The sequence below is a fragment of the Zalophus californianus genome, chromosome 8 (genome assembly GCF_009762305.2).
Source record: "Zalophus californianus isolate mZalCal1 chromosome 8, mZalCal1.pri.v2, whole genome shotgun sequence".
Classification (NCBI taxonomy): Eukaryota; Metazoa; Chordata; class Mammalia; order Carnivora; family Otariidae; genus Zalophus; species Zalophus californianus.
In genome coordinates this window covers 134,091,860-134,163,746 of record NC_045602.1, presented here as the reverse complement: position 1 = coordinate 134,163,746, position 71,887 = coordinate 134,091,860, and the positions used below count along the sequence as shown (strand labels likewise).

General features: G+C 44.7%; 1 protein-coding gene across 1 annotated transcript; it reads right to left on the bottom strand.

The window, feature by feature from the left end:
• Positions 1–50,992: 50,992 nt before the first annotated feature.
• On the bottom strand, positions 50,993–52,616 carry MC3R (melanocortin 3 receptor). Its single transcript, XM_027620570.1, has one exon. The coding sequence runs from the start codon at positions 52,219–52,221 to the stop codon at positions 51,253–51,255; it is 969 nt and encodes a 322-aa protein (XP_027476371.1). The 5' UTR covers positions 52,222–52,616; the 3' UTR covers positions 50,993–51,252.
• Positions 52,617–71,887: the final 19,271 nt, after the last annotated feature.

Here is a 71,887-nt window from a genome sequence, read left to right as displayed (position 1 = left end):
AAGTGGCAGAGAGGTGCCTGGGTGGCTCTGTCGGTTAAGCATCTGACTCTTGGTTTCAGTTCAGGTCATGATCTCAGGGTTGTGAGATCGAGCCCTGCGTCGGGCTCTGCCCTCCGCACAGGGTCAGTTTGAGATTCTCCCTCTCCCCCTGCCCCTCCCTCACTTAGCACTCTTTCCCTCTCTCTCAAACAAACAAAATCTTAAAAAAAAAAGTGGCAGACCTACAATTGGAAGTAGGCACTCTGGCTACTGATCCAGATGGGGGTGCAGAGAATGGAGGTGGCTCGCCCAAGGGCAAGTAGAGAGGTAGTTACAAATAAAGGTGTACACCTCAGGCTTTATGGCTGTGAAGTTGCTCATGCTCTATAACTAGGGTTGCCATAGCCTTACACAAATCCCTGGGTGTACCTGGTACAAAATTACTGATCACAAGAAATGAAAACCTTCCAATATTAATTATATTGATAGCAATCTTATATTTTGCATTTTAGCGTTGAGCTTTTGGTTGGTATTTTGGTTTTCAAAAGCTCGTCTTTTGCTTTTAGGGGGAGGGGATCTAGAGAAACTGCCTACAGGAATCCTTTGTACTGGAACAGTTCTCATCATTGTCTTCCTCAGGCCACATGGTTAAGCCTGAAACCTCTCTTCTCACCAGATTTTAAACAGGCATCGGGACAAATATCGAACCAAATATTAAATCAGTTTTAACAAATTTGGAGCAGCAGGTTCTTTGAAGAAAAATCATGTCCATTTTGTAAGAGTTTTTTTTGTTTTTTTTTTTTCCCCCCTGCAAGGCAGTGAATTATATCAAGGCACAGACCTCCTCATAAAAAAAGGAAGATTTTCTTTTTGAGTGTGTGTGGTGAAAACATTCAGCTTTGAAAGGACTTCTTTGGCAAGTTCCTCGCTACAAATACATAAATAAATCAATAGAGGTATAAACGAATACAAGTCCCTTAGGCCATGGTAAGATGGGTTTTCGGAAAAAATTCACTTCTGTAGTTTTTTTTGAAAATATCAGTGTGCCTATTCAGTGCTTCAGAGGTAAATTGATTATATGGACTAATTAATAATCCTGCAATAAGTTAGTATTTGTTGGGCATATACAAATATGTTGAGCCAGAGACTCTTCTTTATATATTTTTTCAGGTGATAGTCAGAATAGCTTTATGACCCAGGTACTGTTATTATCCTAATTTTACTGTTGGGGCGTGCTGATTTTCTGTGTGTGCCCCTTACGACACTGCCTTGGGAGGGTGATCTGTAGGGCTGCTTCTGTTTTCCTCCTTTGTCCCCTGGTTTCCAGTTAGGTTTGTCCAATGGGAGCCATCAGGAGATGGAAAGTCAAGCCATACTATTATAGGAAGGAACGGGCTGAGCTTCCTGCCTGAAGCCTCAGCTCCTGGCAAGTGGCCCTGTCCTCCAGCTTTGGGTCTCACCAGATTCTGGCCCTACTACTTTCCTTCACCCTTTATGGTCCAGGTTGATGATGGCTTTCTGCTGTTGCCAGCTCTGGGGTATTTCCCCAACCCTTGTTGATTTCTCTTAGTTATGCTCATTAAATTCTCTTTAATGGTCTTTTTTGAGTGTGTCCTTTATTTCATATCTAGACCTTGAGTGCTACCCAGGAAGGGAGTGTTAACACAGAAGGATTAGGAGAACTGGTCAAGGTTACCCAGCCTAGTAGGAGGCCAAGTGGGGATAAGAACACAAGCAGTTTGATTTAAGAGTTAAATAGAGGTGTCACTAAAACCTGAAACTAAAGCCGATGCAGAAAATGGAATTATTTTCCTCAAAGAATTTTGAAACAGACTTAAGAAAATATCCTTGATTTAAGAGACCAGTGTTTAAAAATAAAATGGTCACATATTCATATTCCTTACCGTTTTTTTTAAAAGATTTTATTTATTTATTTGACAGAGAGACACAGCGAGAGAGGGAGTACAAGCAGGGGGAGTGGGAGAGGGAGAAGCAGACTCCCCGCCGAGCAGGGAGCCCGATGCGGGGCTCGATCCCAGGACCCTGGGACCATGACCTGAGCCGAAGGCAGACGCTTAATGACTGAGCCACCCAGGCGCCCCTCATGTTCCTTATCTTAAAATAGCTTTGCAAACCATGAGAAAGAAGAAAAAAGTGGGAAAACAGGAAGAGTAGCTAATGTCACAAACCACACTCTACTCCTGTAAAAGAAAAACATAAAAGCGTAATGTCTTCTCATTTCTTTCTGAGACAGAAAGCTCAAGTTATCAGATTGCTGTGTTTAAAACATGAGTGGTGTCAGCCTTCCTCAGAGGTGACAGGTTTGTGGTTATCTCTGGGGGGGGTGGGGGGCAGGGTGGGACTGGAATGGGGCATTATCTATAGCTGTATTGTTTTACTAATGAAAAGAATTGAAGCTAATGTGGCAAAATGTTAAATTTTGTCAAATTTGTAGGGTCGGTACACTATCTGTTGTGTGATTTTTTTTTTTTTTGCACATAGAACAGATTTCATAATTACAAAATGTTCAAGAAAGAAGCCTTTCCTAAAATGCAAGACTTTTGGCAGAATAATTTACAGCACACTAGTGGTTCTCAACTTCCTCTCTGTCTTATAGTGTGTCAGTGATGGTAGCCACGTGCACGAGCCTCTCCCAGGGCTACCACTGGATCGTGGCATGCTCTGGTCAGGACCGGCAAAGCTATGCTGAGGTAACAAGAAACTACAAACTTTCAGTGGCTTAACACCATAAAAGTTGATATCTGTCTAGCTGCACATGTCCAACACGAGTGGGTGGTGGCTGCGTATAGTTTTTTTTTTTTTTTTTTTTTTTAAAGATTTTATTTATTTATTCATGAGAGACAGAGAGAGAGAGAGAGAGAGAGAAGCAGAGGGAGAAGCAGGCTCCCAAGGAGCAGGGAGCCCGATGCGGGACTCGATCCCAGGACCCTGGGATCATGACCTGAGCCAAAGGCAGACGCTTAACCATCTGAGCCACTCAGGCGCCCGGTGGCTGCGTATAGTTGCTAATGACTCAGGCTGGGAGTCTTCAGTGTGTTAGAGCTCCGTCATCTGGAGCTCTTACATGCTTTGGCTTCAAAGTGACACATGGTACTTCTGCTCATTGTTCATTGGGCAGAACTAGTCACATTGCTCCAACCTACTGCAGGGGGCTAGGGAATGTGAAAAAACATGTGGATATTTGGTAGGGAATGAAGGTCTCTGCTCCATCACAGAAACAAGGGAGCCTGGATTTGTGCTTTATTTTAGGGGCTCTTGCTGTAACATCATTCTTCCTTTCCCCTTTTGTGGTAGCATTTTTGAATATAAGTGAGGAGAGGACATGTTCTAATAAGGAAAATCTTGCATCTGATATAACTTGGGAAAACTTGGAAATCCATCACAAACTTTGGAGCTATTACTTATGATCCACCTCACAATTGATCAAGACACATTCGTACACTCTGCCTTAAGCATTAAGAACTGTTGAACTGTTGTATTATGCTGTGTGCATGAACCATTTAAAGGGTAAAACCTACAAACATTGATTTTGAGAAGTGTTCATCTTTTGTCCATCCATCCATCCATCCATCCATCCATCCATCCATCCATCCATCCATCCACGTATCCAGCCAGCCAGCCAGCCAGCCAGCCAGCCAGCCAGCCAGCCAAGAAATAGCCACTGAATGTCTATTATGTGCCAAGCATTGTGTTAGGTAAAGGAGATGTGAAAATTAAAAAGACAGACATTGCTCCTGTCTCATGGAACTTATAGTCTATTGAGGCAAAGGAAGATAACACTAAAAATATCACAAGTAGTTATGTGATAACAATTGTGGCAGTTAGGGCGCCTGGGTGGCTCAGATGGTTAAGCGTCTGCCTTCGGCTCAGGTCATGATCCCAGGGTCCTGGGATCGAGTCCCGCATCGGGCTCCCTGCTCCTTGGGAGCCTGCTTCTCCCTCTGCTTCTCTCTCTCTCTCTCCTCCTCTGTCTCTCATGAATAAATAAATAAAATAATCTTTAAAAAAAAACAATTGTGGCAGTTATTAAGGAAAACTGTAGGGCATGAGGAAAAGAGACAGCAGTGGACTTTTTCCTTGATAACTGCCTCTCCCAAGTGCATATCTATATTTTGATATTAAATTTAATGATTTGATATTAATTGTGATCAGAATTCCTAGAAGTGGAAGCTACCTTAATAATGAAGATGATTCTCTTGGAGACCGTGAAAATTAGTGGTGTTTGAAAATTAGTGGTGTTTAATATTTGTATCTTATTTTTTAAATTGAACTATCGAGTCTATGATAAATCTTTATTTTCAGATTGTGCCTCAAATATTAATATTAGGTAAACAGGAAAGTAAAGATTAAGTAAACAAAAATTTCTTTGCAAATGCCAGACAACACAAGGATTTTTGTTGTGTGTGTTGCTAGTTCCTCTGCAGTTTTCTCCTGGAACATCTGCAGTTCATTCTCCCCCGCCACCAACTTCCAGACTTGAGAATAATTGGGAGCCCATTCATTAAGTAGAACACAGAAATTAAACCTGAGCCAGACACTGGTTTAAGCACTTTGAAAACCTTAGCTCATCAGTTCCTCATGAAGTGGGCACTATTATTATCCCTGTTTTACAGGAGATGAAACAGAAACAGAGAGGCTAAGCAACTTTCCCAGGGTCGCAGAGCCAGACTACCTGCTTCCACTGAAATCTCTTTAGTTTGTTTCATGGTATTCTTGTTTGGGCTTCTGTACCGAGGCATGAATAGGAGCCTACTTAGTGCCAAGCACTGTGCCTTGGAGACTGAGCCCTTTGAAGGCAGGTAGGTGTCAGGTCTTGCTCATCCTTATTTCTGCTGTAGCACTCAGCACATCATAGGTCCAAAGAAGTGTTTGTCAGACTCACAGGTGGTGACTCCTTACTATTGACCTTGGAGGAATTCTCACTGGTTAGATTGCCTGGCTCCTCTACTTATATATGATGTTTGAAGTAAAACCTTTCTAGAAACGGGTCTGCCACCAAAAGCCCCTGGCATCCGCGTCCCCTCCTCAAGCGCGTTTCCCATGATTCTGGTGAGTCTAACCAGGAAGCTCTTTTATTTTCTTTTTTCTTTTTCTGGAACACATGGAGCTCTTGTGATTAGGAGACACAATTGGAACTCTGCAGAGAGGGACATTGTGAAGCTGCATCCCAAGGGAGTAATCCAGCATGAGTAAGACAAAGTCTCCAAAGGGCTGAGCAGGTACAAATGCCCAAACAACATGTCCTCTGACCCATGGAATGTCCAGGGCTCAAAAAACAAGTCACTGTCCTTTCAAAAGCTTAAATGCTCAATCCACTCTACACAATGCAGTGATATTACCTCAAGCTTATAGATTGTTGAAATTAGCTGATTAAAGTAATCCACATAACAATTTATGAACCACATTGTCATTGAGGAAATAAAAGGAACATTGGCTACATAATTTAATAAAACCTGCCCTCTGTTCAGCCGTAGAAACAGCTGTGTTACCCAGCAGTGCTTGGTTTCACTTGTGCATTTTGCTTAATGACTGTTGAACAAATTCATTCTGGTGCTGACCTCTGAATTATGACCAAGTCATAGAAATTGAGGGGGGCAGGTGGGGAGTAGAACGAGCTGTGGATGTTACAGGGGTAAGCTAGGGAAGAATTATTAAAAAAGATATCAACCAAAAAAAAAAAGAATTATTAAAAAAGATATCAACCAAAGAAGCATTTACAGGCTGGAATTTACAAAGAAATTATTTTGTTTGTTTAATCAAGTGTTTGTTAATTTAAAAAAGCAGAGGAGAAGAGAAGGAAATTATTATTCACCATCTGCCAGAATGAGGGCTAGGCATTTGGGACACAAATGAGATTTTATCTAGTTGGGTGAAAAGGGGAGATTTCTTGAATGGGGAAGGATCAGAGATGGGTTTTGTGAGGCGGGGCTTATAGTTTGGGGTTCAGTGCTAGGAGAGAGGGTCCATTGTGCTGGTAGTGGCTTTCACATGGGGAAAGAGAAAGCGCAGGGAGACAGCTGACCGAAGCCTGGAGACAAATGTCTCTTGCTCCTTCCCTGGCTGCTGTGTCATGGGTGATGGAGTAATGCCCAGAGCAATGGTGGGGAAAGGGGAGACCACTGTGCTTGTATTTTCACATCATGCCATTAGGAGCTGACATTATCCAAGTGACTTGGTTAGAATAGACACATCGGAAAATTCAGGGGCCAACATGAATCATCAGCACCCCCGCTCCACCTCCAAACACACCTTGGCTGGGTTTTTTTTTTTTTTTAATTTTTTTATTGTTATGTTAATCACTATATTACATCATTAGTTTTTGGTGCAGTGTTCCATGATTCATTGTTTGTTCATAACACCCAGTGCTCCATGCAGAACGTGCCCTCCTCAATACCCATCACCAGGCTAACCCATCCCCCTACCCCACTCCCCTCTAGAACCCTCAGTTTGTTTTTCAGAGTCCATCATCTCTCATGGTTCGTCTCCCCCTCTGACATACTCCCCTTTTCTTCCTCTCCTGTTATCTTCTTTTTCTTTTTTCTTAAAATATGTTGCATTATTTGTTTCAGAAGTACAGATCTGTGATTCAACAGTCTTGCACAATTCACAGCACTCACCATAGCACATACCCTCCCCAATGTCTATCACCCAGCCACCCCATCCCTCCCACCCCCAACCACTCCAGCAACACTCAGTTTCTTTCCTGAGATTAAGAATTCCTCATATCAGTGAGGTCATGTGATACATGTCTTTCTCTGATTGACTTATTTCACTCAGCATAACACCCTCCAGTTCCATCCACGTCGTTGCAAATGGCAAGATCTCATTCCTTTTGATGGCTGCATAATACTCCATTGTGTATATATACCACATCTTCTTTATCCATTCATCTGTCGATGGGCATCTTGGCTCTTTCCACAGTTTGGCTATGGTGGACATTGCTGCTATAAACATTGGGGTACACGTACCCCTTCGGGTCCCTACATTTGTATCTTTGTGGTAAATACCCAGTAGTGCAATTGCTGGATCGTATGGTAGCTCTATTTTCAACTGAGGAACCTCCATACTGTTTTCCAGAGTGGCTGCACCAGCTTGCATTCCCACCAACAGTGTAGGAGGGTTCCCCTTTCTCCGCATCCCTGCCAACATCTGTCATTTCCTGACTTGTTAATTTTAGCCATTCTGACTGGTGTGAGGTGGTATCTCCTTGAGGTTTTGATTTGGATTTCCCTGATGCCAAGCGATGTTGAGCACTTTTTCATGTGCCTGTTGGCCATTTGGATGTCTTCTTTGGAGAAATGTCTGTTCATGTCTTCTGCCCATTTCTTGATTGGATTATTTGTTCTTTGGGTGTTGAGTTTGATAAGTTCTTTATAGATTTTGGATACTAGCCCTTTATCTGATATGTCATTTGCAAATATTTTCTCCCATTCTGTCGGTTGTCTTTTGGTTTTGTGGACTGTTTCTTTTGCTGTGCAGAAGCTTTTTATCTTGATGAAATCCCAATAGTTCATTTTTGCCCTGGCTTCCCGTGCCTTTGGCGATGTTTCTAGGAAGAAGTTGCTGCGGCTAAGGTCGAAAAGGTTGCTACCTGTGTTCTCCTTTAGGATTTGGATGGACTCCTGTCTCACGTTTAGGTCTTTCAACCATTTGGAGTCTATTTTTGTGTGTGGTGTAAGGAAATGGTCCAGTTTCATTCTTCTGCATGTGGCTGTCCAATTTTCCCAACACCATTTGTTGAAGAGACTGTCTTTTTGCCATTGGACATTCTTTCCTGCTTTGTCAAAAATAAGTTGACCATAGAGTTGAGGGTCCATTTCTGGGCTCTCAATTCTGTTCCATTGATCTATGTGTCTGTTTTTGTGCCAGTACCATACTGTCTTGATGATGACCGCTTTGTAATAGAGCTGGAAGTCCGGAATTGTGATGCCGCCAGCTTTTCTTTTCTTTTTCAGTATTCCTCTGGCTATTCTGGGTCTCTTCTGGTTCCATACAAATTTTAGGATTATTTGTTCCATTTCTTTGAAAAAAGTGGATGGTATTTTGATGGGGATTGCATTGAATGTGTAGATTGCTCTAGGTAGCATTGACATCTTCACAATGTTGATTCTCCCAATCCATGAGCATGGAACGTTTTTCCATTTCTTTGTGTCTTCTTCAATTTCTTTCCTGAGTATTTTATAGTTTTCTGAGTACAGATCCTTTGCCTCTTTGGTTAGATTTATTCCTAGGTATCTAATGGTTTTGGGTGCAATTGTAAATGGGATAGACTCCTTGATTTGTCTCTCTTCTGTCTTGTTGTTGGTGTATAGGAATGCCACTGATTTCTGTGCATTGATTTTATATCCTGCTACTTTACTGAATTCCTGTATGAGTTCTAGCAGTTTTGGGGTGGAGTCTTTTGGGTTTTCCACATACAGTATCATATCATCTGCAAAGAGTGAGAGTTTGACTTCCTCTTTGCCGATTTGGATGCCTTTGATTTCTTTTTGTTGTCTGATTGCTGTGGCTAGGACTTCTAATACTATGTTGAATAGCAGTGGTGAGAGTGGACATCCCTGCCGCGTTCCTGACCTTAGGGGAAAAGCTCTCCACTTTTCCCCATTGAGAATGATATTCGCTGTAGGTTTTTCATAGATGGCTTTTATGATATTGAGGTATGTACCCTCTATCCCTATACTCTGAAGAGTTTTGATCAAGAAAGGATGTTGTACTTTGTCAAATGCTTTTTCTGCATCTATTGAGAGGATCATATGATTCTTGTTCTTTCTTTTGTTAATGTATTGTATCACGTTGATTGATTTGCGGATGTTGAACCAGCCTTGCAGCCCAGGAATAAATCCCACTTGGTCGTGGTGAATAATCCTTTTAATGTACTGTTGGATCCTATTGGCTAGTATTTTGGTGAGAATTTTTGCATCCATGTTCATCAAGGATATTGGTCTGTAATTCTCTTTTTTGATGGGGTCTTTGTCTGGTTTTGGGATCAAGGTAATGCTGGCCTCATAAAATGAGTTTGGAAGTTTCCCTTCCATTTCTATTTTTTGGAACAGTTTCAGGAGAATAGGTATTAATTCTTCTTGAAATGTCTGATAGAATTCCCCTGGGAAGCCATCTGGCCCTGGGCTTTTGTTTCTTGGGAGATTTTTGATGACTGTTTCAATTTCCTTAGTGGTTATAGGTCTGTTCAGGTTTTCTATTTCTTCCTGGTTCAATTTTGGTAGTTGATACATCTCTAGGAATGCACCCATTTCTTCCAGGTTATCTAATTTGCTGGCATAGAGTTGCTCATAATATGTTCTTATAATTGTTTGTATTTCTTTGGTGTTGCTTGTGATCTCTCCTCTTTCATTCATGATTTTGTTGATTTGGGTCATTTCTCTTTTCTTTTTGATCAGTCTGGCCAGGGGTTTATCAATCTTGTTAATTCTTTCAAAGAACCAGCTCCTAGTTTCGTTGATCTGTTCTACTGTTCTTTTGGTTTCTAGTTCATCGATTTCTGCTCTGATCTTTATGATTTCTCTTCTCCTGCTGGGTTTAGGCTTTCTTTGCTGTTCTTTCTCCAGCTCCTTTAGGTGTAGGGTTAGGTTGTGTATTTGAGACCTTTCTTGTTTCTTGAGAAAGGCTTGTATTGCTATATACTTTCCTCTCAGGACTGCCTTTGCTGTATCCCAAAGATTTTGAACAGTTGTGTTTTCATTTTCATTGGTTTCCATGAATTTTTTTAATTCTTCTTTAATTTCTTGGTTGACCCATTCATTCTTTAGTAGGATGCTCTTTAGCCTCCATGTATTTGAGTTCTTTCCGACTTTCCTCTTGTGGTTGAGTTCTAGTTTCAAAGCATTGTGGTCTGAAAATATGCAGGGAATGATCCCAATCTTTTGGTACCGATTGAGACCTGATTTGTGACCTAGGATGTGATCAATTCTGGAGAATGTTCCATGGGCACTAGAGAAGAATGTGTATTCCGTTGCTTTGGGATGGAATGTTCTGAATATGTCTGTGAAGTCCATTTGGTCCAGTGTGTCATTTAAAGTCTTTATTTCCTTGTTGATCTTTTGCTTAGATGATCTGTCCATTTCAGTCAGGGGGGTGTTAAAGTCCCCCACTATTATTGTATTGTTGTCAATGTGTTTCTTTGCTTTTGTTATTAATTGCCTTATATAATTGGCTGCTCCCATGTTCGGGGCATAGATATTTACAACTGTTAGATCTTCTTGTTGGATAGACCCTTTAAGTAGGATATAGTGTCCTTCCTCATCTCTTATTACAGTCTTTGTTTTAAAATCTAGTTTGTCTGATATAAGGATTGCCACCCCAGCTTTCTTTTGGTGTCCATTAGCATGGTAAATGGTTTTCCACCCCCTCACTTTCAATCTGGGGGTGTCTTTGGGTGTAAAATGAGTCTCTTGCAGACAGCATATTGATGGGTCTTGTTTTTTAATCCAATCTGATAGCCTGTGTCTTTTGATTGGGGCATTTAGCCCATTTACATTCAGGGTAACTATTGAAAGGTATGAATTTAGTGCCATTGTATTACCTGTAAGGTGACTGTTAACTGTCTGTTGTCTGTGTTCGTTTCTGCTCTTTGCTGCTTTTAGGTTCTCTCTTTGCTTAGAGGACCCCTCTCAATATTTCTTGGAGGGCTGGTTTTGTGTTTGCAAATTCCTTTAGTTTTTGTTTGTTCTGGAAGCTTTTTATCTCTCCTTCTATTTTCAATGACAGCCTAGCTGGATATAGTATTCTTGGCTGCATATTTTTCTCGTTTAGTGCTCTGAAGATATCTTGCCAGTCCTTTCTGGCCTGCCAGGTCTCTGTGGATAGGTCTGTTGCCAATCTAATATTTCTACCATTGTAGGTTACATATCTCTTCTCCCGAGCTGCTTTCAGGATTTTCTCTTTGTCTCTGAGACTCGTAAGTTTTACTATTAGATGTCGGGGTGTTGACCTATTTTTATTGATTTTGAGAGGGGTTCTCTGTGCCTCCTGGATTTTAATGCCTGTTTCCTTCCTCACATTAGGTAAGTTCTGTGCTATAATTTGCTCCAATATACCTTCTGCCCCTCTCTCTCTCTCTTCTTCTTCTGGGATCCCAATTATTCTAATGTTGTTTCGTCTTATCGTATCACTTATCTCTCGAATTCTGCCCTCGTGATCCTGTAGTTGTTTCTCTCTCTTTTTCTCAGCCTCTTTATTTTCCATCATTTGGTCTTCTATATCGCTGATTCTCTCTTCTGCCTCATTTATCCTAGCATTTAGTGCCCCTGTTTTTGATTGCACCTCATCAATAGCCTTTTTGATTTCGATTTGGTTAGATTTTAGTTCTTTTATTTCTCCAGAAAGGGTTTCTCTAATAACTTCCACGCTTTTTTCAAGCCCAGCTAGTATCTTTAAAGTCATGATTCTGAACTCTAGGTCCGACATCGTACTAATGTCCGTATTGAGTAGGTCCCTGGCTGACGGTACTACCTCTTGTTCTTTTTGCTGAGGTGATTTCTTTCGTCTTGTCATTTTGTCCAGAGGAGAATAGATGAATGAGAGAACAAAAGGCTAAGAGGTTTACAACGTCCCCAGCAAATATACTGTATACAAATCAGAAAAGACCTGAAACCAGGGGAAAAGAAAGGGAAAGAAAGAAAAAAGAAAGAGAAAAAGAAAAAAAAAAGAAAAAAAGATAAAAACAAAACAATTCAAAAAAGGCAGAATATGATCAAATATGATCAGGCTAGTGCATAGATCAGTGCCACACACTAGATTTTGGGCGTATTTTGGTCTGTTAGAAAAAAGTGCCTCCTAAAATTTTAAAGGAAGAAAGACATATATGTACAAAATAAGGGTTGATACAATGAAGGGATGGAAGATGACTGTAAAGATGAAAATTATAAAAGATTTTATAAAATGACTTGGTAAGATAAGTTGTTTGAAAAAAGAAAGAAGATTTAAGGAAAAAAAAAAGGAAAAAGGGAGAGAATGTGATCAGGCAGGAGACTAGAACCAAGCCATACACTAGTGGTTTAGGGTATATTTTGATCTGTTAGAAGAAACTGTACCTCAAAATTTTAAAGAGAGAACAACTTATATATATATGCCAAAAACAAGGATAACTACTATGAAGGGATAAAATATGACTCTAAAAATGAAAAAAAAATAAAAAATGTTTTTTTTTAAAAAAAGGGATTTATAAGATGTTGGTTGAAAAAGGGAAAAAGAAAAATAAAAAAAAGTCAACAAAAATTAACTTTGATGAAATAATGAATCATGGTTAAAAAAAAAAAAAAAAAAAAGCCATGAATCTATGTGCAGTATTCCCCTAGCGCTGGAGTTCTCCTATTCTCCTTGATCGATCAACTTGGTCTTGGCTTGCTGGCTGTTTGTGTTGATCTTCTGGGGGAGGGGCCTGTGGCTGTGGTTTCCAAATGTCTTTGCCGGAGGCGGAATTGCCCCGCCCTTGTCGGTCCGGGCTAAGGAAGCTGCTCCAGTTTGCTCTCAGGAGCTTTTGTTCCCTGCAAGCTCTCGGTACAGCTTTGGAGGACCAGGGCGAAAATGGCGGCCTCCCAGTCTCCGCCCGGAGTAGCCGAGAACTCGGGGCCCCGCTCCTCAGTGCGCCCCCAGAGAAAAGCAGTCACTCCCGTGTCCCCGGTCTCCGGCCGCTCTCCGTGCTCACCCGGCCTGTGACCGAGCGTTGCTATCTCTGGCACCCGACCCCGCTCGGAGTCTCCAAACCCAGCAGATCCCTGCAGTGCGTTCCCGCACCGCTCCTCCGCGGGAAGGAAGGGGAGTCTCCCCGGATCTGCTGCTTGTTGGGTCCCTGCTGGAGGAGCAGTGCCCCGACTGGGCCGCAGATCACAGTCTACGGCAACCCCGAGCTGAGAGCCCGCGCCTCGGCTCCGTCTCTGCAGCCGGCTTCCCCGCTCCGATCCCTGGGAGCTCTGCCGCACTCAGGCACCCCCGGTCTCTCTGTGACCCCAAGGGTCCTGAGACCACACTGTCCCGGGAGGATTCCACCCCCCGCTTAGCCACTGCAGCGATGTCCCTCCCCCGAGCCAACTTTTAAAAGGTCCGATTTTGTGCTCGGCGGCTCTAGCACTTGCCAGAAGCGGCCGACGGAGGCCCCCTCCCCCGCTGTCTATCCTCCCGAATATCGCCTCGGATTCACTTCTCCGCACGTCCTACCTTCCAGTAAGTGGTCGCTTCTCTGTTCAGAGAGTTTTTGCTACTCTCCTGTTCGATCTCCTGTTGAGTTCGTAGGTGTTCAGAATGGTTTGATCCCTATTCAGCTGAATTCCTGAGACCAGACAAAATCTAGGTCTCCTACTCCTCCGCCATCTTGCTCCGCCCCCACCTTGGCTGGTTTTTTCCACCAGTATTTTTTTGTTGTTCTCTTGGAAGTACTAGATGCTCTTAAAAGACATTTCAGAAATAAAGTAAAGCAGAAAAAATACCCAAGTTTTACCACTGAAACACAAACATGCTAACATTTTGGTATATTTTCTTCTAAACATAGATTGCTTAATTTTACACAGGCAGAACCATAATATATATGGCCTATTTGGTGTCCTCATTTTTCACTTACATTAGGTCCTAAACATTTTCAACCTATCATACTTTAGAACCACTATTTTTAGAGGTTGATAATAGTCACCCAGTATATGTATGAGAATTGACCTTATTATTCCTTTCCCTACTCTGGGTAGGTCAGTTGTCCCCTATTTTTCCCCTCAAATATAACAACTCTTGCCAATATAATCTTTGTGCATTTTCTCTTAAACTCTTGGGATTTTGATTACACTCATCAAGTGGCAGAGTCAACAGCCAGAGAAAATGAGCAAATAGGAAGTCAGTTAAATAGAAAGATGAGCTAACTGGGATTGAGATGGGCAGGCACTGAAGAACATCCAATATATATGTTCAGTATATTTTATTTGCCCTTCCGGATCCGTTTTCCATCCGGATCCACCTTGCTTTCTCTCATCAGTGGGCTCCCTTCCCTCTGGTTTCAGGTTGTCTGTGACCAATAAAAATCCACAGCAGAGAACTGGAGGGAGGGCTGAGAGTGAGGAATGAGGTCAGTGTCTGTTCCCCTGGCTCCTTCCCTGCAGGTTTGACTTGGGATGGCTGCATTCCTTGGCTAAAGAATATGGCTCCAGGTAGGCATTTGGCAGCCCTCTCCACATGGAGTTCTGCTTCCAAGTTGTGATAACTGTTCTTTCCTCCTGTTCCTTGAGGATTCAAGGTGTATCTGTGCATTCCCTTTAGAGCTGGGGCATTTCCTAACCCTTGTGATTTCCCTAACCTTTGCACATGGGTCTTTTATTAAATCTTCTTGAAATCACCCAACTCGAGTATGCCTGGATCCTGATGGGTATGATACCCTTATCTTTAGTTTTGATGAAATTCTCCCCCCAAAGCCTTGTCACTTTATAAATGGGATGACTTTCCTTTGTGACATTTCAGGGTTTTAATTTTTTTTTCTGTGCAGCTACACTCATTGAAAGCTAGTGCTGGCTGAGCAAAAGCAGTAGGTTTCAGAGGAAGCATCTCTCTTGCAGTCACTTAATTAGAAAAGAACCTCATTTTTTTTTTTTTTCATAGTGAGCCAGCTCCAGTGGAAATACTTTTTCCTGTCTTTGTGTTTGTATGAAAGAATTTAGCAGAACTCCTTGGGGAAGAGAATGTTGCCTTTTTCCATGGCTGGGGGAGGTTGTACTTGGCTGGGACTTGGGAGTCGCGTCCATCCAATTAAAGCAGTTGTCTTTTGTTGATGTCCTGGTTGCCAGATACTGTGCTAAGCCAGTAATAAACATTTATCTCAGTTGATCTACACAATGAGTTTGTGAAGTCAGTGACATTATTATCCCCATTTTACAGCTGTTTAGTGTTATTAGTAATAATCTACGTGATCTTCTTTATGAGCTTCCCTATCAAAGAGGATGCCTTCTATGCCAACAAGGCAGAAAGATCCGGAGCCTGAATTTGTCTTCTGGTCATAGTGATAGTGCCATGTGTCTCTTCACTGTAGGAAGTTGTTTAGACTGTCTCCTTTGGAGAAAGTGTTCAGTTTTCTCTTGTCTATTTTGATTTTCTTTCGCTATTCTTGGTCCTAAATAGAGAAGCTGGGTTTTGCCTTCTTTTTCTTACTGCCACCTTTGCCCTTGGAGACACAGATAGGCACTATGGTGGCTGTGAAGACTAACAAGGTGGTACTTGCCCTCATATCTTAAATATGTATTTGTTGACTCAGAGGATAAGATTGTGGCCTCCTTTAACCACACGGTCCCCCCGTCAACCTATTCCTTTGTCTCCTTGCACCCAAGGTAACCATCTCTGAATCTTGTGCTACTTGTGATTACTTCCTTTCTCTCTTTTTGTGCAGTTTTGTTGTATTTATATATACTCTTGAGTATATTTTAAATTTCATACAAAGGGTATCATGCCTTATGCAATTTTTTTGGATGTTTTTCATTTACTTATGCCATGCTTTGTGCATATTACTTCCTGTTGCTGCAGTGGATAGATTTTTACTTTAATCTACTATCTCATTGTGCAAATACGCCATGGTTTACTCATCCGCTGTCTAGTTGGTGGCCAATCATTTGGGTTGCTTCCAGGTTTTTGCTTTTGAGAACAGAGCTGGCTTTTGTATATTAATCTTTTTTTCAATCACCTTGTTAATCACTCATATCATATTTCAAAATCTCTGAAAACATGAGTCTTGCAGTCTTGAACTGGTGTTTTAAGATTGCTTCCAACCGGATGACCGGTGTGACGTGGTTGTCATTGTCAAGAGTGTGTGTGAATTTGGTCTTAACTGCTAATATAGTTGTCAGTTGAGTGATGAGCATTGTTGTTACCATAGGTCTAGTTGCCATTTAAAAATGTCTTCAAAACAGCATCATAATTTGGCATCAAAGTGAAAAGTTACTAGACCCACAGAAAGGCTTGGACCTTGAGCAGCTGGGGTACATTTCTTTTTTTTAAAAATTTTTTATTGTTATGTTAATCACCATATATTACATAATTTGTTTTGGTGTAGGGTTCCATGATTCATTGTTTGTTCATAACACCCAGTGCTCCATGCAGAATGTGCCCTCTTTAATACGCATCACCAGGCTAACCCATCCCCCCACCCTCCTCCCCTCTAGAACCCTCAGTTTGTTTTTCAGAGTCCATCATCTCTCATGGTTCCTCTCCCCCTCTGACTTACTCCCCTTCATTCTTCCTCTCCTGCTATCTTCTTCTTTTTCTTTTCTTTTTTTTCTCAAAATATGTTGCGTTGTTTCAGAAGTACAGATCCGTGATTCAACAGTCTTGCACAATTCACAGCGCTCACCGTAGCACATATCTTCCCCAATGTCTATCACCCAGCCACCCCATCCCTCCCACCCCCGACCACTCCAGCAACCCTCAGTTTGTTCCTGAGATTAAGAATTCCTCATATCAGTGAGGTCATGTGATACATGTCTTTCTCTGATTGACTTATTTCACTCAGCATAACACCCTCCAGTTCCATCCACGTCGTTGCAAATGGCAAGATCTCATTTCTTTTGATGGCTGCATAATATTCCATTGTGTATATATACCACATCTTCTTTATCCATTCATCTGTCGATGGACATCTTGGCTCTTTCCACAGTTTGGCTATTGTGGACATTGCTGCTATAAACATTGGGGTGCATGTACCCCTTCGGGTCCCTACATTTGTATCTTTGGGGTAAATACCCAGTAGTGCAATTGCTGGATCGAATGGTAGCTCTAATTTCAACTGTTTGAGGAACCTCCATACTGTTTTCCAGAGGGGTTGCACCAGCTTGCATTCCCACCAACAGTGTAGGAGGGTTCCTGGGGTACATTTCTTAGTAGTGGAGCAAACATCTGCCATTGGAGTGAGGATACCTTATCTTCTTGCAAAACAACAAATAAGCATACTATAGGACTTGAGAAAGGAAGATGGACTCACTTGATGATGCTGTGTTAAGTTTTGTGACCAGGAGATTCATGAAAGGTTTTAATTTGGGGCCTTCACACTTGCTGTTCTTCCTGTCCAGACTGCTCTCTTCCTAGGTCGCTGCATAACTCCTTTCCTCATTCCCTTCAAGTCTGAACTCATAGGTCACCCTCTCAGTGAGGTGACCTCACCTTACTATCTCAGACTGCGGTGTACATGCTCCCTATTCAGACCCTTCTCTTCTTGTCTCTTTTTACTATTGGATATAGAATATGTTTTATTTTATTTTTTTGTTTATTATTTGTCCCCCACTAGGGTTTTTGTCTGTGGCTCACTGCTTTGTCTTGGGTACTGAGATTAGTATCTGTTATGGAGGAGCCAATTCCCTCCAACGTAGGAACCCTTGAGTTTCTTCCCTGCCTTCCGAGGAAGTGGCCTTGGGAGGCTCATGGTCTGAGTATCAGAGACAACTTGCTGCAGTGTAACCGACAATGTTGCTTCTAACAATGACTGGTAGCTTCCCAGGTGATCCTGGAGGGCTCTTTACTGCTCTCCATCCTGTGGCTGCTGCTTTTTTTTTTTTTTAACATTTATTTAAAAAAAATACTTATTTGTCAGAGAGACAGAGAGTGCACAAGCAGGGGGAGCGGCAGGCAGAGGGAGAAGCAGGCTCCCCACTGAGCAGGGAGCCCGATGCGGGGCCCGATCCCAGGACCCTGAGATCATGACCTGAGCTGAAGGCAGACGCTTAACCGACTGAGCCACCCAGGCATCTCCATCCTGTGGCATCTATATTGATTAGAACTAAGACACCAAGCCCAGTAGATCCCAGTGTGTAAGTCCATCTGGACTCTGTATGCATGGGCACGTTTGCAGATAGTGAGGCCATGTGGGAAGGGATGGTACAGCCTTGTTCTTCACCATCAGGACAGAGAAATGGAGTTATATTGAGGTGTGGCAGATTTGGTTTTCAAGCCCAAGACTGTATTGACTTTTACCTGTGCATGGCGGCTGTGGGCTTGAGGATGAGTCCCAGAACTGTAGTGGCTTTACCTTCCTGGGACTCAGGTTGGTGTGTCTTCATTCTCTGGGTGACTGAGAGCAATTGCCAAGACTCTTTCCCTGGCTTATTGATTGAGTCACTCTGCTTCTCTTGTCTGCCTTCCCAGGGCTTCCCAGCTTGAGACAGTCTTTTTGTTAATAAAATAAGCCTCTTGCACACAGAGGCCACAGGCAGAGTAGTGGATTCTCTCCTACTTAAATTCTTTTTTTTTTTTTAAAGATTTTATTTGTTTATTTGACAGAGAGAGAGAGACACAGCGAGAGCAGGAACACAAGCAGGGGGAGTGGGAGAGGGAGAAGCAGACTTCCTGTTGAGCAGGGAGCCCGATGCAGGGCTCGATCTCAGGACCCGGGGATCATGACCTGAGCTGAAGGCAGACGCTTAATGACTGAGCCACCCAGGCGCCCCTCTCCTACTTAAATTCTTGAAGCAAACCCTGTTCTGAGACATTACTGGCAGGCTCTGCAGGGGATGTCGCAAATGGAACAGAGACACTGCAGAGTCTGCAACCAGGTGGATACATTTTCTGGCTTCTCTTTTGGAGAGGGGAGGGTGGGGCATAGACCTGTAGTTCTCCTCCCAGCCCACATGCCTTCCTAACTCTCCAGACAAATGCTGCAGTTAAGTGTGAGTCTCTACAACAGAGGGCTCTGCTATGGGACCTCTGAGCTCCTGGGAGGGAGGTGCCATCAAAAGCTCAGTAATACATACACCCAACATGCAATAATCAATAAACACATCAGAGGGAAAGTGGCCTTGAAGATCAGTTGGTGGTGACTTAGAGAGCTGTGGGTTTTGTGAAGGAATTTTAGGCCATATTTGGCTCATTGGACAAGAAAGATGGAAGAGGCTCACTTGTTTGGGGGTGGTGGTGGTGAGGGACATGGATTTTGTCTTGTGGGGAGCATTTTTATTCTTTTTTTGGGGGGTGTTTGTGAGCTCAGAGCAAGCAAACAGGTTGCAAGGCAATACTTGAAAAATTGGAGTTAAAACTAGGAGGAAAGATTATTCTATTTGAGCCTCATAAAAATCCTGTAACATAGATACAGTAGGTGTATGGCCTTGACCCTGTTTTACAGGTGAGAAAATGGAGCCATTCAGGTTTTCATTCTTGAGTTAAAGGGGGTAGATGGAGAGCCTTTTGAGTCTGGGCTCAGCTTCATTCTGTGCTGGGGATGAAGACACAGAAAAGTGTGTGGCTCTTTGCTTTAAGTCGAGTTGGGGAGACAAGGCTGCCATGAGGAAATTCAAACAAGACAGCAGTGGAATAGCGCTGAAACCAAGTGTCACGGTGGTGGGGATTGGCGAATGACACCGGCTAACGGCTTGAATAGTTTTTTTGCGTGCATACCCCCCTAAAAGTATTTTGAAACACTCTAAATTCCCTTTATACATTTTGAGGTTGACATTCAAATTTTTCTTTGTAAGTTTAAGTAGTTGCAAAGAATATTGCCTTTGGCATATTATGAATATTGATGTTTTACAATAAGAGAAAGTTTACATATTTAAAAAAATTATATCCAGTAGAATCTAAACACCATAGCAAGTTGATACCCACCGTTATTCATTTAAGAATGGATGATTTCGGGGGAAATCGGAAGGGGAGACAAACCATGAGAGATGATAGACTCTGAAAAACAAACTGAGGGTTCTAGAGGGGAGGGGGGTGGGGGGATGGGTTAGCCTGGTGATGGGTATTAAAGAGGGCACATTCTGCGTGGAGCACTGGGTGTTATGCACAATGAATCATGGAACGCTACATCAAAAACTAATGATGTCATGTATGGTGATTAACATAACAATAAAAATTTTTGAAAAGAAAAAAAGAATGGATGAAAAAAAATTCTTCCGTAAGTTTTACATTGTCCCCCTTTTCTCTCCAAGTTTATAATTTCTTTTTTTATTTCCACAGAGAATTTTATTCTAATGACATATTTTTGGGCTTTAAAAACTTTTATTGACCATTTTATCATGATTCTCTGTAAATAAATATAGATACATTGAAGCCAAAACATGGCTTCCTGGAACCCTAAGGCTTTTAGGGCTTAAAAAAATTCTTCTGGATTGAATTTATAATTTAGTTATTATTAATATAATTGGTCCACATAACAGTAATTCTCATAAAATGTGAGAAGTAATTATTTTGCATAAAAAGTAACATTTTATTGGACTGCATCTCTTAATATGATGAATAGGGCTTTTTAAAAAGGCCATTCAAAAGGAGGAAGTCACTTATTACCATAATGATGCAGAGTTCAACATTCATTCTGTTCTTATTTTTCATTTTTTATAGATATAAGTTTGGAGAAACCTTGTTCACACATGAATAAATTGATAGAAATAAAAAGAGTTTTGGTACAGCAGTGTCACTCAGTTATTTAAACTCTTGAGTTATGTGCCAGAAATCACGTGGTGATTTGTCAGAAAATTTATTTCTAATCTGTGAGCTGACAACTCAGTTGTTCCTGCTGTAATATTTTTGCAAGCAAAGACTCAGAAGCCGCTGGACTCTTTGGAGGGCTCTGTTCCCGAAGTTAGGATCCTTTGTTTTCTGAACACTTCCATTTCTGATGGTCCTTTGTGTGGTGCCCCAGGAATGTTTGGGCTTGGGGACAGTGTGCTGTGGTGAGATTCGGGGTGAGGAGAGGTGGGCTTCTGTAGAGTGGGAGAGGGTGATTATGCAATTGGGGAGAGGAGAGTGAGCAGGGAGCTTGGAGCACCTCTGGGCACCAGGAATGTGCTCATTATCAGATTTAGAAAGAGCATAGATGAACTTTGAGAATCTGGAAGTTGATTTCTTTGATTTCCTTACCATCCATGAGGCTGATCCCAGAGTTCCTGAGGCGCTCACACTCTGGTGTGGTTGTCAGAGACAACATTGGGTTCAGGGCTGGGTAGAGAGATCAGTCAGTGGGGGTTTGGGGCAGGTTGGCCGAGGTAGTCTGGCTTTGCAGAGACCCCATAAAAGGGGTGTAATTTAGGCAGCGGAAGGGGAGAAGATGTAATGAATCAGTTAAAAACATGGGTTTTGGAGTTAGTGCTCATTTCAAATCCTGGCCCTGCACCATGGGTGCAGAATCTTGGGAGTTCCTCACCTTTATCAAGCCTCTGTTTCTCATGTGCAAAGTGGGGATAGTAACCTTACTTAAAGCCTTTGGTTCCAGGCAAGTTCTCTCTGAAAAGAGGAAGTGTCTATGGATCCCGAGGGTGATTAGCTGAGGAAGCCAGGAGGCCACCCAGTGAGGCAGGTGGAAGTTCTCTGCAATCCGCCCGCCTATCCCCACTCCTGCTCCAGAGCACATTGCGGTCTTTGGCTGAAAATGAAACTTACTTCAAATTTGTTCTGTCTGCAATTGTGTGGAGAAACTGTTGCTTTACAGATGTTTTGTTTTCTTTCCATTTTGTTGTTGGGTGGTTGTATTTGTCAAGCTAGAAGGATAGAACATATTTAACGACTTGTTACTTTATTATTCATTTATTTATTTTTGGAGTTTACAAATATGTATTTGAATTCTGGTTCTGAAGTTTAATTACTAGGTGATCTCTTTTTCTTTCTTTTAAAATTTAAATTCAATTAATTAACATATAGTGTATTATTAGTTTCAGAGGTAGAGTTCAATGATGCATCAGTCTTATACCCAGTGCTCATTACATCATATACCTTTTTTAATGCCCATCCCCCAGTTACCGCATTCCCCTACCCCCCACCCCTTCAGCAACCCTCAGTTTGTTTCCTATGATTAAGAGTCTCTTATGGTTTGTCTCCCTCTCTGATTTTGTCTTATTTTTCCCTCCCTTCCCCTATGATCCTCTGTTTTGTTTCTTAAATTCCACATATGAGTGAGATCATATGATAATTGTCTTTCTCTGACTGACTTATTTCACTTAGCATAGTACCCTCTGGTTCCGCCCACGTGATTGCAAATGGCAAGATTCCATTTTTCTGATGGCTGAGTAGTATTCCATTGTATATATATATCACTTCTTTATCCATTCATCTGTTGATAGAGAGAGCCCACTCTTTCCAAAGTTTGGCTATTGTGGATATTGCTGCTATGAACATTGGGGTGCAGATGCCCCTTTAGATCACCACATTTGTACCTTTGAGGTAGATACCTAGTAGTGCAATTGCTGGGTCCTAGGGTAGCTCTATTTTCAACTGTTTGAGGAACCTCCATACTGTTTTCCAGAGTGGCTGCACCAGCTTGCATTCCCACCAACAGCGGAGGATGGGTCCCCTTCCTCTGCATGCTCGCCAACATCTGTCGTTTGTTGGCGTGTTCATTTTAGCCATTCTGACTGGTGTGAGGTGGTATCTCATTGTGGTTTTGATTTGGATTTCCCTGATGCTGAGTGATGTTGAGCATTTTTTCATGTGTCTGTTGGCTATTTGTATGTCGTCTTTGGAGAAATGTCTGTTCAGTCTTCTGCCCATTTTTTGAGTGGATTATTTGTTCTTTGGGTGTTGAGTTTGGTGAGTTCTTTATAGATTTTGGATACTAGCCCTTTATCTGATATGTCATTTGCAAATATCTTCTCCCATTCTGTCGGTTGTCTTTTTTGGTTTTGTTGACTGTTTCTTTTGTTCTGCAAAAGCTTTTTATCTTGATGAAGTCCCAATAGTTCATTTTTGCCCTTGCTTCCCTTGCCTTTGGCGATGTTTCTAGGAAGAAGTTGCTGTGGCTGAGGTCGAAGAGGTTGCTGCCTGTGTTCTCTAGGATTTTGATGGATTCCTGTCTCACATTTAGGTCTTTCATCCATTTTGAGTCTATTTTTTGTGTGTGGTGTAAGGGAATGGTCCAGTTTCATTCTTCTGCATGTGGCTGTCCAATTTTCCCAACACCATTTGTTCTGTCTTTTTTCCATTGGACATTCTTTCCTGCTTTGTCGAAGATAAGTTGACCATAGAGTTGAGGGTCCATTTCTGGGCTCTCTATTCTGTTCCATTGATCTATGTGTCTGTTTTTGTGCCAGTACCATACTGTCTTCATGATGACAGCTTTGTAATAAAGCCTGAAGTCCGGGATTGTGATGCCACCAGCTTCGCTTTTCTTTTTCAACATTCCTCTGGGTATTCTGGGTCTTTTGTGGTTCCATACAAATTTTAGGATTATTTGTTCCATTTCTTTGAAAAAAGTGGATGGTATTTTGATAGGGATTGCATTAAATGTGTAGCTTGCTCTAGGTAGCATTGACGTCTTCACAATATTTGTTCTTCCAATCCATGAGCATGGAATGCTTTTCCATTTCTTCGTGTCTTCCTCAATTTCTTTCATGAGTGTTCTATAGTTTTCTGAGTATAGATCCTTTGCCTCTTTGGTTAGATTTATTCCTAGGTATCTTACAGTTTTGGGTGCAATTGTAAATGGGATCGACTCCTTAATTTCTCTTTCTTCTTTCTCATTGTTAGTGTATAGAAATACAACTGATTTCTGTGTGTTGATTTTATATCCTGCCACTTTGCTGAATTCCTGTATGAGTTCTAGCAATTTTGGGGTGCAGTCTCTTGGGTTTTCCACAGAGTATCATGTCATCAGTGAAGAATGAGAGTTGATGTCTTCTTTGCCGTTTTGGATGCCTTTTATTTCTTTTTGTTGTCTGACAGCTGAGGCCAGGACTTCTAGTACTGTGTTGAACAGCAGTGGTGGGAGTGGACATCCCTGCTGTGTTCCTGACCTTAGGGGAAAGCTCTCAGTTTTTCCCCACTGAGAATGAATAACTTGTTACTCTAATTTATAACTGAAATATTTTTTTTAAAAGATTTTATTTATTTATTTGACAGAGAGAGAGACAGCGAGAGCAGGAACACAAGCGGGGGATGCAGGCTTCCCGCTGAGCAGGGAGCCCGATGTGGGGCTCGATCCCAGGACCCCTGGGATCATGACCTGAGCCGAAGGCAGACGCTTAACGACTGAGCCACCCAGGCGCCCTATAACTGAAATATTGACACTTCTGATAATGTGTACCTCAGTTTGGACTCTTGCCTCAGATTTTGCCAGCATTAGGGTCCCAACTACTTTGGGCTGAGCCAGGGCATCCTGATATTTAAGAGCTGTCCAGGTTCTTACAAGATAGAGTCAGCGCTGGGAGCCAGTGGGGCAGAGGAACGGTCTGTTAGTTTCAGACCAGCTGAGTAAAGGTTACTCCTTCTGGGCGGGTTGTGTTATGCCTGGTGGGAAAAACAGGACTAATCGATTCTCTTAGAACTTGAACTTTTTGACCACCACAGTTGCCACTTGATGATTGTCAAGCTATGTTGCCAGGTGTTAATAAATCTCTCTGTACTTTAGTTTGACCACCTATATGACTGGCATAATGATGGTTTCTTACCTTTTAGAATTTTCCTGGGGATTAATACATTTGTGAAATGTTTAGAACAGTTGCCGGCGTTGAGCAAGAGCTACAGAGGTGCTTTATAAATAAAAGCTAATTTGTTCCAAAGGCACTCAACATGAGTCATTTCTTTTGTGAACGACCTGTCAGCGATAGATCCCTGGGGCCTTGATTCACGAGCCCAGTCTCCTTTCCAAACTTCTTACACAAAGGTACACAGAGTCACTTGATTTGTTTCTGGACATTGACCCACGAGAAACAAACACGCGGCACAGCTCGATCTGTACCGTCTCAATTCGGATGAATGTAAGGAGCATTAGGGAGCAGAACAACATATAATTAGCCAAATAGGCAATGTTGTAGGGTTTAGCATTGGCTTTTATAGAGCTTTTATTTTCCTGTCTATCGGCCAGCCTATTTTAAACTACTACTTTTTGAGTCTGTTGTTTCGGGTGGTGATGACGGGGTTGAAATATCTGCAATAACACAGAGAACATCTGTGTCAGCATGACAATTGCCTTGTCTCCTGAAGTCAGGGCCGGCTTCATGGACAGTTGTCCTTCTGAGTTCGTGTTCTCAGAGGGGCTCTGCGCTTGGTTAAATGCCCTGCTGTCACCACCTTGAAACTCTTAGCAATTTAGTCTTTGAACTTGTGTTCTGTAAATGAAGGCCAATGGGACAGTGACATGTTTGCATGAGTAGAGGAGACACTCGTGATCGAGTGCGTATCTGCTGCAGTTCCTGTCTGTCTCATTTGCACGTAGCTGTTATGATGCCCATGAGCACAGAATTCCATTGGACCCACCCTCCACGGGAGTCAACAAGCCTCCAAGGGAGTATAAGATTAACACCTTACATCCACGACTGAGTAAGCAGGGACACGGGCAGCCTTGGGAGGCTAATTACCTTATTCAAACCAGAGCCTGCTTTAAAGGCAGGAAGAAGGCAGTGTTGTTGGAAGAAACACAAACGACCAAGGGCCCCATCATTTCTTTTCTCACTTCCCCTTGTAAGCCAACCGTTTATGCTGAAGGTGATGCATTGGAAGGAACAAGAAGGGTGGGGGCAGTCCAGAGTTCCTTTTCCTTCCAGTCTACGTTACTCATCAGTAGTGGGAGGTAGACAGTGTGGTAGAATGTGCAGGTCTCAAAAAGTGAGATACAGACAGTTGAGCTAGTTTTGTGCCGCGTTTTGACTGTTCTGGTAGGAATGAGATGCAGGTGCACATGTGAGCTACAAAATACAAATTGTGTAATTTTGGTAATTCTGCAGAGGAGTGAAACGCTTTTCTATTTGCATTTAAACTGACATTGCATGAAGGAAAGAGAAGCAGTAAAATTCATGCTCACAGTGTAAAATTTAGGTTTCCCTTAGGATATTACATAGCAAATAAAAGATACCGTGATCAGCTGAGAGACTACAGAGTAAAGGGAAAGCTTTCTATTTTAGTACCTGTAACAGCATTCCCCCCCCCCCACCTTTTGAACGAGACACCTTATGTTTTTATTTTGCACCAGCCCCTGCAGATTATGTAGCTAGAAACTGTCAGTGATTGGGGGGGATTGTCGTTCTGCCCTGCTTCAAAACTATTAAGCTTCTCTTAAGCAGCTGTGCAAAACAGGTTGCTGAGTGAGGGCTTTCCAAGCCTCTTATGGTGAATATCCTCTGCCTTCTCAGCATCCATTTGTTCATTTTTCAAGTCTCTTTCGGCAAGCCTTCCTTCAGCTTCCACTGTGTGCTTGGGTAGGGTGCCTGGAGTTCCCAGGTGGAGCAGGACCTGAAGTTGAGGTCAGTCACCAGCTCCTAATCTCTTGGCCTTAGTGATTGGTTCAGGGATGCAAATCAGAGCCAGTGCAATGCAAGGAGCCTCAGGAGGGAGTTCTGGGACAGAGAATCTTATTCATATTTGAACCTGGAAGCAAGTTCCAGGCTGCCACGGGCTTGCCACCATGTGTAGGTGGAGAAGCCAATTCATTGAGATGGCGGGAAACCAAGATTTTGTACCAGTGTCTGAATTATCTATAAAATGGAGCCCAAAGCCACATCTACCCTTTTTAGTTATATAAGCAATAAAATCTCTTTGTGTCTTAGCTAGTTGTTTTCTTATCACTTGGAACCAAAAAAGAATCGGATAAGTAACATGTGTTAGATTATGAAGGCAAAATAGTCTTTGAATTTCTATAGCTTGTACAAATAAGGCAATAATGGAAATGTAGCAGGATATTTTTTTTTTGAGACATTAAATTTGTAATGCTTTTCTTCTCTTTGTTTTCCCATTCAGGCAGGGAGAAGGTTTTAGGTTTTCTTTCTTTTGGGGGAGGGCTCTGGTACTGCGGGAAGCAGGAATTGTATGAACACTTTGCTCTCCTAATTTCTTTTCGCAAAGCCTAAGTTAGACAAGGATCACAAACTGACCTTCATAAGGGCACGTTGTAGCCTGAAAAGCACTTCTAGTGGACCTGTATAGCATTTTATTTATTTTTTATTGTTTTTTTAAAGATCTTATTTATTTATTTGACAGAGAGAGACGCAGCGAGAGAGGGAACACAAGCAGGGGGAGTGGGAGAGGGAGAAGCAGGCTTCCCGCCGAGCAGGGAGCCCGATGCGGGGCTTGGTCCCAGGACCTTGGGATCATGACCTGAGCCGAAGGCAGAGACTTCACGGCTGAGCCCCCCAGGCAACCCCCTGTATAGCATTTTAAAGATAGGACAATTTCACCTAAGCATCTGGATTTCTGAGATCTCCAGGAAACTGGCAATTCTGATCCTAAAATTCTCCGAAGACAGCTCTGGGCAGGTGCTGAGGAGCAGCTCCCTTCTTTCCATGGACCACGTGGTCTTCATTTTGCCTGCTGACTTCACGCATTTGCATGCTCCCCTGGGCCTTGAAGCCGTTTGACTTGCGGCTCCTGGTGGAAGCCCACCAAAGAATGGGGTGGAGGAGGGGAGGACTAACTGATGGGAGATGAAAGGATTTGCCCAGATTTAAGAAGAAACTCCGTGGGCTGGGGCAGGAGAAGGAAAGCCTTTGTGCTCAGTGGGATCCTGAGCAGAATCCCAAGCCTTGTTCTTCGGAAACTCCCCTCACCACAAGGTCTTAGAGAGGGGTGGCCCCCTCTGCTTGAACAGGGTGAAGAGCGGAGCGTGTCCTAGGCAGGGGCGGTGGGCATCCCAGAGACGCCTGGTGCTGCCCTTGGTGTGCAAGAGGCAGAGTGGGTGAAGCTGAAGGCAGAAATGGTCTTTCTGGCTGCAGCTACTGTGGACAGCCAGCCAGACTCTGGGCAGCTTCCCAGTCGGTGCTGGAAATTTTCTAGGCCCTGGGCATGGTCCTAAAGGAGCAGGTGATGGTGGTTAATGGCTGTGGTTTTAGTGCAACACTGAGAATAATTAGGGCTGAATTTCTTACCAGCCCAGCAGAATGAGGGCTTGCATCCAAAATCATTTGACGGCAAATAAAGAAATACAATGCATTCTGCATATATGAGTTCTTGGAGGGCAAGCAATTAAAATAATGGAAATTAAAATGAACCGTCTGGGGCCCAGGCTTGAGCATCAGGCTTGTGTTGAGATCTCAGTTCTTTCAGGAACAAGCTCTATAGTGTGGGCTAGTTTTTAGTCCTTCTGTGACCTCATTACCTCATTGGTAATCTGCAGCTTGTAGCACCTAGCTTATGGCAATTCTTTTCTTTTCTTTTCTTTCCCTTCTTTTCTCTTTCTTTTATTTTCTTTTCCTTTTTCTTTTCTTTCTTTAGGCGGTGGGGAGAGGGAGAAAGAATCTCCAGCAGGCTCTGTGCTCAGCATGGAACCACACACAGGGCTCAATCTCATGACCCTGTGATCATGACCTGAGCCAAAATCAAGAGCTGGACGCCTAACCAACTGCACCACCCAGGTGGCCCTTCTTGTGGTAATTCTGAGGATTAAATGACCCAGCGAAGCCGAAAGCACTTAGCACAGGGACCAGTACACAGACACTCCATAAACAGGACTAGTTTCCTCCTAGTCCTTATTCATATACATACTTCTATGTTTTTAAATTTTAAAAATAAATATTCTTCGTGTTTGAAGCATATGTGATGTTTTGCTGGACATACACATTGTGAAACAATTACTGCCATCAGGCTAATACATATCCATCACCCCACATAGTCACCCTTTGTTTTGGTGGTAAAAACACTTAAGATGTATTCCCAGCAGATTTCAAGCACACAGTACCGTCAGCTATCATCACCATGCTGTACGTTAGACTGTAGAACTTGCTTTTTCTACGTGAGTGAGCTTTGTGCCCTCATAGTAACATCTCATTTTCCCCCAACTCCGGCCTCTGGCAGCCACCATTCTGCCCTTGGCCTCTGTGAGTTTGACCATTTTCGATTCCATATATCAAAGAGATCACACAGAATTTGTCTTTCTGCATCTGTTTTATTTCACTCAGCGTGATGCCCTCAAAGTCCATCCATGTTGTTGCAAGTGGTAGGATTTCCTTTTTTAAGGCTGGATGGTACTCCATTGTCAAGTACACATTTTTATGAAGCAATTATCTCACGGTTACATTTTTGCAGTTTGCATTTTTCCATGTAGCGTATGAGTTTTTCAGTGTTACTGGGCAGTTTCCATAACTGTTGCAATGAGTATGTGTGTCATGCTTCCCTGAATGGAACTAATGATAATAATAATTAGGGGCACCTGGGTAGCTCAGTCGGTTAAGCATCTGCCTTCCGTTTGGGTGGTGATCTCAGGGTCCTGGGATCGAGCCCCACGTCGGGCTCCCTGCTCAGCAGGGAGTCTGCTTCTCCCTCTCCCTTGCCCCTCCCCCAGGCTCATTCTCTCTCTTTCTTAAGTAAATAAATAAAATCTTTTTTTAAAAAGATTTTATTTATTTACTTGACAGACAGCGAGAGAGGGAACACAAGCAGGGGGAGTGGGAGAGGGAGAAGCAGGCCTCCCACTAAGCAGGGAGCCCGATGCGGGGCTCAGTCCCAGGACCCTGGGATCATGACCTGAGCCGAAGGCAGACACTTAACGACTGAGCCACCCAGGCACCCCAATAAATAAAATCTTTAAAATAATGATAATAATAATTAAAGTGATAGAATTAGTCCTTAGTCATAAGCAATGAGCTAGTCACTTTGACTATATCATCTCAATCTTTAAAATACTATTGGTTCATTTTCATTGCGTTTATTTTTGGAATTACTGTGCTCCATGGTGTGTTAGAGGGGTTCTTCTGCTTGTATTTCTTTAACACCTTTCTGTCTCTGGCTCTTCTCCCTTTGGCAGGCAACAGCATCAAGCTAGAATTTAATAACATTGCTCATTCTTATTATATTTATTTTTGGATTTATTGACCTCTCATGATGTACATGGGCAGGCATTTCCATGACTCACCACTGTCTGGTCTCCGCTACTTCTGGACACACAGGAGGATTGTGTTCCTCTTGAAGTAAGGCATGGTCATGTGACCTGCTTTGGCCAATGAAATATGAGCTGAGGGCATGGTTGACACTTAGAGGGGAAAGCATTCAGTAGCCAATGCTTAGATCTCCAATCAGTGACTGTAGAATCACATATTGATTTGGCAGGTGTCAGGTGAATGCAGTCTGGAGTTCTGGGTCTACAGAGGACTTCAGTACTGGAGAGGGTAGCCTGGATGGTGGTGGACTTGGGTCAGTCATGAAATGAATTTCTAATGTGTAATGACACTGAGAATTTGGGATTGTTTGTTTCTGCCACAAAACTCAGCAGATCCTGACTAATACAACAAGTGGTACTGTTTCTGCATTTTTAGAAAGGGATATCCATTTTCCATTAAAAAATACTTATTTGAGTTTAAAAAGATGTACTCTTAAAAATGTTAAGTCAACTTTAAGACAGATTGTAAACCGATATGGTCATTACCATGAAGATGCTACAAATATAACTGAAATTTGGGAAAGACAGGTTTAATGTAAAATAGAATAGAAAGTACAGAAATGCCCGAAGGAATCTTGGCTTTAGGGAAGACAGGATTGTCTTCAGCTTCAGGCAGTTGGTGAAAACAGTGACAGGTGAGAAAAGTGACCAAGTCTGGTTAAAGGTGTGAAGAAGGAGTAGAAGCTTCAGGTGATGTCTGATGTGATATGATTTTATCGAAAATACTGAGAAGGGTTAGATGGATAAGCGTAGATATAAATATGACTCTTGGCAAATGCCACCAGACAGACATCCACTGGGTGTTTCTACTATCTTTGTAAAATTGTGCTTGCTGTATTTTTTTCCCTATACTTGAATGCAGGAGAACACTGTTCTTCAAAATGGCAGCCCCAATGTGTGTGTATCCAGGAAGGGCCTTAACGTGCCCGGCTGCTGGTACCAAACCCGACTGTGGTGACAGATGTGAACCTGTTTAATCAGAAAGCAAAGATTTATCCCAACATTCTGGATATGGGCAGCATGGGATGGTATTAAACAAAATGACCCATGAGGGTTTCCGCTCTTCTTCCCTCCTCACCCAATTCCTGATTGCGGTGAATCATTTCTGCTTATGCAAGTTTTAGCCAAGCTGCCTTAGGTAATTTTTACATAATATTTCTAAAACCTTCCTGTAATTGTGACTCATGGTTCTACTTCTACTCAGAATTTTGTTAAAGCTGAGCGTTTCAGAGAGAAAAATGCCCAAGCAACGTTGAAGCCTTTCAGAGAATTCAGTTAAGGGAGGCAGGACAGTCAAGGACATTACTTGTTGCAAATGCCCTTAGTCGCTGAAACCGCAGTGACAGAGATGCTGATTATATTTCCTTTATATTTCTCCTTTTCTGTGTGTGTGTTAAGAAGCAATAACATATACATGCCTGTCAAAATATTCAGATGCTATCCACATAAATAAAGCAGGGGCGCCTGGGTGGCTCAGGTGGTTAAGTGTCTGCCTTCAGCTCAGGTCATGATCTCAGGGTCCTGGGATCGAGTCCCGTGCCAGGCTTCCTGTTTAGCAGGGACTTTGCTTCCCCCTCTCCCTCTGATCCTCCTCCTCGCTTGTGCTCTCTCTCTGTCTCAAATAAATACATAAAATCTTTAAAAAAAACCCAAATATATAAAGCAGGAAGTACAAATTTTCTTAACCCTCTTTTTTACTCTGCAGATGTGATGACTCTCAGCTCTTTAGTGGGTGTCCTTTTAGGCCTTTGTACGTGAACACATACAATTTTTATTATTTAGCTGATTACAACTATGTTTTCCCTAAAGTAGTTCTTTAGGGTTTGCATTCCCCAGCGGGTCACTCCACTAGTGCCCCTTGCACATCAGCATCTTTGTATGGCTGGCTCCTCCCCTTCTCTCTGGTCTTACCGTAAAAGTCAACTTGCTCAGAACGGCCCTTCTCTGTCCCCCTCATTAATGTGGTGTGTTGGAGCTCGCCTGCCTGGCTCAAGAGAGTTGATTATTAAGTTTTCAAGAGTTTTGTAAGCTGCTTGTCAAGCATATAGTCACTATTAAAAATGAAGTTATATAGGAGCACCTGGGTGGCTCAGTCAGTGAAGCATCCAACTCTTGATTTTGGCTCAGGTCATGATTTCAGGGTTGTGAGACTGAGCCCCGTGGCAGGCTCCATGCTGGGTGTAGACCCTGCTTAAGATGCTCTCTCTTCCTCTCCATCTGTTCCTCCCACCCCTGACCCCCTGCTTGCGTGTGCTCTCTCTCTTTAAAAAACAAATAAAGTTATATGAAGTTATGATGAAGTAAATTGCATTAAAAACAAAGATGATGAATACTCCAGATTCATTACTTTCTAATTATTTTACTACACTTTGATATTTTCTGTGCTCTTGAGGTTCTGCAGAGCTCCTCTCCATATGGTGGTGCTCTCGTGGAATGGTGTGCTGCGGCACCCATCCTCCCAAGTCCCTGCCCTGTGATGCCATGGGCTAGCCTGAACTCAACCATGAGGGGTGTTTACACAAAAGAAATGAGAAACCCTCTGATGAGGGCCTCCCCTCACCCCCCAGGAGACCTGGTGGTTCAACATTTATCAGCATACCACCGCCCTCATCCCAGTCACTCTCAGCGATATCAACCGGTTTATTTTTACCATAGTTCTTACCACAACTGATAGTATTCTGTTGTTTATTTAGTTGGGTAAGATCCAGGAGAGCAGGGCTCTTCTCTGTCTTCTCCATGCTCTGTTCCCTGCACGAGCACAGTAATTGGAATGGGTAGGTGCTCACACAATTATTTGTTTGATGGAAGAACTGGGGGTTGTGTGTAATAAATGCTCCAGGCATTCAGGAGGCATTGGTCACCGGTGCCTGGTTGCAGTCAGTGCAGGCTTCCTGCAGGAGGGGACCTCTTAGCTGAAAAGTCAGCTCTCGATTAAGAAAGAGAAGGGAGTTGGGGTGCCTGGCTGGCTTGGTCGGAAGAACATGCTACTCTTGGGGTCGTGAGTTTGGGCCCCACGTTGGGTGTAGAGATTACTAAAAACATAAATAAATAAGCTTTTAAAAAAGAAAGAGAAGGGTGTTGTTCATAGTCCAAAATCACCTCCTAGATGTAAGGGCAACTCAGGGAAACTACTGGGAAACTCAGGCTATTTGAAAAGGTAGTTTGGTTTCAAGGCAGACTTGATTTTTTTTTTTTACTCCCTCCCTCGAGAGACATTCAGTGTGTTAAGCAGAAGGATTTTCATCTTGCATTAAAGCACAAATGCCAATAATTATAAACAGAAATGCTTTTTAAAATACAGCCTTTTAATGCACCTGTTGAGCTTTTTGCTTTTATAGCACATAAAAGACTTTGTCTATTTCATTTTAAATGTTAAGGAACATCATGGGGGTTACTAAATGAGTCACTAACTTGCCCCTTATGGGGTCTGGAGCCATGAATGTAGCACCTGCTAGATGTTTTTTTTTTTTTTTAATCTGTGCTTGTGAAAGCAAACATGTTAATAGCTATTGTGATACATTAGCAGAGTGGAGGCATTTTTACCTTAAAACCAGAAGGTTATTCTCAGTTGTATTTGCCCTATGCCTTCACCCACAGAGGAGTGTGCTCTGTGCCCCTCAGTGCAGGCAAACCACAGGTCAGGATGCAGAGGGCTCTGGAGTGTGATCCTGACTCCAGCTTACTATGTGGCCTGGGAAATGGAGCTAGGGTCTCAGAGCCTGTTTCCCACTACCGAAGCCTGTGGGAAATGGCAGCTGCCACTCAGGGCTGTAGGACTTGGTGACATAGGCACTTAAAGCTTCCAGCATGGTGCCCAGCAGGTTCCTTCTGTCCTTCTCTCTTCTCTAAAAGGTTATCAGGTCCTGTCACATTGCTAGCCTTTGTTGTTATTGTTTGGTGACCATGGAGCGTGACTTGCAAAAGCCTCCTGTCCCCCGTGATCACCAGCGGCCCGAGGAAGACAGTCGGGCAGGGGAGGTCTGCGTTTTGTCCCGCTGCATGGCAGTCCGCCTCTGGGTCTACTTGGTTCCACATATTAGATGTCGTCTGTGGGTTTCCCACCATAGAAAGTGAGGATTTAGCTTCCCTATCCTGCTGTGTCACCCTATGACAATATCATTACCAAAGATTTTTTGTTTTAAGATTTTGTTGATTTATTTGACACCCAGAGAGAGGTCACAAGCAGGCAGACAGGCAGGCAGAGGGAGAAGGAGAAGCAGGCTCCCCGCTGAGCAGGGAGCCCGATGCGGGGCTCGATCCCAGGACCCTGGGATCATGACCTGAGCCGAAGGCAGACGCCTAACCAACTGAGCCACCCAGACTCCCCTCATTACCACAGATTTTAACCAAAACTCTAGGCGATATATGTTGTTATGCTTACATTAAGACTGTTCACACTGGAAGGCACCTCCTCTCCCCCCATTCCTGTACCCCTCAACACAGCCCGTTTTGTTTGCATATTAATCCCAAGAGAGGAATCGTCACCTCTGAGAAATGAATTCCAGTAAGGGCTTTCAGAGAAGAGCACAAAAATGGGGATTTGTTCAACAAAAGCTCGGGATCCCCAAGAATCCCTGTTGTACAAGACCACAAGTGGACCCCAAGAGTGGCGTTAATTTGCTCAGTCCACCAGTTTTGCTCGAGCTGTCTTTGGGCACCCAATCATTATCCAGTCATGGACATGTAAAGCCGGAGTGTGGTCTTCTTCAGACTTCCAGCTTTGATTCTTTTCTTTTCAACAAATGCTAGCTTTTCCTTTTTAAAATGGTTTAAACTTTCAAATCCTTTAACAATTTATTTTCTTATTGTGAAATGACTGAGGCTCTTTCCCCAGCCCTGTCTTACAGATTGTATCATTGTGCCATAGTGGAGAGCTCTGGCTTCTGGCTGTCGTCTTGCCTCTCTGACTCTCAGTATCAGCTTCAGTGAAATGAGGATGATTGCTCTGTGGTTTCAAAGATGAAATAAAATTAAAGGAGCAAGTGACATCATCCTTTCAGACTTTCGGATCCGCGTGGTAGGTTTAGCCCAGTAGTGACTGGCATGGAGCCAGTTCCCAGTAAGCAGTGGCTGTTTTGGATGGTGTTTTGGATGATGCCCAGTTCGTGGGTGGTAGACTCCAGGTCTGAATGCCCCATGATCTGATCCCATCACACAAGCCCTTTACGAAGGATGACATATGCTTCCTGGACCAGTATTTGGTCGGTCAGTGGTTGATTCCTAGAACTTGCGTGGTTAAGCATGTGGCTACTCTCCAGGTGCCTGTCTTGGGCATAGTTCCTTACCTGCTCTGTGCCTTTGTTTTCCTATCTGTAAAAGGTGGATAATATGCAGTTTCTTCATCCCAAGGGTGTGAAGGGAATGAAATAAGCATGAAATTGAACACATTGGTACATTGAAAGCCCTTGGAATGGTGCCGGGTGCTCAGTACACTCTCAGTAAATATTAGTCCCCTTTCCCGCTGTGGTCCTCACAGGGCTCCGGGTTCCTGACTTCACAGCCTGGCACAGTGTCAGTGCTGTAGAAATTGCAAATATCAGTGCTAACAAGAATCTCCCGAGCCAAGTGCTGGTCCTGCATGAAGATAGGGCATGTGCTAACTTTTCTTTTCAGCAAGAGAAGCTGCCATTTGGTCTCTGCATAGATACAGAGTTACAGATGCTTTTGTCCCTTGAAGTTCCTCTGAGTCGTACCAGTGTGAGGTGAGGAGGTGTTGCTAGCTCAGGGGACGACAGGAAAGTGGAGTTTTCATTGGACTTAGCAAGGCTGCCCTGACCTTTGCAATGTAGAGCTTAGGGGAAGGCAGACCGACTAACATTAAGAAGCCCTGGAAACTTCTGGAAGGGAAAAGGTTGATAACACAACTGCCTCTCCCTGGGATTGAAGTTAAGAAGACCTGCTGTGTGTGTGGGTTGGGCTCCGGCAAAGATCCAGAAGCAGGGAAGAAAAGGAGTCGCAGGAGATAAAATAGCTGTGGGGGTAGTGTTGCCAGATGTAGTGAATAAAAGTAGATCTCATTAGAACCATCTCATTCATTCCCTATGGAGGGTTGCAAGATAAACGATAATTTATTATAAATATGTCCCATTCAATATTTGGGATATATTTATATTGAAAAAATATAGTTTATCTGAAACTTAAAATTGAACGGAGCATCCCCTACTTTTTAAATCTGGCAACCTGCATAGTGGGTGAGTGGCAGGACCCCTGGGGGTTGGGTCTGACGTGGAACTGGGAGTACATTGAAGTGCTGGGTGTAGGTTGCTGTGGTGGGAGGTCTATGCCCCAAGAATTTGCAGCTTGAGTAAGGTTAAGGGGTCTGGTCCCTGAGGTAGTGGGGGTCTGGGCCGCTGTGGGGTGGGGCATAGTGTTGGTGGAGTGGGGTTCCACACTGTGCTCATCCTTGGTCTTAAAGGGCACGCGTCTAATTTGTTCTTGCAGAAAGGCATGAGCAGGACTGACCCTTCCCTCCCTGACACTAATGAAAATAGAGGGTGTTGGGGTATCTTTGGGGGGCAGTTTGGACTTCCTGCCAATACAGGTAGCTGGGTCCCTGAACGTTGTGTTTTGGGACAACGTGTGCAACACCTCATGTCATTTGTCTATTTCCTGGCAGGTTTACTTTTTTAAACAACCTTATTGAAATGTAATTTACATACTGCAAAATTCATCCATTTTAAGTGTACAGTCAGTGATTTTTAGTAATTTTACTCAGTTGTGCAATGAACCGTTTTTACTCACAACATTTCTGGCATGAAATGTGTGTGTTTCTCTCCTATACCAACCAATTTGCCAACTCTCTGGACATCCCCTGGGTGTCCTGCAGTTCAGTTCCATTCTGACACTGACTGCCTGGAGTTAGTGCAGACCCCTAGGTTAAGGGCTCACCCATAATAGTGCCCTCAGGTCAGAGGCTGGTTATAAGTCTCAGATTGTCACCTGCACTTCTGACTGACCAGCTATAAATTGGGGTTCCCAAAGCCCCATCCTCAGTTTAGATAATTCACTAGAATGACTCACAGAACTCAGGAAGACACTTTACTTAACTATTACTGGTTTATCATAAGGACACAGCTCAGGAGCAGCCAAATAGAAGTGATGCCCAGGGCAGGGTATGTGGGAAGGAGAGTGTGCCGACCTCCCAGGTCCTTGATATGGTTACAAACCTCCCTGAACCCCCACCGTTTAGCGGTCTTTATGGAGGTTCCACTACGGAGGCAGGACTTGAGTGAATCGTTGGTTATTGGTGAGTTACTCAGTCTTCAGCTCTTCTTTCTTTCCTGGGGCTGGGGCTGAAACTTGCAACCGTCTGATCATGCCCTTGGTCTCTCTGGCCACCAGCCCTCATCCTAAAGCTATCTGAGGGTCCCCCATCCCCACCAGCTCTTCTCATTGGCGTACAAAATTCACTCTCATCACGCAAGAGATTCTAAAGACTTTAGGAGCCTGTGCCAGGAACCAGCGACAAAGACCAAATATCAATCTTTTTATTATGTTGCATAGTAACACCACAATCCAGTTTTAGGGTGTTTCTGTTCCCTCATTAGGATCTCTTGTGCCTGATTACAGTTCATTCCGTCCCTGCCCCCAGCTCCACACAGCCACTAATCTACTTTCCGTCTCTATGAATTTGCCTTTTTCTAGATGTTTCATATGGATGGAATCGCACAAAACTGAGTCTTGTGTGTCTGGCTTCTTTTCACTTGGCATCATGTTTTTGAGGTTCATCTGTGTTGTAAATATGTTCATTTCTTTTTATGCTGAAACATTTCACATTTTGTTTATCCCTTCAACCGGTCGGTGGACATGTGGGTTTTCCCACTTTTTGGCTATTATTAATAATGCTTCTAGAACATTTGCTTGAATAGCCTACTTATTTTAATAATAGTTGAACTATGTATGTGAGTTGTGATGGGAAGAGGGGAGTTTCCAAATGGAAGTGATATTTAAGGAAATGGTCCATTCCTTTCCTTTTTATACCGCTCTTTTAAAAGGTAAGATACTGTCTACTTACATTTCTATTTAAAAAGCCATTTATTTATTTATTATTTTGGAGAAAGAGAGAGAGAGAGAGAGAGAGAGCGCATGAGCAGGAGCCAGAGGAGGGGCAGAGCGAGAAGGAGAGAGAATCCCCATCAGACTACCCGCTGAGTGCAGAGCCTGACGTGGGGCTCAATCCTATGACCCTGAGATCGTGACCCAAGCCGAAACTTAAGAGTCAGATGCCCAACCGACTGAGTCACCCAGGTGCCCCTGTCTACTTATATTTCTGTCTGATTTGTAAGACACATCCAACTTGATTAGTGTTGAAGAGTACCAAGGCCCAGAAAGGTCAAAGCTTCCCACTAATGGTTTTTTGAAACCAAGGTCAAGACTGGGGTGAGAAGCAAACCATTTAGCCCTTGAATGTTTGAAAGTAAGAACTAGAAAACCAAACTTGTAGGACCACCCAGTTAAAATCTCAGTATCTTTTCTTTCTTTTTTTCTTTTTAAAGATTTAATTAATTTATTTAGAGAGAGAGTGCATGCTGGGGCAGGGAGGGGCTGAGAGAAAGGGAGAGGATCTCCATCCAACTCCCCACTCAGCATGGAGCCTAATGTGGGGTTCCATCTCATGAGCCTGAGATCATGACCTGAGCGGAAACCAAGAGTCGGTCACTCAACCGACTAAGCCACCCAGGCGTCCCTACTCAGTATCTTTTCTATCATGTTTATTTGTGTTTCTGCATAGACTCTTTACACAATATTTCATTAGCTTAAAATGAATGCACTGAAGAGTTAGTTAGGAACTAGCAGGTATATTTTATGGGAAACAAAAGAACTGTGGGTCATGCAGATCGAGTCCCCAGAGGAGCCAGTTGAGAGTACTTGGAGGAGCAGGGCTGCAGAGCGAGAGACCAGAGACCGTGGACAGCGCCTGGTGTGCCTGCTTATCTTGGAAGCAGCACCCAGCTCGCTCACAGGGGGTCCCTGTGGCCGGCTGGGGGTCTATCCAGGCCTGAGTGAAGGCACTGGCCAGCAACAGATTCGATGATTGGTGTCTGATTTAAGTTGGTTGGCCTGAAGTTTGTTCTCTTCTCTTTTGGGTGGTGGGACATGAGTAGGGGGACCATGGGGAAAGAGAAGCTGCTTTCTACTGGAGGAGTGAGCTGATTAAGAATAGAGTCTCATGCTTTTGGGCCCACCATGTGAAAAAAAAAAAAAAACCTGCCTAAGAAAGAAGCCAAAGGAGAGGAAATTAGTCTCTAGAGACAGAGATTTCTGATGACATCATTTCAGTGTCTAGATGTAGCAGGGCATGAATTCATTCCTCCCTCTTTTTTTTTTTCTTAAGCCAGTGTGAGATGAATTTTTGTTGCTCGCAGTAGTTGTAAGAGTCTTGACTCTGCTTATGTTTGGAATAAATAGAAGTCATCAGAATTTTATTTATTTTTAAAAAAGATTTTATTTATTTATTTGATAGAGAGAGTGAGAGAGCACAAGCAAGGGGAGCAGTAGAAGGAAAGGGAGAAGCAGGCTCCCTGCCTAGCAGAGAGCCTGACATGGGGCTTGATCCCAGGACCCTGGGATCATGACCTGAGCCGAAGGCAGATGCTTAACCATCTGAGCCACCTAGGCAACCCCAGAATTTTATTTTTAAAAATGAGAATAACATGCTATCTCTTGTTCCTAAGTGTTTTGGAGCAAATTCTGACCTTATTAAGTGTTTCTGGCTGAGCTCTAGTGCACACAAAACAATTTGTTTGCCTTTGGCCTGGCTTGTTTGCTTTGTTTGCCATTGCTTCCTTCTCTCTTCCTTTGTTGGGGAAGGGATCTGACTGTGGGAGGGAAGACTGGAGCAGTTTTCGGATCCACTTGATGGAGTGTTCCTTAGTACCTTTTTGGCCCACTTACCCACTCAAGGGTGGCTGGTGAGAACAAGAGCCATTCATGTTACAGAGAAAACCAAGGCACGGAATGGCTGAGTGATTGTGCCATGGAGACACAGCGAAGAGATCAATCTGCCTGGAGCTGTGTGTTCCTTTCCTGCCAACTTTCACTTTGAAAGGGAATCTGGACCTTGCTTGTCCCAGGGCAGTCTCTCCACTTGCCACCAGGCTTCCTGAAGACAGGGCTGTCATGTTTAGTGTTCCTTCCCCAGCCCCAGGTGTGGTAGCTGGTCCATATTAAACACTCAACCAATATTTGTGAGGGTGGAAGAGAAGATGCTGATGTGGAGAACTGGCTGGCTCAGAAGGGAGTATGCAGTGTATGTGCCGAGTGGGATATTTGAAGCCTAACGTCTTTGGAAAATAAGAAATTGCGAAGCGGATGACTGGTAAATTGGCTCGGGACTTTAGGTAAGATCTAAGTTAAAGAAGATGAGGTCTTATTCAGGCAAGAAGACGCCCAGGAATGACTGCCATATACTGAGTAGAGTCTTTGCACTTTTTATCTGTGACACTCACCATTATCCTGAGGCCAGTTTCTATTCTTATTTCATAGATGGGAGACTCTAGGCGCAGAGGGGTGAGCATCACCCAGGACTGATGGCATTTCAATCCTGACCTGATTCCAAATACCCAAAACATCACATTGGAGCTTAAAAAAAAAAAAAAATCTGTGCCATGGGGCTGCACTCCCTGACAATTAAATTCTCTGGTGGCTAGGACCCAGAATCAGAATTTTTGAAGTTTTGCCAGGTGCCTCCAAAATTGAGAACCATGGCTCTGAGTGCTTCTGGTTCATGTAGAACCAGTGACGATGATTCTAGAAGTCTTGTGTCACCCTTACTTGCCTTTCTGTTCCCCGGAGGCACCACAGCCTTGCTTGCTACTCAGCCTGTTTTTACTGCCTTTGGAGTTTTCTGATGGATGCAGTTGTCTCCGTTGTGGGTGTTCAGAAAGCGGACTGTCTTCCAGGGGACTCCTGCCCATGTCTGCCACGCCAATGACTCACCTGCTTGCTTCATTTCATCCCAGACAAGTGGCTGCTCTGTGGGGGGAGGCTGCCTGTGCTAGAAGGGGGCCTGGGAAATGACTCCTTAAGAAGAAATAATCAAGATGATTTCACCTGCTCACCATCCCTTTTGATTTTCCTTTGGCCTCCTGGGATGGAATCAATGATATTATTTTGTCAAGAATTCACCTTAAACTGTGACTTTCAGCTGTGGAGAATTGTCTTGTCCTTATTTCTGATGTCTCAGTCGTGGGAGGCCTCGCCACCCGAGGTGTGGTTCTGAGACCAGTAGCAAGGGTGTCAGCTTGGCACCTGTTAGAAATGCAGAGCTCCAGACTCCACCCCAGCACCATGAATCAGAATCTGCAGCTCAGCAAGATCCCCCGGGACTTGTGGGTGCATATTCCTGTCTGAGAAGCCCCGTGGGGTGTGCCCAGAATGGAACAAGATGACCCACTAATTTTCTTTAATGATAATATTAGCAGTGGGAATGATGTTGATGGGCCCCAAGCACCACGATAGCGTCTTACTAGTTTTATTTCATTGAAACGTCTCAACCATGCTTGACCTAGGTGCGAGTGTTCCCATTTTTCTTGGTGAGGAAACAGAAATAAATTACTGTCTCAGGTGAGAGGCCGTGAGAAGCAGGGCCCTGGGCCGAATTCAGGAGGTCTTGCCTGCTTCTAAAGTTCATGACCTTGGGCCCTGTGCTACAACATTGCTCTGTTTGAATGAGTTAAAGATGAGGGACTGTAGGCTCACATCCGTTCGTTCACTCCTCAGATGTTTTCCGAGTGCCTGCTTTGGGCCAGGACTGGGTTGGACTTGGGGAAGTCAGCTGGAGCCTGCCTCCTCACAGTGCTCCCAGTTAGGGGAGGGGAAGAGGGGATGAGGGATGGGAAGAGTTGGCAGACATGAATAAAGTTTGAACCTTTCCTGCTCCCCGCTGTGGGCACCCCAAGTCCATGCCCTGGGACCACTTTGAGGTAGGACTCAGCACTTTGTTGCTGCCCCCACCCCCAAAGGGCAAATCCATTGCTCCAAGCACTGGTGACCACAGGCATTTCAGATTTTGTCCCCACTAGACTTCCAGACCCTTCTTGTTCCTTCTGCAGACACTCTGCTCTTTGCCGTCTGTTCCCAGACTCCTGAGATCCATGCAATTCCCGGCCGTTTCTCAGATCATCTGCCTGACATGGGCATGTCTTTCCCTCTGAATCTGGCTGCTAAGAAAACGCAGATTGCGTTAACATCATCATATTCTCCAGTGATGATAGCATAAGAGCAGTGCTCGAGACAGGTGCATCTAAAGATGGAGGGATCACTGAGGAGGAAATGGCTGGCCCAGCATACTGGAAACTTTGGCTTGGTTGTCCAGTTTTCTACCTTCCTTTTCATCCCTTAATTAGAAATGTTTCCTTGCAGTTCTGCTTGCTTTACCCTTACCCTTAGTATAATACAAGGGCAGACCAGAGGTTTCCTTGGATCATCTACTCTAGTGCTTTGTCTTTGTTTTCAGCTGTTTTTGCAAATCTGATCTTATATGTAAACCCAGTATGCACACTGGATCACACCGGAGCTGGTCTCATTGAGCTTGGAGCTTAGAGTCCTTCTCTGTTCTTACTTTTCTGCCCTTCTCCCCCCAACCCCCACCTGACTTCTACCCCCCCCCCTTGGTCCCTGAGGAATTGATAATATTTGTCAGAATGCTGTTGCTTATAAATGGCAGTAGCTCAGTAACCGAAAGACCAGATTTAGGACTAGCTTCAGGCATAGTAGGATGCAGGTGCTCAAATAATAACAACAGCAGTCTTCTCTCTTTCTTCTGCCTGCTTCCTTTGATGATGGCTTCATCCTCACACACACTGGTTCCTCCCTCCTGCAGCCCCGGCAGCTTGGTAACCAGAGTTCCTGGGGCACGAGGGCCTGTGATTCTCCGTGGTTCCAGAGCAGGTATGGGGTCTCCCTGGGCTGCCTTGGGCCACAGATATGGTTACTGTGCCCAAGAGGTGGAGGATCCACAGATGGTCAGGTGTGGGCCAGGCACCTGCCTTGTGGCTGATATGGAGGTGGGGTCTGTGCCACGTGAGCCACAGTGCTGAAGCAGTGGCTACCTGTGACTGCCACGGACACGGACAAGGGTTAAAAAACACCCACCAAGTCAAGCTCTGCCACTCGTACCGGCGTGTGCCTGAAGCCCAGAGACGGTGACAGACTCGCTCAGGGTCACACGAGCCTAGAGCCGTGCCTAGTCCCGGGCTCTCCCAAATTTCAGCTCCAAGTTTCCTCCATTTGGCCACCCAGTCTTTTCAGGGTGGGGCACACACGCAACAAAGCCTTTCCTTTGCTGATAAACAGAGTCCTTCAAAGCCACTTTTGTGAAGGACCATCTGTGACATTGCTCTTGTGTTCCCTCTGGTGCTGAGTGGGATGTGTCAGCCTCTTCAAAATCAGCACATGTCAGAGCGTAAACACAGTAAGTGCAAGGAAGGACCTTTTCCCCCACAATTAAAAGCAAACAAAGAAATCACTGCCAGGAACATGCATGTATCTATCTTGCTCAGGTCAGATGTGTAGCCTATAAAGTGTTTGGAGAACTGAGGTGATTCTGCAGGTATCATATGGGAAATGTATTTCTTTGGCTAGAGCAACTCACCCCATTCTGCTTTTCCACTTCAGCCAACTCTTGGCTCTGGGGTAGACATCCTTTCTGCGTGGCCTGTCACAAAACCTGGCAAAGCAGAGAATTTGTAAGAACTTTCCTGTATGTTTAAAAAGTACATAAATAAGTATAATGAATTTTCACAAGTGGATTGAGAAATAGAAGAGCTTCCAACCCCTCAGGGAGCTCCCATCCTGCCAAAGAAAACAATTTAATTATAAAATAAAGTCCCGGTTTAGTGGCTGCCAGATTTCTACTTGGTTTAGGAAAATTTACATTCTTTATGCAGCAAGTTGAAGATGCAGGCTTGGAACACAGGTCTGTCTGACCTCAGAGAATGGATAAAAAAAGACCACACGGGAATTCTGGGAATGAGGGTTTTCTTCTGTGTCTGTGCAGCTAATTGCCAGTTCCCGTGTCAGAGGCCCATGCTTCCGTTTGTTGAGTCTCCTGGCACCCTTTTCACCTCGCTAACTTCAGTTTGGCGCACTGGCAGAAAAGAGAGAGAAGTTCACAGAACAGTTACGCAACGTAGTAAGTTCTCTGGGAGGTGGACCGGGGGCCGCTCAGCCCATCCTCGAGGACTTGAGCAAGTGGTGTGAGAAGGGGACATGCAAGCCTCACCATGCTGTGGGTGTCCTCTTGAATGAGAGATTATTTGACCTAGTACAACAACACCGTTTTCTGAGCACTTTGTATTCTCAAGACTCCTCGATAGGATGTTTGCACACATCCCTTGGCAGCCTGCATGAATCACTTGGTTCAGTCTCAGTGTGGCATCACAAAGAAAGAAGATGCAGAGGAAGGATGAGCGTACTGCAGTGGTCCTCCGCTGGGGGTGGGTTTGCCCTCCCCGACCCCGGGACATCAGTGTCTGGAGACGTGTTGCCATTGCCATGTGTCGTGCTGTGAGGGTGTTCCTGGCTTCTAGTGGGTAGAGACCAGGCATGCCAGTAAACATCCTACAATGTGATGGGGCGGACCCAGGCCAGAATCATCTGGCTCTAAGGTCTGTGGTGCCAAGGTTGAAAAACCCGGGTGGAATTCAGTGCCAGTCGCTGTGGTGTCCAGAGAGAATGCTCAGGCACCAGAGAGAACCGCACCAGAAGCACAGCCAGCCTCTTTGCGAATCCTGACTCTACCTGTGCCCTTCTGTAAACTCACATGGATGGACAGCAGCTTCTCCCCTCCTGCCCCATTTCCTGACCAGTTTTTCCTCTCCTCCAATCCTTTTCTTTTTACGATGAAAACCTTTGGGCTAGATTTTCTCAAACTTCACTCGTTCATGTGTGTCCCTGATGATGGTGTTGTGTCCGTGACCCATTTACTGAATAGTTTCATCATAGCCAACTATGTCTTTATTTGTAAACACTACCTGAATCCCATCCTGAGCAACACTATGTAAGAGATCACGAGTTTCGTAAACAATGTAATACGCATTTAGACATACTTACAGTACAAATATAAATCCAAATACTCAAATTGTGGTTTACTTGGGAGAGTTGTCTATTACAATAGAAACAGTTGGCGGGTGTTGATATGTGGGCCATTGCAGACCATCTTGCATACCCTTGTGGAACTTACTCTGTACTTTGGGAAATGGGAAACATTGGGCTGACTTCCACCTCACCCCTTCCTCTGCCCTTCCTCCCCCTCCCTAGTGACAACCATTTGCAGGTACTCAGGGGAGGAGGGGCAGGCAGCTTGCAGGCGATTGCAGAAATTTCTAGAGGCAAGCCAGTGGAGGGAAAGGGACTGTGAAATTCATATGTTGATTATTTTTTGGACCTTGTGACATTGCATTCATTTGTCACAACTAAATGCTGCCAGGTAAGTGGGTTGAACCTCCCTTTTACAGATGAGTGGCGGAGCTCACAGAGGTCAAAAATGGGCCTGAGGATTCACACCTAGGCCTGGTGTCATTGCCCCGAAGCCTCTTCTTCCTCTCTGCTGTGATAGCCCAGCCTTGGGTGTCCTTGAGTGTTGGTTTTTATCTGCACCTCCCTGACCCGCCTTCATACCATGGCAGGACCGGGGACTCAGTGAGCTCATGCTGTAACGCTGCAGGACTCGGCATTTCCCACCGGGCTTGCCACCCCAGCCAGGCCGCCTGTGCGGCGCTCTCACTAACCACGCAGGCTCTGCGGCCGGGCAGGGTGCGGAGGGGGAGAGCTTCCCAAATCCTCTCTCTGCTCAGCAAGAAACACATGGGATGCTCACCTGGGAGAGACGCAAAGGGGCTTAGCTTAGGTAAGCTGACATTTTCTGACACTGGGTCTAATCCCTTTTGGGGACCGGAAGGTTTTGAGGAGCTGTAAGTAGTCCCCAGGGAAAGATGATTACAGGACTCCCTAGAGGCCCTTAGGTGCCTTTTCTAGAGCTACCTGGGCAGTGAAGCCAGGAGTTTCGTGGTAGCAGACATGGCCCTCGGCCTCCAGGGTCACTGAGATTCCTTTAGTTTCTGGCACGTGCTTCTTCTGGTTTCCTCCACTTGTTTCTCATTCACCTCCCTTTCCGTTTCCTCCTCCTCAAGGCTCCCCCTGAGGGCCCCCCTGGCTAGCGGAGGGGCCGCTCTGTGCTTCTGCAGCGCTCAGACGCCCTTCCTGCCTGTTCCGTGTCATTGTACCTGTCATCTCCCTGATAAGCTGGTGTTCTGGCAGGGCAGGGCCCCATCCACCTGCCCACCTGGGAGAGGCTAGCACAGAGGAATTAATGTGCTGAATTAATGATGGGCTGAGTCTGGAGCCTGGGCTCTGTGCTAGGGCTTTCTGGAAGCAGCGTGATCTTGGACAAGCTCATTTTCCTCATCTGTGAGATGGTGAGGATGGAGGTTATTTACCTTACAACAAGGCTTCTGAAGCTCAGCGCCGTCGGCATTGAGGCAGATAATTCTTGGTTGTGGGGGCCTGTCCTGTGCATTGTAGGGCGTTTAGCAGCAGCTCTCGCTGCTACTTGTTAGATGCCAGGACCACCCCCACTTGATGTGACCCTCAAGAGTATCTGCAGGCATTGCCAGATGGACCCTTGGGTCAACATGGTCCCTGGTTGAGAACCACGGTCTTAGAAGATAGTTGTGAAGGTTCAGTGAGATCATATGTCAAGTGCCCAGGACAGTATCTGGCATATAATGAAACACTCTCTAAACATTAGTTATTGTTGTTATTAATGACTTTTACCCAGAGTAGCCAAGTGCTGGGGGCTTAGATTTTTTAGAGTGAACGGATTTGAGTCATGGGACACCACTTGGGACTCATTGAGCATCAGTGACACAACTGTGCCCTTGGTGAAGATCAGTTTTCACGAATTATTCTCCTCCCGGTGTAGAAGGGAGGTAGAATCTGTGCCCAGTCCTGCTTGATGACACGCTGGTTAGTGATCAGTGTGGAACACACACAGCTGGGGGTGCGTGGCGCTGGGGCTCACAGGTGGGGTGCGGATCCTGATGGTGGCTACAAGTCCAGCTGTGTGTCTCTCACCCTCTTGGAAGCCTGGGTCAAGATGATTTCACCTCCTCCATGATCCAGCTTCCTTTTCTGTAGGCTACAACAGTTGTAGTGCTTATTAGCTCATAGGCTTTTGGTGAGAATTCTGCGAGTTAATGTATCAGAATGCTTAGCACAGTGTCAGGCGCATATTAACACCATAGAGTGTCTAATTATTATTTCTATTGAATTGGCTCCCACATAGGTGTTCTTAGATGAGAAAGGCTGAGTTCTTCAATTGCAAGTTTTCCTTTTATTCTGCATTTTGTCATCTGGTGCTCCCAGTTTCTAGATTTATGTTGTTGGTTCTTGGAGGGCCCGACATTCATTGCAGGTGCTTGACACCCTGACAGGGAATGGTAATGGGAAAGAAACTTAAGGCCCTGGGTGCTGGTTTTTGTTATTCTTCAGAAATGAGCAGTGCTTGTTGGTTTAGGTAGTTCTCATAGTTTGCTGTGCATCATAATTGCCTGTGGATTTTGAAGTTTTCAGATGCCTGGCATTACCTCTGATCTGCTGGATCGTAATTTTCAGAGATGGGGCTGTTTTTCTCAGACTCCATGTTTGCTACTGACATTCACCAAATCTGAGGATCACTGGCGTATTACATTCTCTTTGGTTAGACTTGAACTCATATTTAAGGGTATTAATGAAATCACCTACTCATTTAACATATATTCTTTATTGACCAGTTTTAGATGCTGGGCACTGCTTTCTAGTGGGAGAGATTGATGATAATTAAATGAATAAACTAATAAGAAAATATAAAATAGCAACAAGATCTATGATAAAATAATAGTTCATGTGAATACGTGGGGTCTTCTTGAGAAAGAGTAGTCAGAGAAGGCATCTCAGAGGATTGAGCTGAAGCCTGAATGATAAAAAGGTGCCAAGCATGGGAAGATATGGGGGGAAGAAGCTTGAGGCAGAGGATATAGCAGGTGCAAAGGCCCTGGGGCAGGAATGAGTATGGTGAGTTTGAGTCCAGTGGGGGTGGCTAAGTGTGGGCAGCAGGGTGTTGGGGATTTACCAGAGGAGATCAGATCTTTAGGGCTTTCTAGGGCCAGGTAAGGAAGTGGAATTTTATTTTAAGCCACTGAAGAGTTTTGAGTAGGAGTGCAATACGATCTGATTTGTATTTTTTTTAAAGAATTTATTTATTTATTTGACAGAGAGACAGAGAGCACAAGCAGGCAGAGGGAGAAGGAGGCTCTTGCTGAGCAGGGAGCCTGATGCAGGGCTCAATCCCAGGACCCTGGGATCATGACCCGAGCCGAAGGCAGCCGCTTAATCGACTGAGCCACCCAGGCGCCCCCTGATTTGTATTTTTAAAGGATTGTACTGGCTGCTGTGTGGAGAATGGATTTTGGTGGAGGTAAGGGTGGGTGAAGGTTTTCAGCCAAGGAGGCTTGAGTATGTGTAGTCCCCAGCCCTATGGGAATTAAGCGCAAAATTTCAGCTTGACAACAGGCAACCATTTCTAGAGACCCAGGGAGTCAGCCACTGCAGTGATCTTGCCTTGGGGATGGGAGTGAAAGGTGAATGTAGCTTAACACGTGAGTTAAAGTCATGATGAGCTTTTATTTACCCAGATTAAGCATTTTCAAACCTAACTCCTGCTGCTTAAGATGTTCAGTGGGTTCCCACATGAAGTGGCCCTGGCAGCCTAATGTTCACCCCCCAGTAAGAGGTGTACTCCCCAGGCCTACCCATAGGCTTTGGAAAAGGAGAGCAAATAAAATGATCAAGTGGTTCTTGGTTTTTATGACATCTCTATGGAAACTCTATTATGAAATTCTGGACTTGTCAGTTGTGGAAATACGCATTAGTCTCCCTCCATGGCAGCACATTGCCTCTGATGTCATTGAGTCATGGCTCAACCATCTATACTGTTTCCATGAGAGACGCTAGGGCATTGGTGTTGGACTTGGGGATGCGGGTTGGGCAGCCTGTTTGGACCTCCGCTTCTCTCCTTGCTAGCTGAATTTTCATAGACAAGCTCCTTAATCTCTGAGTTTCAGGTGTCTCATCTGCAAAATAAGGGTGATTATAGTATCTACCTCATGATGTTATTGCAAGGGTCAGAGAAGCAGATGCCTATACAGTACTTAGCACGGTTCTTGGCACGGGGTCAGCACTCTAGCCAGATCCGTACTTTTGGGTTTCCATTATGCTCATTTGAAAGTCCTCTGTGCCCTTGCTTTGTGAAAGGTGGTCCCCAGACCAGCAGTTGCATCCCCTGGGCGCTTGTCAGAGTCAGAAATGCAGAATCTTGGGCTCCACCCCAGACCTGCTGATTTGAATTTGCACTTGAACGAGATCCCAGGTGATTCTTGTGGGCGTTTACATCTGGAAGTGCCACTGTAAGCTAAAATGCGTCTAGGGAGGAGAGCTGAGTCAGGTCTGAATATGGAAACCTGTTGCCAGCCTCGTGTTGGGGCAAAAAGACATCATCACCAGGACACAAAATACACTGTGACCCTAACCAGCGGGGCATGGTTGGACAGCCATGTTACCTCTCCTGCACAGGTATGACACATGACTCACCTATTTTAGAAGTTTGTTGAGAGGATAAGTGAAGTAATGTGAAAGCTGATATCAGAGAGTGAAAAGTAAGTTATTTTTATCTTGTTTACATAGAAGAGGGACATCATAATTTTTACAGCTGTTAATACATTTTCAAAGATTCCAGTTCTCCATTTTCCACATTTGCTGGCTGAGTGGCCATGGGCACGACCTATTATTTGGCGTCTCAGTTAGAATAATGGAGAGTGACAGTGGCCCAGGAACTATGGCCTGGTATTTTTGGAAACTAAATGGGAGAATTTTGTAGTTTGGCTAAAAGGCATTGCCCTAGAAAAGCTGAGCACTGTGGTCAGTGGCAGTGTTTATGCCATTTACCAAATACTCCGAATCACAGTGTAAGGTGTGGGGACCATGGGCAGAAGTCACCAGGATGCTTCCTGGTGGCGTATTTTAACGTGTCACACGTTTAGCAGCCACAAAAGCCTTTTATTATTTCCAACATCACAACCAAAGCAAGAGACAAGTGATATTGCTTACATTGGCAGGATGTCTTCAAGTACCAAAAACCCACAGTATATTCCAGCACAAGAAAAAACACACAATTGTACACCAGAGACACAGCATATTACAAGAATTCACTGGGGGGGGGGGGTTTGTGGGGGTGGGCAGTGTGAGGCCAGCCAGAAAGCACAGCGTGAAGTTCTCCAGGGCAGGGGAGGGTCTGATGGGTGCGTGTAGCACGCAGAGACAGTCCTAGTCAGCAAAGCTCACCCTGTGCTCACGGGGATGAAATGCTTTGCTTAATAAGCTACAGGCATTGAGAGCTGGGTCACCCCAACTTTTACACCATGCCAGAAAAAAGGAGCAGTGAACCAAGATATTTCTCTTTCACAGATAACTCAGGAGATCAGGTGATAGAGACACGGCTACTGTGAGCAAAAACAGCTTCTGAGAAAGCCACAGGCATTTTCACAGTTTCTGAAACTCTCTGAAACTATAGTAAAGCCATTTCTTGAGGCATGTGCCCTCCCGTCCCTGATTCCCTCTTTTGCTTTAATGACAGAAAAGGAATAATAGGAAAAAGGCTTTGTTTTTTTAAAGAGAGAAATTTATACCTTTAAACAGCAAGGTATCAAAATACTTTGTACACAGGTACTTGCTGGTTTTCCAAAGCACTGTATCTGCCTTTCGTTGGAATTTTGAAAACTGCCTTAGGTTTAATGCATAAGAATCCGACAACAACACTGCAGCAGCCAAAATAGAAATAGGTTACATCCCCATGCTCATTTTTGGGGGGAGGCTGGTATGGGGGTTGAGGAGAGGGCCATACATAGCATTGCTTCTTCCACACGGAGCTCAGTATTTTTTAGGGAATTGTTTCACAGTAAATCGAGTTATAGAATAGAAACTCAGTCTCTTACGAAACGAGGACAAGACCATCTGAGCAGCTGACAGCCAGAACTGTGACAGGTTTGCTGGGGAGACATTCGAATCCCTCTTACAGTCAACGAGAGTCCTCCCGTCTGGCCTGACTTGCGGCAGGGAGACACGGGGAGGACGCTGGAGGGAGCAGGTGGGCACTGCAGACCCCGGGTGCATGGAAACGAATGCAGGCAGCACCCAGGGCAGCCCTCACTGAGTCCCGCCAGGGCCTCTTTGGGAAATCAGTGACTTACCCACTTTGGAATCCTTCGAGAAAGTCTGTTACATACCATTTTCCCCTTTGAAAGGCTTTGCAAGCACAGAGACAAAAGACATGTACGGTCATGGCTGTTGACATATTTTAAGTCTTCCAAGGATTTCTCTACCCCCTCTTCTTTTTTCTAAACACCTTGGCTGGTTGGGGGCTCACCAGCGACGGGGCCGCCACCCACTTCCGTGGCCGCGGCGCCCTACCCCAGGTTCATGCTGTCACAGCTGCAGAGGATCTCCCTGAAGGTGTTACGTAGCTCCAGGCTCCGGAAGGCATAGATGAGTGGGTCAATGATGGAGTTGCACATGATGAGGACCAGGTAGGTGTTGAAGTGGGCGGTGTAACAGACGCAGTAGGGGTTGGTGGGGCAGGTTATGATGAGGATGAGGTGGAGGAAGAAGGGGGCCCAGCAGAAGATGAAGACTCCCAGCAGGATGGTGATGGTGACAGCCCCCTTCAGGCACGAGTGCTGCTGTGGGGCCACCCCCCTGGCAGGTGGCAGCGCTGCGATGCGCTGGACGTGCAGCCGGGCGAAGAGGAACATGTGCACGTAGAGGGTGCCCATGAGGAGCAGCATGGCAAAGAACATGGTGATGAGGCACACGATGACCATCTTGCTCTCGGAGTAGACGATGAAGACCACGCCACAGACGCCGCAGCACACCCAGATGGCCGCGATCCAGGCGAGCGCCTTCCGCACCGTCATGATGCTGTGGTAGCGCAGTGCGTAGAAGATGGTGACGTACCTGTCCACGGCGATGGCCAGGAGGTTGCAGATGGAGGCCACCAGGGAGATGCAGATCATGGAGTCGAAGACGTTGTCCATGTGCTGGATGAACTGGTCCTCGAAGGTCAGGTAATTGCTGTTGACGACGGCGATCATGATGGTCTCCAGGGCGTTGGACACGCTCACCAGCATGTCGGCCACTGCCAGGCTGCAGAGGAAGAAGTACATGGGGGAGTGCAGGTTGCCGTTCCTGACCACAGCCAGGATGACCAGGATGTTCTCCAGCAGGCTGACAATGCCCAGCGCCAGGAAGACTTGGGGCTTGATGAAGACCTGCTCGCAGAAGCCGCTGCTGCTCTGGTTGCTGAAGGAGGGCGCCGCGAGCTGCTCTGAGCTGTTGGGCCCTGTTGGCTGAGCAGACAGGCAGCACGAAGCATTCATTGCTAATGGACGGGTGGGTGGGAGCTGGGGCTCCGGCAGCGTCCAGAACCTGCTGCTGCTGGCGGCAAGGACTCCCCCTCCAGATGCTTGTGGTGGATGGCCGTCCAGTCCAGACTGAGGGAGAGGGAGAGGAAGTCAGCTTGGAGATGGAGAAGAGAACTTTCCTCTGCTTTTCCAGGACGGGCACTCCTCTGCGTCGTCGTCCTTCTCTCTCCTTACCCCTTCTCACACCCCCACCTGGGAATGGAAAAGCTGCCACTGATGGCTAGAGTTTCAGCTGTTTTCATAGCAGGACCAGGCATGTGGTACCTGCTGCTGGAAGTGAGGGCGGAGCAGTCAGCCTTCACACACGGGCTGCAGGCAGACTCCTACTTCATCTTCACCACGGGGAAAGGACCGCGGAGCAGGGAGCAGTGATCGGGCGCCTCTCGGACTGACGGCGGCAGCGCCCGCGCCGACAGGGAGCTCGAGAAGCAGGCTGGTGCCCTCTGCAGGCCAGAGCGCTCATCTGCGTGCTGCCTTGGCGGAGCAGTTCTCATTGGTCATGGAAACTGCCACAGGTATCCATTCATCCAGTTTGTTCATTCATTTTTTTTTTTTTAAATAACCATCATTTATGGAGCACCTGCTCTGTGTCAGGTCTCTGCTGGGTGCAGGGACTATAACGGTGAACCAGACTGACACGCTGTCCCGGTTTCCCCTAAACTCGGTGTCCGAGGTGGGAGGTGAGAAGTCAGGACGTTAATATTTCATTGTGATGAATGCGTGACGATGAAGCCCAGGGGACTGGGGGAGCGTTGAGGGGGGGGCCTAACCTGGATGGTCAAGGTGATAGAGACACGGCTGGAGGAAAGAGCATCTAAACCTTGACTTGGAGGAAGAAGAGGTGATATCCAGCGGTGGCGTAGGGCTGGGGTCAAATGAAGGAGGTAAGTGGAGGGTCGCAGGCAGAGGGAGTCACGTACCCCAGACCTGGAGACAAAAGAGCAGTGGCTGTGGGGATCGTCACAGAATGTGGGTACAGGGACCCATCTGACCTCCTGAATCAGGATCACCAAGGATAGGACCTGGACAAATGTGTGTTCCATTTTTGACAGGTGAGCTGGGGCATAGCCAGGTTTGAGATCTATTGAAAAGGAAGGTTGGTGGTTTTTTTTTTTTTCCTTTTAACTGAAGTACAGTTGACACACAGTGTTATATTAGTTTCAGGTGTATGACATAGTGACCTAACAATTCTGTATGTTATGCAGTGCTTGGCCTGATACCTATAGTTACCCTTTGTCACCAGATGATGTTATTACAGTATTATGGACCATATTCCTTCCCTATGCTGTATTTTTTATCCCTGTGATTTATGTATTTTATAAGGAAGCTTGGTGTTTTTGAGGAACTGAAAGCAGTTTGGCCAGAGTGTGGAGCTGGGAGACACAATTTGAGAAATAAGGCTGCAAAGGTTTTTTTTTTTTTTTTTTTTAAACAAAAGTCGGGAAGTGTCTGGATCCACCCTACGTGGGAGTTTGGACTATCTCCTGAAGGCAGCAGGGGCCAGGGAAGAAGAAGGGGCTTTAGGCAGTGGGAGGTGAGAGGGGGCTGCCCTTTAAAAAGACTCCCACTTGCAGGGTAGAGAATGGATTGGAAGGGGAGGGGCAAGGAACCAGGGGGGCCAGGGCTTCAGCGGTCTCGGATAGATGATGGTAGCCCGGAGCCAGGATGAGGAGGTGGCGGCGTGGGGCCAGGGGAGGACAGGAGCAGAGATGTTCAGGGGGAAGGGTGGTAGAGATTTGAGAGTGGCTGGCCATGGCACTGTGGGAGAGGCAATGGGCAGGAAGCCCCTCTCCTTCTTCCTTCTTAAGTAGTAGGGAGGATCGAGATGCTTTTTGAGCTAGAAAATGTAGAAGGCAGAATTTAGCAATAGACTTCAGTACCTGGTTCATATCACATTTGGTGCTGCACACGAGGATCATGTAAACTCTGGAAGCATGGAGTCCGTTTGCCCCCCACCCCAACACACATTCCAGATGGATTAATGATCTATCTAACTATTGTCTAACTGTGTGTGTGTGTGTGTGTGTGTGTGTGTGTGTGTGTGTGTGTGTGTGTGTGTGAGATGAGATAGAAGAAATATGCATAAGGAAATAGAAGAACATTTTAAATATTTATAAAACTGTGGAACGGAGAGATTTTCTTAACAAGATGGGCAATCCGAAATGTAGAGTATGGAAAAACACCATAAACAGCGTCAAGAGACAGGAAGAAAACATTCTCCATAGGCAATGAATGGTTGCCATCTCTTATAGATAAAGAAGACCTTCAGATTAATAAGAAAAAGATGAAATTACCTCTGAGAGTATTGGGCAAAAGATATAAACAGAAATCCACTGAGGAGCATATACAAACGGATAGTAAAACATACGAAAAGATGTTCAGCCTTCTGGGGAGTCAGGGAAATACAAATCCAAACGGGACTCCAAAGCCATTTTTCCAGTTAGATTAACAAGAATTTAAAAGATATCAAATTCAGGAGAGAATATTGGAAGAACGCTCGTAGGCAGTCCTCAGTCCTAGTGTTTGTGAATAGTCTCATCTCTTGGCAGTTTCTACTAAAATAAAAAAGGCACCTGGCTGGGGATCTCAGTCTGCCTAGGGGTATAAGAGATAGCACTTCCATTTATTCTCAGCAGAGCAACTTGATTTCGGATGCGAAACCATCCGTCTTCCAGGTTGGGGAAAAACATAATCTTCATCCTTTCTGGGACTTCTCCTCCTCACCCTCAGGACACATCCAGAGGTGTATTCATCCTGTCTCATCTGTGGCTTCAGGGGCACAGGCGTTACCTGCAAAGCTAGATGATCAAGATTGTCCATCATCTGCTGGGTCCTTCAGCTCTCTGCGCATGGCATGGCTGAGCATGAGGGAGCCGATGGGGCCTGCCGCTGCAAACGTGCATCCTCAGAGGCACCCCCTATGCTAATGAGTGTTGATTTGGTGTTCCCTAAATGCTACCCCCTGCTTTCCTGGGGAAGGCGCACAGATGCAGCATTACAAATGCATTGGCTCTATTAATAGCAATTGCAAGACTCGACAGTCTCCAGTGTTTCCATATATTGTTGGCACATGTGGGGCTGCCTGTTTTGAATGTTCTAATAAACCGTAACGAGGAGATTCTTATCCTAAGAGACAATCCACCTAGGTGTCCTCTCTGCCCAAAGAGCTCTTCCTGGAGTTTGTGCCTCCTATATGCATCGTAGCCTTCAAGACCCAGCTCAAATGTGAACTGTTTTTTATTTTTATTTTTTTAAATTTCCTCAAATCTTATGTACTTTAGTCCCCTTTTGGTAGTCACATCTCATGCCGTTAAACAGGGACAACGTTGGCCAGAGATCATTTTAGAGATCCTAATGATTTCTGAGGAGGAGATGGCTTTCATGCCTGCGTTGCCATCCCCCAGCCTGCCTCCGATTCCAGTCGCCTCTTGCTGGGCAGGTCCTTGGGAGCTCAGTTTCCAGTCACTCTGCTGGGTCCCATGTCCAGGGCTCCCCCCCCTCACATGGTGTCTCAGGATCTCCCCTGATGTGGGGGGAGTGGTTAGGTGGTGGCCCTCCTAGCCGGATCAAGTTCAGCTTGGAAGTGAAGGGGAGTGAGCACTATCTGGGGCAACACTCAGCTGCTAAGGGCTGGAGCCACTGAGTAAATTCTCCAGCCGCCTGTCCTTCCGGTGGGCATGCAGGGCTGCCTCGCATGCTGCCCAGATGTCCCCGTGACATTGAACTGCGATGGCCTCCTTCCTCTCTTCTCCCTTCTCCCTCATGCCTGTTTCCTGGGATCACCTCCCAAATACGTTACCTGTTCCCAAGTCTCCTCTCATAGGTTCAGCTCAGAGGAGGAGGGGAGAGAGCCCAAAGTCAGGTATACAGAACACCTACTGTGGGTGCCTCATGTCTCTGGCCTGCTCTTTTCTTTGCTTGATTATTTACTTCAGGAAAGACAGAAGCAGGCCTGTGGGTTGCTCACCTAATGCCTATTTCCCCCTTCTTCCTTACTAATGGACTCCTAATTTACTGAGAACAGCAGTATGCCCAGACGACACACTCATTTCCTGGCCTCCCTTGTGGGCAGCATAACCCGATTCTGGCCAGTGGATGTAGGGGAGGTCCAGGGAGGTGACTCAGCTAAGCCAAATAGCAGACTTAACCAGCACACTTTCTTTTGCCCTTGAGTGGAATGATGGCATGGAGGCTGGAGCTCTGTCTCCTGTTTTGCAAGTCTGAGGACAAGCGCCAGGTCCTTTGGGGGACCCAAACCTGGAGGGGGGCATGAATCCCTGCTGACTTTACAGAGAGGCAGGCAAAGCCCTGAACTCCTTGCCTTCAGGTTTCTAGTTATGTGACAGACAAGCAACGTTTTATTTACGTAAGCTCTAGTAATGTGAGGTGTTCTGTTCTGCACAGCTGAACAAAATCCCTGAAGCATGACCGTATTCATATTTAATCATCTCCGCTTTCTGTCAGAAACATATTAGGTGCTCAAAAAAATGTTTGAAGGGAAGAAGCCCTGTGTCTTTCTCTTTTTCCGCTCTAGAAAATCTTAATTGTGCAATTGACTAAAAGACCCCACCTTTTCGGTGCTATCAGGAAGTAACTCCATTGGACGGTAATTTTACTCCCGTTAGACTGTATGCTGCTTGTGAGTGGGAGCTGTCTTTTTTTTTTTTTTTTAAGATTTTATTTATTTATTTGACAGAGAGAGACACAGTGAGAGAGGGAACACAAGCAGGGGGAGTGGGAAGAGAAGCAGGCTTCCTGCGGAGTAGGGAGCCCGATGCGCGGCTCGATCCCAGGACCCTGGGATCATGACCTGAGGCGAAGGCAGACGCTTAACGACTGAGCCACCCAGGCGCCCCATGAGTGGGAGCTGTCTTGTTCGTCTTTGTATACCCGTCCCTGGCCTGACCGACAGCCTCAAACATTGCAGTAGAGGCACTTTGGAAAACAGCCAACAGAGTTTTTAAAGAAAGCAAAACATAATCTTATCATCTGACTCCAGTAATTCCTCTCTTAGAAATCTACCCAAGAGAAATCAAAATAAATGTCCACACAAATTCTTGGATGTAAATGTTCACAGCAGTGTGATTCCCAGTAGCCAAACAGTGGAAACGGCCTGGTGTCCATCGGCTGGTGACCGGCTAGACCAGATGTGGCGTATCTACACCATGGAACGTGAATCAGCAGTAAAAAGGAATGGAATACTGATACATGCACAGCATGAGTGAGTCTCAGAGCCAGTATGCTAAGCGAAAGAAGTCAGACATAAGAGACTACATTTTGTGTGTTTGCACTCACAGGAAATGTATGGAGAAGGCGAATCTGTATAGACAGAGAGTATAAATTTGTAGTTTTCTAGAACTTAGAACTGGGGATGGTGGTGGGGATTAACTATCAGAGGGCACAATCCAGGTGATGAAAATGTTTGAAAACCAGGTTAGGGTGATGGTTGCACAACTGAATAAACTTACTAAGAATTATTCATTGGTGCACTTAACATGAGTGAAGTTTGTGGTGTATAGGTGTACTTGCATAGTTTGTAAAAAATATCGCAATAGTGGGCTCCCTTGTGTCTTAAATGGACCGTAGTCACATGAAGACTCGCGAGTGGTGTGTCCCTTCAGAGTGGAGACCAGAGGGACATCCTTTCTGAAAGCGCACACTAACACTTGTGGTAGATACGTTATGTGCACCTGTTTCCAGCCTCCAGGCTCTTCCCTCGTCCCCTGGAGGTTCTGAGAAGCACCCCAAGCTAATGGCTCTTAAGTACTCCAGGTTGGTAACTCGAGGACCCTTTCCGGGCTTCTTTTCAGCTTTTGTAGGCATCTTTCATTGCTTCCTTAACCTGGACTGACATTTTATTCTTATAATCACCAGCTTCAACTTTATTTCCTTCCTTTGAAGCCTCTCTCATAGTTTTTATTCTGTTGATTGTTCTTACCACCCATCCATTTTCCTTTATTTTCTTTTTCTGTTCTGGGAGACAGAGACAGAGATTTTAAATGTATTTTAAAATTGTATCCCTTTATCTTTTTGAAGAAGACACCATCTTGAAATTACTGGTAGATGGGGTGCGGGGAGTGTGCCACAGCCTTGGGGGACTTCCTGATTAATTCTGTCCATCCTAAGTGAACATTGTCGGAGCAAACCATTTTGAAGTTCAAGCCTCTTAATGGATTTTTTTTTTCTTCCTAAGTCACTGAATGGCTTAGTTGTGCCCTTAAAATACTACTGTCTTGGGAAAAGGTGGGATGAGACCTCGATCTGCAAATACTTGTTTCCTTCTCATAAAAGACCTCAGCCCTTCTCCGGGTTCATACATCCCTGCAGCTCCTCCTCAGCCCTCTCCTCGCATCTGAAGCTCTTGAAAGAATGGTCAACATCTGCTTTCTCTACTCTTCGTCTTTCAAGCCATGCCCTCCTGGCTTCCTGCCTTGGTCACTCCGTGGAAACGGGTTTCGCAGAGGGCACTAGCGACTTCCTTGTCCTTAAGCCCGTGGCACATCTTCATCTTTAACCCATGTCTGGTTGACTTAGCAGCATTTGGCACTGTCGGCCACTCCTTCCTTCTCAGTCCCTTCTCTTTTCCTGGCTCTGGTTGCACGGCGTTCTCCCGGTTTCCTTCCTGATCCCGTGGTTGCTGTTTCTCATCCCATTTCTCAAGCTCCTCCTCCTCCCTACACCTCTGAGCATCAAGGCTCCCCTCTGCTGACCCCACTCAGTTTTCTTCCTTATGGAGTCTCATCCTGCCCCCACGTCAGTGTCCTGCTCTATGCCAGTGCCCCTCAAATTTGTACCTCTAGCTCAGCCTTCTTGGAGCTCCAGACCATTCCTCTGACCTCTCCTCATGGGCGACCCATACTTGCATGTCCAGTACTGAATTTGTGTTCTGTTCCCTCAGATCTGGCCACCCTTCGGTGTTTTCTTTCCCTGTGAATGGCCTCACTTTCCAGCCAGCTGTGCAAACCAGAAAGCCTTCCATTGTCTCCGTATCCCCAGCAGCCACTTCCCCTCCATCTGGCATTGTGCCTCCGACTTCCTTTCTTTTCTCATTCCCTGTGGTTAGAGTGGGCCTGGCAAGAACTCGGACGTGTGCTCCCTGCCTGACGTCATCAAGAGGCTCTGGACAATATGGTGACCACTAGCCATGCGTGGCTATTTAAATGTAAATGAATTAATGTAAAGCAAAGTTTAAAATTCACATCCTCAGCTGTCCTTGCCACGTTTTGTGTGCTCAGTAGCCGCGTGTGGCTAATGGCACCTATCTGGGACAGCACAGGTGTAGAACACGTGCATCCTCCCAAGTTCTATCAGATGGCTCTGGTCTAAAGCCTTCCACCCCTCTAGCCATAGTGAAGGGTCAGGTCCCCATTCAGAAGCTACAGTTGGGGTGATGAAGGCCCTATGCAGGTGGTTACTGTGGTGTAAGCGATGGGAGGAGGAGAGCCTGCCTGAGGATGAAGCCAACCCAGAGGAGTGAAGAGGGAGATTTGTGCATCCTTTGAGTGCTTGATCCAGCCATGCGTGGAGCTTATATTCCTTAACTCTTCAGTTTCATGAGTGAATCCCACCACCCCAAATTTTGTGTCTTGATGAAGAGGGTTTGAGGTGTCCATCTCACATTTGCAATTGATTAATAAATTAATATCTTGATAGTAACAAAGACCTGCTGAGTGTGGAAGTGGGGTCTTTAATCATCATCTTGAGTGTGTGATCAATGTGCCCAGGGGAGAAGAGAGCTCTTCTTATGCCCATGGAATCAAGATATAATTTCTTTTATACCAGATCTTGGTTTGTTGGAATTCATAATTAAGGTGGAGGGTGGGAGGGGAGTGGCCCTAAGAGGAAAGAAAAAGGGGGGAAATCATTGTAATTCAGATTTGTCATGAACATTGCATTAGGAGAGCAGCTGAAGCACTTTTCACTGTGTCTCCTTCTGTAGATGATGAAATAGCAACTAGCCTCTTGATCCAGAAGTGCAAAGTATTGGTAGTGCTGGCAGGTTCTAATTGCATTTTAATTCTTAGCGCTTTTGTTATCATTTGCTCTAAAGAGGTCTCTCTCTTGTTAACGCGTGCTAGTTTGTGACTGACATTCCCCGGAGGAGACTGAATTGATAGGCCCCACTTCCCAGCTAGGCACACTTCGCACAAAAGGACAGAAAAACAATTTGTTAGACTTTCGCTAAGTTCACCAGTCCTCCGCATTTAACAAACACCTGTCAGATCCAAGATGAGGCCAGTGTCAGGGTGCAGTGGGCCAGGCAGGGATGAAGTGGGTTGCAGATGGACCCGTTATTTGTCGACAGGTTGCTGTTTGAGGCCCCAGAGCACTGTTGAGGAAGATGATGAGCAGTGGTCTCCATAGGTGTGCAGTGCCTCGGGGGTCACCCAAGGGTCCCCCAGTCCTGTTTGGTGATGTGGATGCAGCTGGAAGTAAGACTACAGAGAGGTCTAGGCCAGCATGTACTGTCTGAGCATGAATGGACTGGAAGTAAAAGCAACAGTTAACATTTACAGAGGGCTTATCGTTTCTGAGTCCCTATGTCACGCCCTTTATAGGGTGAGAATTAAAATTGCTGCTTTGTGGATGGGGACACCGAGGCCCAGAGGCATTCTGTAATTTGGGAAAGGCACACAAGATGGGAAATGAGAAACTCCTGTCTGGCTGCAGAGCTGAAGAGCTCAACACCAATGGTTCTAATACTTCTCTAGGTTTTGAAAATAGCTGTTCGGAACCCAGCTGTGAGACTGGGATTTTAGGGAGAACTCCAGTTTCTGGGGTATATCATGAGGGCCAGACAGGACCCCAGGCCTGTACAGAGTATGGCTTGGGTGGTTGTAGCAATGAGGGCATACAAACTCGGGTCAGAGTTATTCTATAGTGAAGGGGCTTGGTGGTAGAGGAAGTTTACAAGACTATCCCCAAATTATTTAAAAATGCTGTAAGAAGTGTGGCCTAAATCCTTACCCGCTATGACCAACCATTGTCCGACAGTACTCATTGTCTTTATTTAACGACAGAGACCCCAAGAATCAGGGGGTGTGGCTGTCTGGTCAGGACTGCACTTCCCAGCCTCCCTTGCAGCCGGTCAGCCATGTAACCATGGATGTGAGCTTAGGTGGGAGCACCGCTTCCGTGCTGTGCTGTCCGGAGGGATGTTCTCCTGTGATAAGGATGGGGTGGAGGGACTAGAGTCTACTCCTGACCCAGGAGTGGAAACCATATATCACAGATGGCCAGCCTTCCTCATCTGCCTTGAGCCACTTCCTTCAGGACCGTTCCATGAACGAGAAATAAGCTTTTATTGTGTTTAAGTCACCAAAAGTTTGGCTCTTGTGTTGGCAGCACTTTAGACTGCTCACTAACTAATACACCCCTGACTAGAGTATAGCGAAGCAGTTTTATTTTCCCCACTGGAAAGAAGGTTAAAGATGAAGGTGTTCTTTCATGTACTCACTCATTAGACAATTTCGGAGCGGCATCTCCATGCCTGGTACCATGTTAGGTTTTGGGAAGACAAAGAGTAATAAGACGTAGTTCTTGCCTTCAAGGAACTGGGAGTCTGGCTGGAAAGATTGAGATGATTGGGAGCGTGGTGATAGAAATATAAAGAAAGCATTAGGGGAGCTCTAGGAAGGACTACTTAGCCTGGCATGCCTTGTTAGACGTGATGCTTAAACCCGAAGGCAGCATGGGATTGCACATACCTTATTGGGCCAGTGGCGGTATAGCCTGCGTGTGGCTGGTGTAAAATGGTCAAACAGTAAAATTGTAATTGGCTGCACTTGTGGAGGAGGATTTACATGATGAACTAGAAAGTATCCATGAAGTAATGACTTGTTCTCTTTGGGAGTCCTTTTCGAAGATGACAGATATGCTTCTAATCTTGTCAAAAGCCATAAAGGCTGTATGGCTCCTTCTATCACCAATTGTGCAGAGCTGTCCTCCCAGGGAGCTTATAGGCTCATGGGGTGAGGAAGAACTTCTGGCAATGAATCCAAAATGGTTTAAGTACAAAGGAACAAAAGATTTACTTCCTGTCTCATATAATGAAAATTTCAGGGGGTTTATGGATTCAGGCATGGCTGGATTTAAGGCTCAATGAATTTAACTAGGACCCAGGGTGCATTAATGCAGGCTGCCATAACAAGATACCATAGCTTGGATGGCTTAAACAATGGAAGTTTATTTTGTCACAGTTCTGGTGGCTGGAAAGTTCAAGATCAAGGTCTGGCCGTTTCTTTTCTGGTGAGAGCTCCCTTCCTGGCTCACAGGTGTGACTTCTCTCGCTGTGTGCTCACATCATGGAGAGGGAGAGCAAGAACGCTCCCTGGTATTTCTTCTTCTAAGGACACCAATCCCATCCGAAGGGCAGGGGAGGAGATGGAAGGGGGCAGGATTGGGCAGAGGAAGAAGCTGAATGGTGATGCAGGCAGGCCTCAGCCCACCCTCCGGAGCTCTGGAGCAGATGTGGTTCATCACAGTCATCCCTGTTGGGCTGACAGGGTTGGGCCTTTAAACCCACCACATTGTCAGTCATGGGCTGTGGGCTGGGTGTAAATCTTGGGCAAGATGGTATTCTGCAGCTGAGGCAAATCCAGAGGGAACTGTAAAGCTAGAGGCTTCCAGCTGACAGCTGGGACTTGAAGGGGGACCTGGCCGGTGCAGCAACTTGTTTGCCCCAGAAGAAGAGGGGAGTATGTGCCGACATAGATACGGAACTGGCCAGTATCGGCAGGGAGTGTTTTCACTGCGTACCAGGAATTGGATTTTACAGCATTGCTAATAGTGTGGGGGAGCTGGAGGGGGCCTTTTTGTTCCTGACCTCCCTCACAGAGGCACGTAACAGCCGCCTCCATGAGGGTACTGGCTGTATCCACAGCACCTCCTCCGACGAAGGGTCAGCTTCGGTCTGTGCTTGGCTGGAAGCTCGTGTTATTACGGGGAATGGTTCGAACAAGCAGAGGCAGAGTTACCCAGTGCCTGAGTATGAGTTGACAGCGGGGGCAGCTCTGGGGTAGGAACAAGAAGACCGCTCATCTGTGAGTGTGGTGGGAGGGCTGGGCACATTTTATGATGATCTAAGTCGAATCTAGGAGTTTCTGGTATGTGTTTGTAACACTCCTATCATGGCCAGTCACTTTGCTATGTAATTGAGTTTTGAAAAATCCTACCTATGCATTTCATTTTGGAATAGTTGTAGATTTGTAGCAACATTGCAGAGACAGGGCAGAGAGTTCCCGTATGTCCCTCGTCCTGCTATTGTGAACATCTTACATCATCGCGGTACTTTTGTGGAAACGGGGCAACCAGCTTGGGTGCATTGCTACTCACTAAACCGCACATTTTGGTTTGATTTCACCAGTTTTCCATTAATGTCCTCTTTCTGGTCCAGGATCCTATGCAAGGAACCACATTGCATTAAATCATCATGTCTGCTTAGTCTCCTCCAGTCTGTGACAGTTTCTTTCCTTGCTTTTCATGACTTTGATGGTTTTGAGATGCACTGATCAGGGATATTCTGTGGCAGGTCTCTTTATTTGGGTTTGTCTGATTTTTTTTTTTTTTTTTTTTTATGGTTAGGCTGGGGTTATGGGTTTCTGGAAAGAATACCACAGAGGTGACATGTCTTCTCATCGCATCATGTCAGGGGCACATGACACTCACCTGGCATCACTGGAACGGTTGCCTTGGTCACTTGCTAATGAGGGTCTTAAGTAATTGAGTTTTGATTACTCAAGTTTGGCCTGAGGGGTCTGAACATTTTTATGTGAATTTCTTCTGGGTCTTAAATCCCTACTTTTACTCATGGAAGGGGTGTGGGTTGTGATAAATGAGTATTAATTAGTTGTAATAGTGATGGGAAGGCTGTTCCTACATCCTTGTCCAATGGTCTTCCTTCCATTCCTGCCCATATTGTTTCCTGCCCTTTGTCTACTGGATCCAACACTGCCCAGTGCCACAAAGCCTACTCTGCCATGATAGTATCAGCATCCCCTTAGAAATATTCCAGTGTGCCAGGCACTTTGCTTCTTTCCTTCCTTCGTGCCTTGTTCATTCGTTCGTTCATTCCTTCCCTCCTTCCTTTTCATTTATCTGGAGATTTTCATTTTCATGTTTACATACAAGTATATAAATACATTAATTTGTCTAAATGGCATGAAGAAGAAAATTAACTCTATTTTTTTAACTCGGTGTCCAAGTATTTGGTTTTTTTATTTACTTTTTAAAATTAATTAATTAATTATTTTGATGTAGTGTTCCATGATTCATTGTTTGTGTATAACAAACACCCAGTGCTCCATTCAATACATGCCCTCTTTAATACCCATCACCAGGCTAACCCATCTTCCCACCCCCCCCTCCCCTCTAGAACCCTCAGTTTTTTTCTCAGAGTCCGTAGACTCTTATGGTACATCTCCCCCTCCGATTCCTCCCCCTTCATTTTTCCCTTCCTACTGTCTTTTTTTTTTTTTTAAACATATAATGTATTACTTGTTTCAGAGGTACAGGTCTGTGATTCATCAGTCTTACACAATTCACAGCGCTCACCATAGCACATACCCTTCCCAAAGTCTATCACCCAGCCACCCCATCCCTCCCACCCCCAAAACACTCCAGCAACGCTCAGTTTGTTTCCTGAGGTTAAGAATTCCTCATATCAGTTGAGGTAATACGATACATGTCTTTCTCTGATTGACTTATTTCCCTTAGCATAGTACCCTCTAGTTCCATCCACATCGTTGCGAATGGCAAGATTTCTTTTTTCTTGGCTGCATAATATTCCTTTGTGTGTGTGTGTGTGTGTGTGTGTGTGTGTGTGTGTGTGTGTATGTGGTGTATATATATATATATATATATATATATATATATATATATCTTCTTCTTTATCTTCTTTATCTACCACATCTTCTTTATCCATTCATCTGTCGATGGACATCTTGGCTCTTTCCACAGTTTGGCTATTGTGGACATTGCTGCTATAAACACTGGGGTGCACGTACCCCTTCGGATCCCTACATTTGTATCTTTGGGGTAAATACCCAGTAGTGCAATTGCTGGATCGTATGGTAGCTCTATTTTCAACTCTTTGAGGAACCTCCATACTGTTTTCCAGAGTGGTTGCACCAGCTTGCATTCCCACCAACAGTGTAGGAGGGTTCCCCTTTCTCCACATCCCCACCAACATCTGTCGTTTCCTGACTTGTTAATTTTAGCCATTCTGACGGGTGTGAGGTGGTATCGCATTGAGGTTTTGATTTGGATTTCCCTGGTGCTGAGCGATGTTGAGCACTTTTTCATGTGTCTGTTGGCCATTTGGATGTCTTCTTTGGAAAAATGTCTGTTCATGTCTTCTGCCCATTTCTTGATTGGATTATTTGTTCTTTGGGTGTTGAGTTTGGTAAGTTCTTTATAGATTTTTGGATACTAGCCCTTTATCTGATATGTCATTTGTAAATATCTTCTCCCATTCTGCCAGTTGTCTTTTGGTTTTGTTGACTGTTTGCTTTGTTGTGCAAAAGCTTTTTTTTCCCATTTTTTTATTATTGTGTTAATCACCATACATTACATCATTAGTTTTGGATGTAGTGTTCCGTGATTCATTGTTTGTGCATAACACCCAGTGCTCCACGTAGAACGTGCCCTCCTTAATACCCATCACCAGGCTAACCCATCCCCCCACCCCCTCCCCTCTAGAACCCTCAGTTTGTTTCTCAGAGTCCATCGTCTCTCATGGTTCGTCTCCCCCTCCGACTTACTCCCCTTCATTCTTCCCCTCCTGCTATCTTCTTCTTCTTTTTTTTTTTTTTTAACATATACTGCATTATTTGTTTCAGAAGTACAGATCTGTGATTCAACAGTCTGTGCAAAAGCTTTTTATCTTGAAGTCCCAATAGTTCATTTTTACCCTTGCTTCCCTTGCCTTTGGTGATGTTTCTAGGAAGAAGTTGCTGTGGCTGAGGTTGAAGAGGTTGCTGCCTATGTTCTCCTCTAGGATTTTGATGGTCAGTGTCCAAGTATTTTAATACTATGCATTGAATAAGCTTTTATATACCAACTAATTAAAAAAAGATTTATTTATTTGAGAGAGAGAGAGAGTGTGCACAGGGAGGAGGGACAGAGGTAGAGGGAGAAAGAATCTCAAGCAGACTCTCTGCTGGGCACTGAGCCCGATGTGGAGCTCCATCCCAGGACCCTGAGATCATGACCTGAGCTGAAATCAAGAGTCGGCTGCTTAACTGACTGAGCCACCCAGGTGCCTCTATTTTCCAACTCATTTTAAGATTTATTTTTACTCACACATTAGGTTCTTAATATTTTGTGTCTGTAAATATCTCATTCCCTTTTTAAAATTGAGCTACACATAGCATACAATTCATAATTTTAAAGTATACAATTCAGTGGTTTTTAGTATAGTCACAAGGTTGTGCCACCACCCCCACTACCTAATTCTGGAACATTTTTATCAGCCCAGATTGAAGCCTCATATCCATTAGCAGCCATCCCCATTCTCTCCTTCCCTCAGCCCCTGGCAACTACGAGTCTACTTCCTGTCTCTATGTGACAGTAAAAAAAAAAAATGCCCCACTAGGCTGGGTTTAACTTTTGGATCACAAAACTCTCCGTTTTCTCACTTTGTCATTTTCCAGATTCAAAAACAAATAAACAAAAAACCAACAACTGTAAATTTTCCCTTTTAAAATCCAGTGTGGAAATTATAAAACATTTCAAAACCACCAAACCACAGACTACTTCCTCTTAATCTCTTGACTTTCAAGGAGATTCTGTGAGTAGAGAGTGAGTTGTTTTCTAAACATTTGAATGCAAGGAACAGGTCAAGTTACTTTTTATGCTTTTCTTAAAAGAACATTTTTTTCTTTGTACTCTGCCGGAATCTCTTTTGGAAACTTAGGGTAAAAACCAGTTTGTTTCTCCAGTCCATTTTCTTATGGCTGATTCACAAATTGTAGCAACTGAGTCAAATTAATGACAAGAGGCAGGAATTTCCTGTGTGTAGAAGACAAAATCATCCATGTTGTTCTGAGTTCTGTTCTGAGTTCTTCTTGAGGCTACTGAGTCTGGTTGAAGGGTCAGATGTAATGAATAGGAAACCCTCCGTGGTGTCTAAACATAATCTCTGTATATTTCCTGGTTAAAAACATCTTAGCACTTTATAGAATGAATCTGGAAGCCTTCCTTCTGTTTCTATTTTTTGAAACAGCTTCAGGAGGATAGGTATTATTTCTTCTTGAATGTTTGGTAATATTCCCCAGGGAATCCATCAGGCCCTGGACTCTTGTTTTTTGGGAGGTTTTTGATCACTGCTTCAATCTTGTTACTGGTTATTGGACTATTCAGGTTGTCAATTTCTTCCTGTTTCAGTCTTGGCAGTTTATAGGTTTCCAGGAAGGCATCCATTTCTTCCAGGTTGCTCAATTTATTGGCATATAGTTGTTGATAATAATTTCTGATAATCGTTTCTATTTCCTTGGTGTTGGTCGTGATTTCTCCCCTTTCATTCATAATTTTATTAATTTGGGTCCTTTCTCCTTTCTTATGGATAAGTCTGGCCAGTGTTTTATCGATCTTACTAATTCTTTCAAAGAACCAGCTTCTAGTTTCGTTGGTCTGATCTACTGTGTTTCTGGTTTCTAATCCATTGATCTCTGCTCTAATCTTAATTATTTCTCTTCTAATGCGTGGCTTAGGCATCGTTTAAAGCTTCCAGACTCATTCTATGAGGCCAGCATTACCTTAATCCCCAAACCAGGCAAAGGCCCCATCAAAAAGGAGAATTTGAGACCGATATCCCTGATGCATATGGATTCCAAAGTTCTCAACAAAATCCTAGCTAATAGGATCCAACAATACATTAAAAGGATCATCCACCACGACCAAGTGGGATTTATCCCCGGGATACAACGATGGTTCAACATTTGCAAATCAATCAATGTGATAGAACCCATTAATAAGAGGAGAGAGAAGAACCGTATGGTCCTCTCAGTTGATGCAGAAAAAGCATTTGACAAAACACAGCATCCTTTCCTGATTAAAACTCTTCAGAGTATAGGGATAGAGGGAACATTCCTCAAGTTCATAAAATCCATCTATGAAAAACCCACAGCAAAGAACATCCTCAATGGGGAAAAGCTCCCAGGAACACGACAAGAATGCCCACTCTCGCCACTATTGTTCAGCATAGCACTAGAAGTCCTAGCAACAGCAATCAGACAACAAAAAGAAGGAAAAGGTGTTCAAATTGGCAAAGAAGAAATCAAACTCTCTCTCTTCACGGATGACATGATACTTTATGTGGAAAATCCAAAAGACTTCACCCCCAAATTACTAGAACTCATACAGCAATTCAGTAATGTGGCAGGATACAAAATCAATGCACAGAAATCAGTTGCTTTCTTATACAGTAACAATGCAACTGTAGAAAGAGAAATTAGAGAAACGATTCCATTTACAATAGCACCAAAAACCATAAGATACCTCAGAATAACCCTAACCAAAGAGGTAAAGGATCTATACTCTAGGAACTACAGAACACTCATGAAAGAAATTGAAGAAGACACAAAAAGATGTAAATATATTCCCTGCTCATGGATCGGAAGAATAAATATTGTTAAAATGTCTCTGCTACCCAGAGAAATCTATACCTTCCACGCCATCCTGATCAAAATTCTAATGACATTTTTCAAAGTGTTGGAACAAATAATCCTAAAATTTGTATGGAATCAGAAAAACCCTGAATCACCAAAGAAATGTTGAAAAAGAAAAACAAAGCTGGGGGCATCACGTTGCCTGATTTCAAGCTATATTACAAGGCAGTGGTCACCAAGACAGCATGTACTGGCACAAAAACAGACATATAGACCAATGGAACAGAATAGAGAGCCCAGATGTGGACCTTCAACTCTATGGTCAAATAATCTTTGACAAAGCAGGAAGAAATATGCAATGGAAAAAAGTGTCTTCAATATATGGTGCTGGGAAAATTGGACAGCTACATACAGAAGAATGAAACTCGACCATTTTCTAACACCATACACAAAGATAAACTCAAAATGGATGAAAGACCTCAATGTGAGACAGGAATCCATCAAAATCCTAGAGGAGAACATAGGCAGTAACCTCTTTGACATCAGCCGCAGCAACTTCTTTCAAGATACATCTCCAAAGGCTAGTGAAACAAAAGCAAACATGAACTTTTGGGACTTCATCAAGATAAAAAGCTTCGGCACAGCAAAGGAAACAGTCAACAAAACAAAGAGACAACCCACAGAATGGGAGAAGATATTTGCAAATGACACTATAGATAAAGGACTGGTATCCAAGGTCTATAAAGAACTTCTCAAACTCAACACCCAAAAAACAAATAAGTCAAAAAATGGGCAGAAGACATGAACAGACACTTCTCCAAAGAAGACATTCAAATGGCTAACAGACACATGAAAAAATGTTCATCATCATTAGCCATCAGGGAAATTCAAATCAAAAGCACATTGAGATACCACCTTACAGCAGTTAGAATGGCAAAAGCTGACAAGGCAAGAAACAACAAATATTGGAGAGGTTGTGGAGAAAGGGGAACCCTCTTACACTGTTGGTGGGAATGTGAGTTGGTACAGCCACTTTGGAAAACAGTGTGGAGGTGCCTCAAAAAATTAAAAATAGAGCTACCCTATGACCCAGCAATTGCACTCCTGGGTATTTACCCCAAAGACACAGATGTAGGGAAGAGAAGGGCCATATGCACCCCAACGTTCATAGCAGCGATGTCCACAATGGCCAAACTGTGGAAAGAGCTGAGATGCCCTTCAACAGACGAATGGATAAAGAAGATGTGGTCCATATACACAATGGAAGATTACTCAGCCATCAGAAAGGATGAATACCCAACTTTTACATCAACATGGATGGGACTGGAGGAGATGATGCTAAGTGAAATAAGTCAAGCAGAGAGGAAGTCAGTTATCATATGGTCTCACTTATTTGTGGAACATAAGGAATAGCAGGGAGGACGTTAGGAGAAGGAAGGGAGTAATAAAGCGGCGGGGGGGGGGAATTGGAGGGAGAGATGAACCATGAGAGACCATGGACTCTGAGAAACAAACTGAGGGTTTTAGAGGGGAGGGGGGCGTGAGGGGGTGGGTTAGTCCAGTGATGGGTATTAAGAAGGGCACGTCCTGCATGGAGCACTGGGTGTTATTTGAAAACAATGAAACGTGGATCACTGCATCAAAAACTAATGACGTATGGTGACTAACATAACATAATAAAATAAAATAAAATTAAAAAAAGTCTTAGCACTTTATAGTTGTATTTCCTTTATTAATCACAAAATGGAGTGGTGCTCACTTTCCCCAGCTTCCCTTGTTCCCTTGGCTTGGTTAAGAGGACTTGGGTCCTCTGTTTTGAGTGTTGTGTTTCTTGAGGTCATTACACTGGTGAAGTTATGACTGTAGGGTCTGCACCATGGAGTTGTCTCAGGCCAGGGTGGGGTGGTGCAGAACAGGGCTTTCCACCCGTAGCTGGGCATCTGGATCACCCAGGGATCTTGACAAAATGCAGATTCTGGTTCAGTAGGTCTGGGTGATAACAATGCAGCTGATCCATAGATGACTTTGAACAGCAAGGAGAGAGAGCTAGCCATTTTTAGGCTTGGACCGGGAAGTGGTGCTATAAGGAGCAAGCCCAGTGTGGACTTCACTCTTATGATAGCTGGGGAGGAGCATGCTGCACCCAGACGGCAGATGTCCCAGCTGTTGTGCTCATATTAGTGCTTCCAGTGTGTGACCAGTGATGGTGGCCAAAGGCTCCACACTGGGGCTGTCCAAAAGGGTGATTTGGGCCTAATTTTCTGACCTTCCTAGAGAGTCTGTGAGCCACCTAATGTCCTTGATACATTCCCTTTCTGTTTAAATTGGACAGAGTGGGTTTTGTTATTTATATTCAAGAATCTGACCCGTTCTTGCGTGTCAATTTGGGTTGATAGGTACTGGCCATTTGGAGATCTGGGTGGGAAGAAATCCCAAGGCTTCATCAACTCAGACAAAGACTGCTGGGATTGATTAGCAAAGCCTGCACTGATATGGAACTAGGGAATAGAACCATGTACACTATGCTTTTGGCATCCCTGTGTCATGGTCTGTGGTAGTTTCTTAAGTGGTGTAACAGATTACCACAAATTTAGCGGCTTAAAACAACAGAAACTTATTCTCTCCTAGTTCTGGAGGTTGGCAGGGCTGCATTCTTCCAGAGTCTGTAGGAGAGAATCTGTTTCCCTGCATATTTCAGCTTCCAGAGGCCAACTGCTTCTCTTGGCTCATGGATCCTTCCTTTAGTCTCAAAGCCAGCAGTTAGAATCAAAGTCTCTGACTCTGACCTCTGTTTCTATTGCATCTCCTTTTCCAGCTCTGACCCTTCTGCCTCCCTCACATAAGAGCCCTTGTAATGACATTGGGTCCATCCAGATGTGCCAGATAGTTGCTCCATTAAAGACCCATGACTTAATCACATCGGCAGAGTCCCTTTGGCCATGTAAGGTCAGATATTCACAGGGTCTAGGGATTAGGAGTGGACATTTTTGGAGGCCACTGTCCCATTTATCACA

Excerpts from the sequence above, each read along its gene's own strand:
- MC3R (XM_027620570.1), bottom strand. The coding sequence starts at position 52,221 with ATGAATGCTTCGTGCTGCCTGTCTGCTCAGCCAACAGGGCCCAACAGC.